General features: G+C 48.5%; 1 long non-coding RNA gene across 1 annotated transcript; it reads right to left on the bottom strand.

Moving 5' to 3' along the window:
- Positions 1 to 43,419: 43,419 nt before the first annotated feature.
- On the bottom strand, positions 43,420 to 46,042 carry LOC121493749. Its single transcript, XR_005988547.1, has 2 exons — positions 45,598 to 46,042; positions 43,420 to 44,280 (listed from the first exon to the last, which is right to left on the bottom strand). It is a non-coding gene; the product is annotated as an uncharacterized LOC121493749 (long non-coding RNA).
- Between the last annotated feature and the right edge of the window lie 12,140 nt (positions 46,043 to 58,182).

Genomic DNA, 58,182 nt, shown 5'->3' with positions numbered 1-58,182 from the left:
GCTGTGGGAGGGGCAAGGGTGGGGGTGCTGCAGCCCTGGATGGAAAGAATGCAGAGATCTTGGGATGACCTCCTAAGTCCCAGAAGCCCCCTGGGTACTGTTTGGGCTGCTTACTGCAAAGTGTCCCTCGGGAGTCTGATCCACGGAGAGAGGCAAGAGGGCACAGTGTCTAGGAATGTAGACGACGCCAGGTTTGGGTTTCTGCTCTTCCACGCTCTACCTGTACAACCTTGCACGGGTCCCCATACCTGTCTATGCGGTGGTTTCCTCATCTATAGAGTGACGTAGAAAATAATTACCGTCTCAGAGGCTCCAGGCTGATCAAACAGCCCGCTACACATCAGGTGTCTGGCACAAAGTAAGCACTCAGTGAGGGGTAGTTCGGATCACACGGAGGGATAGTCAGGGATCATTTGTTGCCCCGGATAGGGAGTCATGGGCATTAGGGTCTATATGGGAGTCTACCCTAAGGTCATGAACTGGAGGCCCACAGGCTGACTTTGACCTAGAGGTCATGTTTGATTGGCCTACCCACTTTTTAAAATTGTGTAGTTAACTCTCAGTATTAAAAATGCAAAGGTGTCACATTAAACCCAGATTTCTGGCTTCTCTGGGGGAAATTAGAGGATCTGGCCACTCTGGGGCCATAGCTCCTATGGTGGTGATTGGCCTGAGCAAAGAAGCAATGGCTCCTTTAAGTAGGGGCAGTTCAGCATCCCCCCACTCCCTTCTCCCTTACATGTTGGCCCGGCCACTCCGGACCTCGACCACCGTGAGACCCCTGCCCAGCCTCCCCCTTGCCAACGAGGCCCCTGCCCTCCGAGAGCCCTTGCGCTGGCTCATGATCTGAGAGTGGAGCCTGAAGTGTCCTTTGTCAGTAACCAGGACCCTCCGGTGCATGTGTCACCTAAAATCACGCAAGCTCTGGAAAAAGATCTAGTTTGCCTGCCACGAGCTTCTCCTCCTCTGATCGAGAAGCCCGACCCTGTGTCCGGCACGGATCTGACGAGAGTATGAGCAGAGTCCTGGGATATTTCCTGGGCCAGTGACTGGTTAGCCATTTGCCCTCTACCGAACCACTTAAACTCTGCCATGAAACTAACAGTGTCTGCTCCGGAAGAGTGTCCAGCTCAGCAGTCAAGAAAGATAGACGGTGGGCAGCTGGGTGGCTCAGGGGTTGAGCATCTGCCTTCGGCTCAGGTCGTGATCCTGGGGTCCAGGGATTAAGTCCCACATCGGGCTCCCTGCATGGAGCCTGCTTCTCCCTCTACCTCCCTCTCTATGTCTCATAAATAAATAAATAAAATCTTAAAAAAAAGAAAGAAAGAAAGAAAGAAAGAAAGAAAGAAAGAAAGAAAGAAAGAAAGAAAGAAAGAAAGAAGGCTTGCCTCCTTCTTTCTGTGGCAGCCACCAGTGCCTCAAGCATGCCACTGAGGCTTTAGGAGGCTGGGGGGGAGCTGGGACTGCAGAGAGCATGTCTGCCCTGCAGGCTTCAGGGGCAGGAGAGCACCCACATCCATCAGGCAGGAGGAGGGACAGCCCCACGGGTGCACCACTCAGCTCACCCTTCAAGAGAGAGGACGTAGCTCGTGGACAACATCCGGCCACGGAGCCTTCAGGGTCTGCCCCAGTGGGCAGACAGCACCCAGCCGGTTGCTAAGCGTGGTGGTGGCGAAGGCTCGCCACTGCTGGCCAGCTCGGGCCTCCTGTACGGCAGTCTTCCCTGCAGAGCTCTCCCTGGGCCGGCCAGGACGTCCTCAGGAGCTGCACCACAGTCTGACACTCTCACTGCCGGCTCCTCCTTCCTTCCCCCTCTCTCTCCACTGGTGACAGACCTTCATCATTGGAGGCTTGCCCTGCTACTCCTGCCTCCTCCCCTCTGCATCCTTCACAGGCCTTAACCACGTGGTATCTGCTTCCTCAGGGATCCAAAGAGTGGGCCTGGGGTGGTCCAGCCAGCCAGGGCGGGCACGTGCCAGCGTGGGGCCGGGGAGGGGGGGCCAGCGTGAAGCCTCTTCTCCAAAGCCACATGCCGTGGGAGCCCCAGTGGCTCAGCTGCGGTGTGGGTGGGATTCCCAGAGAGGGATAGAAGGAGCAGCCACAGGTAGATTCCTCTGTTTAGTAACAAATCCAACTGAGTAGGCCCAGCAGGCATTTGGCAAAAGGAATTTGGTTTCCTTGCAGCAGGGAGAGGCAACAGCTCTCCCCACCCCTTCTTTTTGTTTTGCTGAGGTTGGGCATGAAGAACCTCTATTGGTGGCTTTATGGCCAGAGAACAGGGATGTCATGGTGCATCAAGGCTGCTAGGAGATGAGGATGTGCCCTCCAGAGAACTGCATGTTGCCCATAGGGATCTAGGGGCATCACCACTGAAGGTGGGAAGAGAGAAGGAGTTTGGGCAACTGCACCCCAGACCTCAGCGGGGTGGGGCCGGGTAGCAAGGCCCCCTCTGCCATGCGGCGGTACTGGTGGCAGGTTCTCTGCCCGCAGAGGGGAGCCTGCGAGGCACTGGTGAAGGGCCAGGCTATTGTTATGGGAGCCCAGTGGCAGTGGGACACCGAGACACAGTGCCGGCCACGGGGTTCTTGTGGTTTTAAGGACAATGAAGCAAAGACGAAATAAGAAAGATGCTTCACGGGGTGTAGATGACAGAGATGGTACTAATAGGGGAGGCTAAGCAAAGAGGAAAAAAAAATAGTTTAGCTCTTTAACTAGAGAGCAGAATAAAACAAAATCAAACCCCCAACCTGGGTGGGGTGGGCAGGGCGAGTGAGGATGGATGGCGGAAGGGCAGGAGGGAAGTTTCTGGGGGTGATGGAAATACCCCACAGCTTGACTATGGCTGTGGTTACACGTCTTTTTATATTTGTGCAACTCAGCAACTACCCACTTAAAAAAGGGTGATTTTTTATCATATATAAGTTATACCTCAGTAAACATGACTTTAAGAGAAGACTCTCCCTGCCACTGCTCACATCTAAGGTGCATCAGGAGTTGGGGGAGTTTGTGTTTATCCCCCCACGTCCCCCGTGCCGTGGTGCTGGGCAGCCTGGGGGCCCTGACCAGCAGGCTGGGAAGCAGAGAGGTCCTCCAAGGCCACCTCAGCCCCGGATGCCCTGCCCAGGGAGCTGCTCAGAGTCCGGGGCAAGCTTTTATATCTTATCTGCAGCTTAATTTTCCATGATTTTCCACGAAAGGAGAATCCAGTACATTTGACGATCGGGGACAGCAGATGGCCCGATTTGAAGTAAAACACGGGCATCTGGCAATCATTTTTGACATTCTAATGGAAGCCTGGGTCCGCAGAGCCCAGAGTGAGGAAGGACACAGAGACCCTTGAAGACCCGAGACTGTTGAAAGAAGATACGACCCCAGAGAGAGCAGGCTGTGCCTTCTTCTGCACTGCAGTGGTTCTTTTGACCTGGGGGAGGAGCAGGGATATGAAAACTTTTGATACGAGTCCTTTAAAAAAAAGTTTTTTCTTTAAAACCTTATGAATGCTATTGTAAAATATTATCTTATTATATAAAATATTATAAAATACTATTCAGGAATATATATTCACTGAATTAAAAACTATGTATCTAAATATAGTGAATATTCCTTTTCACTCTGTCCTGCCCCGTCCATTCCAGAGGCCTCCCCAGAGGCGACCGCGGTGTTCCTCCAGATGTTTCAGTGCATTTACCTACACATGGACGTACGAATAGAGACCTAGGACTTGGCTTTATTTATGTAACTGGGACCATTCTGCAAGCGTGGCCTCCGTTTTGCTTTCTCCGCTTAGGAATGCGTCTTGCACTTGCCCCTCTCTTCCTCTCTTCCTCGCTCTCCTCCACCCTGGCGCTGCCTCACCTTCGAGTTCTTTCCGCCAGGCTGCCATTACGCCTCCAAAAGGACAAGCAGCTCTCCTACCTATCCCGATGCAACATTGGGATGAGAAATGACAGAGAGAACACAAGTCCTCTGGGGTAGCTACTCCAGGGCAATGGGAGGCTGAGGGAAGCAAGAGGGTGAGGTCACAGAGACAAGAGGTGGGTGGCCCGTGGCGGGGACAGAGGAGGCCTGGCTTGAAAAACTGGGCCAGTCTGTGTGTCAGGGGCTGTGGGCGGGCTGTTGCGTTTAGTTTTAGAGGGGAAATCAGGGTTGGATCCCCTGTGGGTCTTCTGTTCGGCCCTTTTTTTTTCAATATTTTATTTTTTTTATAAAAGACACAGAAGGCAGAGATGCGGGCAGGGGGGAAGCAGGCTCCCTGCAGGGAGCCCGATGTGGGACTCGATCCCAGGACCCTGGGATCACATCCTGAGCTAAAGGCAGATGCTCAACTGCTGAGCCACCCAGGCGTCCCTGTTCGGCTGTTTTTAATACACTGGTGAGTGTTCTGTGGCCGGCACAGTATCAAGCGCTTGTCACCCAGTTTTGTACCTAGTTACAACTAAGAGCTAACTCCCTGTGTTGTCCTTAGCTCCGGGTACTGGTTGCTGTCTCTCTCCCTCTAGTAATAGTAATGCCTAATGTTTGGGAAGCCCTTACCACATACCAGGCAATGTACAGAATGCTTTTTTTTTTTTTTTAAGATTTTATTTATTTGAGAGAGAGCATGAGCAGGGAGGAGAGGGAGAAGCAGGCTCCCTGTCGAACAGGGATCTTGACATGGGGCTTGATCCCAGGACCCCAGGATCATGACCTGAGCCAAAGGAAGACGTCCACCGAATTGAGCCAGCCAGGCACCAGCAGCCCCAGAAGATTTTATTTACTTATTTTAGAGAAAGCGCATGTAAGCAGGGCAGAGGGAGAGAATCTCCAGCAGACTCCCCACTGAGTGGAGCCCACATGGGGCTGATCCCATGACCCTGAGGTCCTGGCCTGAGCCCAAACCAAGAGTCAGACCCTCAACCGACCATGGCTCCTGGGTACCCCTACAAAATGCCTTCTGTGCATCATCTCCGTCCGTCTTCTCACCTCCCAGGAGGTGGGTACTGAGTCATGCCGGCTTTGGAGGTAAGAGGCTTTTTTTTTTTTTTTTTTAAGTTATGAAGAATTTAAACTTTTTAAAAAAATTTTTATTTATTTATGATAGTCATCAGAGAGAGAGAGAGAGGGGGGTGGGGGGCAGAGACATAGGCAGAGGGAGAAGCAGGCTCCATGCACCAGGAGCCTGATGTGGGATTCGATCCCGGGTCTCCAGGATCACACCCTGGGCCAAAGGCAGGCGCCAAACCGCTGCACCACCCAGGGATCCCTGGAGGTAAGAGGCTTAGACCCAGAGCTTTCTCATTTCGTGCTCATGAAGCATCTGGTGAGGTGAGTAGTGTTCCTTCCTGTTTCGTGTATCATCCGCGTCCTGTCACTTCCTCCTCCTGACTGGGGCACAGCAAGGTTCTGTCCCCCAGCCAGGGTCTCCCTCAGGTTTTCTTCCTGGTCTCCTTTAAGGAGGCCGTTTCAAGTGTTTTCCTGGAGGCTAGAAGCAAAATGAGATCATCTGCAAAGTAGGGTTTCTCAGAGGTGGTCACCTGGCACGGACCACCCGCATCAGAAGCATCCACAGAGCTTATCAAATATGCACATTCCTGAGCCCCCAGCTGCTGGATTGGAGTCTGAGCAGGGAAGACCTGAGAATATGCACTTTATTTCTTTTCCTTTTTTTAAAATTTAAATTCAATTTGCCAACATATAGTACATCATTAGTTTCAGATGTAGTTTTCAATAATTCATCAGTTGCATATCACACCCAGTGCTCATCACATCACGTGCCCTCCTTAATGTTCATCACTCATTACCCCATCCCCCCACCCACCTCCCCTCCAGCAACCCTCAGTTTGCTTCCCAGAGTTAAGAGTCTCATGGTTTGTTTTCCTGTCCGATTTTTTCCCCATTCTCTTTCCCCTCCTTCCCTATGGTCCCTTGCCCTAGTTCATATATTCCACATACAAGTGAAACCATATGATAATTGTCTTTTTCCGACTGACTTATTTCACTTAGCATAATACCTGCCAGTTGAGGCTATGCATTTTAAACAAGCACCTTCCCAAACCCCAACCCTATTCAAGAACCTTTCGAACTGCTGGCTCACAGGTAGTGGTCTGCACTCTCACAGTACTGACTAAGACAGTTTACCTGCCCTTTTGGTATTAGTGGTCAATCTTGAGAAATCCAGAGTATCCTAGGAAAATCAAAGAGACCTCTGGTTTTTTGGGAAAGATCCAGCAATGCCAAGAATACTGTCCCTTGAAGCACTAACTGGAGGAGTAGTGCAGGGTTTGGGCTACCCTAGTCGGCCCCAGTCCCTGCCTCCTCCTCCTGGCTTCCGTGGACATTTTGCTTGTGACCACAGGTTAAAGGAGATGGCAGTGCTTGTGTCTGTCAGCGCCAGTGCCAGGTGGCCAGGGCACGACAAGCAAGGCTGATTGTGGTGTGCACTTCCTCCCTGCATGCAGGCCTGCAGCTTTGTGGAGCCCGTGCAGAAGGCATCAGAAGGCATCAGAAGGCATCCCTCCCCCACCTCCGCCTCTGCTCTCCATCCTTGGGCAGCTGCTGACAGATGTGTTTTTGAAATGATCCAGAAGTGAAACATGTCCTCCAGGTTGGCATAAGATCAGCCTTTCCCAAAGCATTGTGCATGGACCACCTGTACGAGATCCTTCTAGGGGGGCTCACAAAATATAGATGCCTGGCTTCCACGCAGGGACCTGGGCGATCAGAATCCCTAGACTGGGGGAGTCAGAATTGCTGGGGTTGGACCTGGGAATCTGCATGTTATTAAGCACAGTGCCCCAGGGGATTTTGATGCACTTTAGGGCATCAAGGCCTATATCCACCAGGAAGAAAGAGGTTAAATGAAAGTTTAATTGGGCCTCGGGTCAGATCAGCCTTCTGGGTCTTTGGCTTCCCCAAAAGAAGCAAATCCTTTCCCCAGCCCTGCACCTCCACGGCAAATTCGGCTCCCGTGGCCTCACTCCACCCCCAGGGCAGCAGGCACCCAGGGCTCAGCCTTCTATCAGATTCAATCTCCTGTCACTTTCAGGACCAGTTCATTATTCCTTTATTATTTCCATTCTCCTGCTTATCATTATTAATAATCACTCTGGACTGGCCAGGGTGCTGACAGCTCCCCCTTGTCCATTCTTCCTGTCTGTTTTAATCCTGCCTGCTTATCTGGCATTAACCTGATCTTTTCTCTATTTAATTAAGCAGTGCTGGTCAGCCCTCTACGGCCTGCTTGGAGATGGGAATGATCAGGTCTTCTGATAGGCAGAGGAGTGATAGGCTCTGTGACCAGGACATTCTACCTCTCAGAGGGGCCCGAGGGCAGGGACATGAGTCCCAGGAAGGGCCACACTGGGTCTGAGGGCTGGCGAGCCAGGGATGGTTGATGACCAGTACCCACCAAGAAGCGGTGCTTCCCAAACCTTAGTGAGCCTCATCATCACCGAGAAGGCCTGCTACAATATGGATTACTGGGCCCCATCCCAGGATTCTGATTCAGTAGGTGGCCATGAATCTGAATTCCTCATAAGGTCCAGGTGGTGCTGAAGCTGGTGGTGTCACTCACAGTCGAGTGGCCTGGCATTAGCGGGCCAACCTCAGCATAGTGCTGGATGCCGGCCTACTCCAAGTGTGCCTTGCTGGGAATGGACTGATGAGGAAGAGACTTAGGCAGGGGGAGATTTTCACAGATGTGAGGTGGTGAGGGACTGCACGACTGCACCAACAGGGTGTGTGGACTCCAAGGAGAGGGATGGATCTGGATCCAGCATCTGGTCTGGAGAGCCTGGGGGGTCTTCATGCCGGTAGAGGCAGTGCAAAAGAAAAAGCAAAGACATTTAGTTTGGAGCAACTCGCAGTGTGCTTGACAGGAATAAGGACAGAGGGAACACCTAGGGGCAGGTCTGGGATGTGCTGAGCTCAAGAGAAGCTACATAACTCTCTGGGGCTAGAGAAAAATGAAAGCTCTGGGATCCTTCAAAAATTATTAAGAATTCCAATTCTTGCAGGACAACAGAGCATTAGACCAAGCATGGGGCCTTTTTAAAATGCAGGGCTCTTGTAATGGCTCTGTGGGCCCTTAGGTGATTGGGGTGTCCACTTCTAGATGCCACAAAAGATGACATGGGAAGTCACAAGGCCCAAGGTTCACAATTCAGAGCCTTAGGAGGGAAGAACCCCAAATAAGTAAACATGATGGGAAAAATCCTAAAATAAGTCACTCATCAGACAACCCGTAAGTGAAGGGTACCATGGCCGGGAGAATCTGACAGTGTCTGTGGATGGACCTTCAACAAGCCTATGAAGTGTGTGTTACTGTCTCCCTTTTACCGATGAGGAAGCCGAGGTGGGGAGAGGCCCAAGAAGATCCCCAGGGAGGGGACCCGCTCATTAGGCCCTGTTTGGGGTGGGAGGTGCTCTGTGCAAATGACAGAGGTGTTGGGGGGCTGATGTGGACGAGGGGTGCTGGGGGTGTTGCAGGGAAACGCACAGATACCCAAGTGCCCGCCAAAGATGGAAGATGGAAGGATTTAGAGCAATTAAAATGTTTTGCCTGGGAGCTGTTTGGAGCCTCTTTTTTTTTTTTTTTTTTTTTTTGAAGCGAGAGTTTCCTGACTTCAAGGTGTTAACCGGCTCTCTAAATGGTTTTGTTTTTTAATTGCAGCAAATGACTGTGGAGCCATTAGATTTTTGCCTCTGTGGTTGTTTCTGAGCCCTTCCAGGCCTCCTCCTTCTATTTATTCTGTTTAATTCAGTCAGGTAGCTCCGGGGCAATGGAGATCAATACTTCTCTTTGATAGAAAAGAGTCAGGTTTGAAACCCAGAGATAAAACTGACACATTTTGTATAAATTTAATTAAAAATGCACCTTTAGTGGCTTGTTGCAGGCACAAAGCCGAGGTCTATCTCTATCTCCCTGTCTCTCCCTGTCTCTCCCTCTCTCCTCTCCCCTTCCTTGTTGCTAACCGGGAGATCTCTACATCTGCCTCGCCAGAGTCTCGGTTCGTGATTTTGGACTTGAAACTTCCGTGCCCTGGGACACCGGGAAGGGGCTGCAATTCTCAGCGGATGCGCCCGGCCTCCTTTTGTCCAGAGCAGGCTGGGGGGAGGACTTCTGGGGGACAGGCCTGGGAAGCAGAAGCCCCAGGATGGGTTTGCTTTTCTTCTTCAAATCCTTGTCTTCGGGCCCCGCGGCCTGTATGCTCAGCAGCTCCTCTCGTTGAGCATGTTTGACCTGCCTGCCAGTGCACCTGCTCACGCTTCTGGGGCCCTGTGGGGGGGGGGGGGGTCTGTGGCAGAGGTGGGAGTGGGGGCACAGGGCCTGGAGCCCCTCTCTGGTGACCCCAGGGCTGCTGCACACATTCGTCTTGTGTTTTACAGCCCCCCCGTCACCTCCTTCCCCGCCGGCTCTCCCCCTTTCACGCGCCTCAATCCCATCTGGCTTTCCTCATTTTTCACTTGAGTGGGTTTCCTATCCCCGACTCTGCTCTGGCCTCACTCTGCTCAACACCAATAAAACACACTCAACACAGGTAGAACAAGGTGCCCGGGCCCGGCGTGACAAATGACTCACCAGCCCTCGCTAAGCGCGGCTGTAAATCGCCCCTCCCGGGGCGAGCCTGGGCCTGTTGTCCCGCGGCCCCTCAGTGGGGACAGCGAGGCGGCAGCGGGGGGCCCCAGGCCCAGAGTTGGGTCAGCCCCCCTCCCGGGATCCGGGGAATGGCAGGGTGGCAGGGGAGGGACAACCGGAATGTACCTGCAGCTTGGACCGGGGCCGCTCAAACATGCGAATCTATTGGCCATTAACCCCGACAGCTGGCACGTACTACACACTTTCGTGTGCCAGGCACCGTGCACGGGTTTATGTTACATTTTCTTTTTTTTTTTTTTTTAAGATTTTATTTGTTTATTCATGAGAGACACAGGCAGAGAGAGAAGCAAGCTCTAGGCAGGGAGCCTGACGCGGGACTCGATCCCGGGATCCCGGGATCACGCCCTGAGTCAAAGGTAGATGCTCAACCACTGAGCCACCCAGGCGTCCCATATGTTAGGTTTTCTTTGACCCTCCCAACGATTCGGTGTGTTGCAGCTGCCGTGGCTGCCCCCCCAACCCCGTTTCACAGATGAAGGCCCTGATGGAGGCCTAGCAAGGTCACAGAACCTGTCCGAGGTCACGTGGCTAGGAAACATCCAGGCAGCGTTAGGGCAGACCTCCCAGACGCTGAGGTCTGGGCTGTTCTCAGTGCCATATCCTGTGTGTGTGGCAGCAGGTTGGGGACACTGGGAAGCAAGCAGATTTCCTTCTCTACTCCGTGAGGCTCCTCCCTCTGGAGGCCCCTGCCCCACCGCGTGCGTGTGTGTGGGGAGGCTTGTTGCTCCTTCTCCCCAGGAGGAAAGGGTCATCAGAAGGCGGGGGCCCGGGTCCCTGCTCTTGGCCTTCCTGGAACAGCAAGGCTGCCTCCGCCACGGAGAAGCAGATGGGGGAGCAGTGGCCCTGGCGGAGGGCAAGGGGAGGGCTTCTCCAGCACGTTCTGTTGCCAGGGGAGCCTCCGGGCTTGTGGGTCCGGTGTGTGGACCCAGGGCCTGTGAATCTGTGCCGGGACCCCCACCCCCGGGGGTGTGCACAGGCGCTGCGGTGGGACAGCATGCTGCAGCCCGCCTCCGCCTTCGCGTTGGGTGCCTTGAGTCGCCGCACAGGACTGCTCAGGCTGGAGAGGCAGACGTCCGGGGTTTGAGCCCCTGGCCCTTCCTCCCTGCGCCTGCCTCCTCTCTGGCAATTACAAACACCAGCCGCTTTGTGTCTAAAATGGCTGAGATAATTGAAACGGAATTCGGAATCAGGGCCCTGCAGGCAGCACTTGTTGAAAGAAGAAATAAAGATCGTTTGGGTCACGTCTTTTGTAATTTGCGTTTAATAATCGTACCAGGAGGTGCGCACAAAGGGAGAGGCGCACGCCAGCCGGCTCCCAGCCTGCCGGCCACCCTCCCCGGTCTGCTGGGGGGGCGGGCAGTGGGGGAAGGTGCCAGGCAGGAGGCTCCCAGGTTGGACAAGGTTGTCTCCATGGGGCAGTGGCAGGAGACGGGGCACAGCTGGGGACGGGCCTGAGCAGCCGAGATGGCAAGCTGGGTGCCCCGGCCCCTGTCCTGGGCACATCCTCCACACACACCCCTCCCCCCTGCAAGGGGCGGGTGAGAGTGGGGTGGGCTAGCAGGAGCCCCCAAGACCCATGCAGTGATTTCAAACAGGCTGCAGTGGGGCTCTCGTTGGATCAGATGCTCGGGACACTGCCACTACTCAGTATTGCCAGCCACACCTGGAGCTGGGGCAGAGACAGCATCTAGGTTATGGGGTGTGCGGAACTTCAAAGGTGTCCCCCAGGGGCCCCACAACCCGCTTTTCCTAAGAATCACAGCTGCTCGCATTTGGGTCCTCAAGGAGTACGCAACGTCTACACTGATACAATCCCCTCGCCCACCAACACCATGCGCTCCTCATACGTTGTCACCGACTCCCCACTGCTTCCAAAAACATTTCTCCCTCTTCCCCCGCAAGGCTGTCTTTTCCTGTCTGCGAGAACCCGTGGACTCAGGATCCCAAAGACTCCCCACTGTGTCCACCATCATCGTGGGGTGGGGGAAGCTGTGAGTTGCTCAGGTTTGGGGTAGAGAGAGGGTGGTACAAGCTGAACTGTGTCCCCCCCTCAAATTCATAGGTTGGAGTCCTAACCCCCATTGTCCAGAGTGAGATATCTCCATATTTGGAGATGAGGGCCTTTGAAGAGGTGGTTAAGGTAAAATGAGGTGGAATGTGTGGACCCTAATCCAATAGGTCCTTAGAAGAAGAGGAAGAGACACCAGGGATGTTCATCACAGGGGAGAGACCACATGAGCACACAGTGAGCAGGTGGGCGTCTGCAAGCCAAGGAGAGAGGCCTCCGGAGAAACCAACCCTGCCAACACCTTGATCTTAGACTTTCAGCACTGTGAGAAAGTACCTTTCTGCTGTTGAGGCCCCCCAGGCTGTGGTACTTTGGTATGGCAGTGCTGGTAAACTAACAGACGGTGAGCTGCAGGGGGACACTTGCTGGTGGTGCTCCTTGCCCTGCGTCCTCTCCCTCCCTTGCCCAGGCATGCATAAAGTATGCTTGAAAGTAGGAAAGAGAGGAGCTCCAGCTGTTTTCCTTTCCCAGCGGGCCGGAATCTAGATGACACATGGCTCAAGGAAGGGGCTTTGCCTGCCAGTCTTTGCCCTTGGTTCTTTCTAGAAGGCTCTGTGCTAAAAAAAAAAAAAAAAAAAAAAAAAAAAAAAGAAGGCTCTGTGCTGCCCACCACCAGGCCCTGGGGTTGGGATGCTCACAGCTCAGGGATGTCCAACTCCAGTGTCTTCCTTCCATTCTCCAGACCCTGACCCTTTTGCCATTGGTCATGTTGGTGATGATACAAGGGGACTCTAGGCGCTTGCAGAAGCCAGAGCCCTGGTGTATCCTAGAGACCTGTCACCTGGAATTGCCTAGTCAACAACAGCCCTGAACAAATTGCTGTAGAAAAGGAGGGATGAAAGGAGAGCTTTTCCAGTCCTGGATATCTGGTGTGAGCACTGTGAATTCCTCCCCTGCCCAAGAGTCCTGGCACCCCTCCCAGGGCAAGGCCATAGGGTCCCAGAATGGCTGGTGGGGCACACTCTGGTCCTGGGCCATTCGTGAGGCATGGCTTGGGCCATCAGAGGAGCAGGCTCTGGGTAAACTCTAGGGCTTGGGGACAGAGGAAGGAGGCAGGAGCAAAGGATGGAAAGGGCCAACCGTGTCCTGGACTTTTTAGCTCAGAAGGGCCTTGTGAGGAAGAATCCTGGATCTGCTAACATTCCTAAGGACCACTTCTGCTTCCAAGAGCTGGTTATATGCTCTTGACCTCTCTCATCCCTGCGGGCTGGCAGTAGATGGTGGTACCTCCATTGTAGCAAAGAGGAAGTGGGGGCCAGAGAGGTTATGTACTTGCTCAGGATTGTGAAACTCCAAAAGGGCAGAGCTATAATTCAAAGCCAGGACTTTGGGCCTCCCAATCCAGCTTTCTCCTCCTTCCAGAGCAGCCCACAGGCTGAGTCCAGCCCACCACCCATTTCTGACAAAACTACAAACGGCTTTTATATTTTTAAATGGTTGGAGGAAAAATCAGAAGAAAAATAGTAGTTCATGACAAGTGAACATTATATGAAATTCAAACTATACACATAGTTTATTGGCCCACAGCCACACCCATCTGCTAGTGTATTATCCGTGGCCGTTTCCATGCTATCTTGGCAGAGCTGAGGGGTCGTGACAGAAACTCTATGGTTCTCAAAGCCTCAAATATTTACTTTCTAGGCCTTTATCGAAAATGTTTGCCAACTTCTGCTTCAGAGCCACACACAACTTGGGAGATGGAAGAGATCTTAGAAACCACCTAGTTCAAAAATCTTGATGCTCTTACTCTAATCACCCATTTTCCAAATAACTGGAACAAGGCCCATCGCATGGGAAGGAGCCACAGTCCAAAGCTGCCCTTGGGTCCCAGAAGTACAGTATTTGCTCCTTTGTCTGTGCCTCGGGTGTTTACGGGGTTCCTTTGACACCAAGTTAGCAATGTTCTCAGGCTCAGGAGCTCGCAGCCTGCGGGAGCACCAGACCCTGGGGCCCAGAGGTGACTGTCACTCAGCCAACAGGACGGGGCCCACGTGATGGAACTTGGGGTGCACCATGGGTGGTCGTGTTGTGGTTTCCTCTGGTTACATCCTGGCTCAATGACTGGTGACCTTGGGCCAGTTACTTGCAGCTTCTTGTGCCTCAGATTCTTCACTTGGAAAGTGGCAGAAGTAATCGTGTTCACCCCATGGGACTGTGTGAGGATTAAATGCCTACAAGGGGCTTGGAAGGGCCTCTGGCCCATAGTGCGTATTGCGTGAGTGGTGGTAATGATGAGCCCTGGGGTAGTCTGCTCATTATCCTAGACCAGCTAGACCGAGACAGAGATTTCTACTGGCTTCCCCGTCCCTGCAGGGGCTTCCTTCCCCCGGGCCTTCACAGGACCTTCAACTGCAGAGAGACACAGGCCATGGGTCTTAGCTTGAGATTTTCTGCCAGTTTCTTAGAGTCTATGTCTGGGCCTAAGGGGACGGGAGAGGGGAGCGGGTGCGATGGGTAGGGGAAGGTGCGGGTGGTGGGGGAGGAGTGGGGAAGTGGGTGGAACCAGAGGATCAAGGCCACAGCCTGGAATCCTGTCCCTCAGGGGAACCAGGGTGCTATTGAAAAATATGGGCAAGAACGCAGTGAAGGTGAGCAAATTGACAACATGCTTAAATCCCATAAATATAATACGGAATCAAAGGAGCAATTAGTGGAAGAAGATGCACTATGTGCTGGCCATTTATATAGAACTTTAAAACATACAAAATAGTAGTGCCTTCTGTTTCAGGATACATTTCTGCGTGGTAAACATCTAAAGAAATTTGCAGGGATGACAAACACTGAATTCAGGGTGGCAGGTCCCCAGAGCGGAGAGTAGTTACTCCAGGACCTTGACTTGAATTTGGAAAAAAAAAAGTGTAATTTCTTAAGCTTTTCAGGTGAGTGTCTGAGAGTCCCTCCTACTACTCTTTTTGAAGGCCTTAAGTATCTTATGATATATATATATTAATTTAGGCAGGGCTGGTTTTGCGCAACCCAATAGAATTTGGAGGCCTCTGATTTTTACCAAGATGCCTTGTAACGGGTCGGTAGGGATGAAGGCATCCCAGTGTATTGTGTGCTCTGGTGACTTGTGGACATACACCTGACACTCTGTGGCCCCCCATCCATGGCCACTGGTCTCTTCGCCCCCACATATCCCCGGCCTCTCCTGCCCTCTCTGTCCACGCCTAGCAGCCCTTCCCCATCTGCTGGCTGTGTCGTTCCATGCCCAGCCATGTGTCCTCTCTAGGCTGCGGAGCGGCAGAGGCTCTGGCCCCCCTCCCCGGTGAGGCAGAGGGGCTTTGGAACATGTGTTTCTGGGAGGCAGACACCAGCTGGTTGGGGAGACATTTGCATATTCAACTGAGCCCCCCAGAGCCAAGCCAGGACTGTGAGGAGGAGGCTGTGGCAGGACGGAGGGACAGGGAAGGCTCTGGTCAGCTAGGGGTCAGGTGGAACAGATTTCAGGCTGCAGAGACAGATGGTTAAAGCAGAAGAAGAGGGAGGGAGCAAATCCCCACTCCGACATGAGGGAAGCCATTCGAGAGCCCTGAAATAGCTTCTCTCTTCACAGGGCTGTGTGGCTTCCAAAGCATTTTCGTATCTTTCATTAGATACTTCACTGTAGTCCTGCAAAGTTGGTATTAACATCAGCCCCATTTCACAGATGAGGAAACTGAGGCTCAGAAAAGTTAGACCCCTTGTCCACAATCAGAGGGCTAGGTAGTTGCGGGGGGGGGGGGGGATGTTCATCCCTTGATCTTTCTAAGGCTGACTTTTATTTTTTTTTAAAGTAGGCTCCACACCCAGCATGGAGCTTGAACTCATGACCCTGAGATCAAGAGTCGAATGCTTAACTGACTGAGTCACCCAGGTATACCCCCTAAGGCTGACTTTTAAAAATTCAGATTCAAAAATAAATAAATAAATTCAGATTCCCTGGGGTGCCTGGATGGATTAAGCGTCCAACTCTTGATTTTGGCTCAGGTCATGACTTCAGAGTTGTGAGATCGAGCCCCATGTTGGGCTTCATGCTGGGCGTGGAGCCTGCTTAAAATTCTCTCTCTCCTCACCCTCTGCTCCTTCCCCTGTGCACTGTCTCCCTAAAAAAAAAAAAAAAAAAAAAAAAAAAAAAGATAAAACCCCTCAGATTCCCTGACCAGTACTCTAGTCAGTCATTGCCACTTCACCCCATTTAAAATGTCCTGCATAACACCTATTATTATTAGATATTTTCTTGTTAATTATTGTTTGACTCTCTCAATAGAACACTGTTGTCCTAATAACAGGGATTTTGTCTGTTTTGCTCATTGTACCTCCCCAGCTTCTAGAAAGGTCACATCATAGGTGCTAGATGCAAATTTATTGCATGAGTGAAGTGAATGGTGGCTTCAGCTTCAGCCTGGGGATGGCCTGACACGTGCCTCGTGCACAGACCTTCTTGTGATTGGCAGCCGGGGAGGAGGAAGGTACTTCCAACTGAGAAATCGCTGAGAAGGCATTTACTTGTGTGTCCAAGCCCCAGAAATGTTGGAAGGTTCATAAATGATCTCCCATCCATTCCCAAAACATGATCACAGCAACCACACTCTCCCTGTCTTGACCCAGCCTGAACAAATCCCCTCTGTCTCTCTGCTGGGGTGGGACAGCCAGTTCTAGCATGCGGAGGTCAGACAGGAGGGCAGGAGTATAGAGACCAGTGCTTGGGTCACCTCCAGAGCCAGAATACCCTCCTAAGGCCACCACACCCCAGGAATGGGGATGGAGGGATCACCCATGAGCTCCTTCCTCCAGGTGCCATGGCACGTCACCTCAGATTGTAGCCCTGTCTTTTTTCTTGCCTGCCTTTTTTGCATTCAGGGCTAAGAAAGATAAAATGACACTAGGAGGTGTGCATTTGGGTCTGTGCAGGTGGCCCTTTAAGATGCAGGGTGAGTCTCCTCACCTAGGAACCAGGACCCAGCTCAGGTCTTTTGTGTTCAATCAGGACCCAGCTCCCTTTGTAGACAAAGCATTTCCAACCTTTGCAGAGAGCATGAGTTGCAAATCCCTGATCCCAGTGACTGAGCCATTGGAGCACACAGGCTGGTCAGATGTGGGCAAGGCTTTTGATCTACTGGCTCAGGTCATGGGCAATAAAGGGGTCTGGTCTTCCCAGCCACCATGGGAGGGCAACAGCTTCAGGCAACTGTAATGCAGGAGGAAAGTGTACTAGTACTAGGAGCCCCAGAGATCCAGGTGGGTGGCAGTGGGGGAAGGCAGGCTGGGTCCGGGAACAGAGACCAGGCACCAAAATACACAGAGGCAGGACAACGAAATTCTCCTGGGGACTGTCGCTAACGGGCTACAGCCCCCTTTGCTGCATCATCACGAGGTGGCTATAGCAGCTCCAGCTTTGGGTCCTCAAATCCACTGGGGAGAGCTTCTTTCCAGATTCCCAGAAATAGAATCATTATGCACCATGGCCTCTCCCCAGGCCATGTGCCCATTCAAGAACCAATTGTTAGGTTGGGGATGGGAAGCTGGGATTGGCTGGGAAGTAGGTTACCTGTGGTCAGCTGGTGTTGGGGCCCTCGGAGCACGGGGCTGAAGGGTAAGGGAGAGCTGGCTCCCCAGAAGGGAGTTGGGGTACAAAATAGGAAGGAATTAAAATTCCCTTTAAAAAAAATTGTCCACTAGTCAATGATTGGGATTCTTTTCCACCCTGAAAATCTGGTCACTTCATATGAGGACAGTTCAAGAATTTCCCAAAGGGGTGGTAAGCCAGAAGCTCTGAGGCCCCCAAATTCTCCATAAATATGTACTGAATTGAATGTATGTTTTAGTGTCCAGTTGGCCGCTGTCCGGGGTTGGGGTGGGGAACACAAGGCAACAGTCTTCTCTCTCTCGCTCTCCCTCACCTTCTCTTTTCATTAAGCAACCATGTGTTAACTAGATGAAATAGTAGACTTTTTTGTTGTTGAAAGCTTGGGAGGGCTGAATCAACAGAAATCAGAAACCCTACTATTTTAGCTCTTTCTAACGTGATTGATTCCACAGTTTTCCCCTATTTTGTAGGAACACGTAGCATGTGTAGGACAATCGTCTTATGTTCATGGGCTTCTGCCTCCCACCCAGGATTATCATAATGAGTCCACCCACATATAGTTTTCCAAAGTTTGATGAGTGACCTGGATCAGAGGGACAAGTTGGCAGGAGGGGATCAGGACAAGGGAGTATCCAGACAAGGTGCTATATGAGGAGTGTTCAAAGGAACCGGGTCTATTTGTTCAGCAGAAGAGTTTTCAAGAGCTGTTTTCAAAAGCATCATAAGAAAGGCTCCATGGATTTATCATGTGTGACTTCCAGAAGAAAGAATCAATGGTTCAAAGTTCAGGGGAGGCGGATGACAGCTTAGTATAAAGAGGAATTCTGTGGGACTACAGATGCCCCTGTTCGGAATGGAATGTGGTGACGATAGCAGTGAGTCTCTGCCACTGGAGGCCTCTCCGCTGAAGTTGGCTGTTGTAGAGGCGACTCCAACACCAGGGATTGGTGCTCAGGACCTTAGAGGGTTTTTAACTATCAAGTTCTCCAGTTGTGCAGACGGAAACACAAAAAAGCATGAGGCCCAAATCTAGGGGAGCATGGAAGTCCTTCTACCCCCTTCCCTCCAATCTTAAGGTGGGAGTTCTGTAAGCGCCTGTAAGGAAGAGTGTGGTGCAGGGCTGGGAAGGCCCATGGGTGGGGCCAAGCCAACTCCTGCACACACAGACCTCCCTCACACACCGACCCCGCACATGTACAGTCCCTGCTCACACACAAATCCTGCCCATGTGTGGACCATGCATAAGCTGCAGACCCCAGCTTCCTGCTCACTCCTACTGAGCTGGCCCTGCCTCCTAGAGCGTGTGGCCACCAACAGGCCTCCCCAAAGGCCAGCCCTGCCCTGGGAGCTCACCAGTTTGCCTGGCGAGGTCCAGGCAGAGGAAGTGTGAGGCACAAAGAAAGCAGTAGACTTAGGGTTTGACCCACCTTGACTTGAATCTCCATCCTGGCCCTTTACAGCCCTGGCAGGTGACCCCACATCTTTATTTCTAAAAAGGAGAGACCAAGACCTACTTTGAGTCTTGATGTAAGACACAAAGAGATGTTGGAACGCCTAGAAGGGGAAACTGAGCCTGGGGGAATTTCAGCCACCCAGGCTACCCATCCAACCAGAGGCAGAGCCTGGACTTGCATTGGGATTCCTGAAACTGGTTGAGTGCCCTTGCCAGGACTCCAGGCTGTTTCCCAGCCCTGGAGGATGGCTTGGGCCCCGGGGCCACAGGTCGCTTTATGACTCCCCAAGTCCAACGCAGCCTTGCCCCCACCTCGGTTTCCGAAGCAGGGGCCTGGTGGCAGGCAGCCGGGAGGCTGAGCTCTCTGCAGGGCATCCATCACTAGAGGTCACTCTTCCTCTGTGCGTGTAGTCTGGAGGGCAGAAATGAAGCTGCCAAGTGGGTCTGGGACTGCAGGTGTCTCCGCCCGGGGAGGGTGCGTTTGGGCCTACTTTGCCAGAAGTGAGAGCACCACCCCTTCCCAACATCTCTGGGACTGAGGGGGCCGGAGCTGTCTCCTCCCGCCCTCCTCCCCCGCCCGCAATAAGCCAGTCCACCAAGTGCCTGAGCTTGCCTGGATGCAGGTGGGAAGGCTTATGTGGTCCCAGGGTGGCCTGGCCAGGCCAGGTTTCCATTTAACACTTTCTGGTTCCTCCTGAGCTAGTTGTAGTGGGGAACAGGCCTGAGGAGACGCATTGCAAGGCAAGAGGCCTGGATTTCCCCTACTAGTTCCTAAGCTTGTTCATTATGACCTATGTCAGAGCTCCCTCTTCTCCCAGGAGTGGCCTCACTCAGCACCATCTCTTCTCCAACCACTCTGGCCACCTCCTGTGCCTGCCAAGCCCATTCCTGCCACAGGGCCTTTGCACTTCCCTCAGCCTGAATGTACTGCCCAGATCTTCACCTGCGCTTTAGTCTGAGCTCCAGTGTTACCTCCTCAGAGAGGTATTCTCTGACTTCCTAGTCTAAATTAGCCACCTCTGAGTTTCAGCTGGCTACCTTTTATCTTACTATCCTGGTTGCCTCCTTCATGGCCCTTAGCAGAACTGTAATCCTTGGTTATTGCGTACGCCCCCAGACTCCCATTGACTAAAGCCCCGTGAGCACAGGGACTCCATCTTGCTCTCCTCTGTACTGCCAGCTCCTAGAATAGTGCCTGGCACATAGTAAGTGCTCAATAAATATTCATTGGATGAATGAACTAAAAAGTCTTAGAAAATAGACTGTTACTATTGTCCTGTTTTATAGATAAGGAAGTTCGTGAGAATAGAAGATTTTCCAAGACCACGCAGGTAGAAAATCACTGAGTGAGGGACTCCACCCCAGCTCTTTGGATTTGAAATCTGTCTCCCTTCACCTCCTGACCCCCAGCAGTCTCTGTGCCATTTCACAACCCGAGGCCAGACACCATGTGAGTTCCCCGGTGGCGGGTCAGCAGGTGCAACCTTACCCCCCTCCACTCCAGCCTTCACGATCTGGGGTGGGAGTGGGGCTGCACAGTAAAGACAGCAAAGCGAAAAGGAGGTCTTGGGGTGAAGAGTTATCTGGGGACCCCCCAGTCCTAATGTTGCATTTTTTTTCCAGGATAAAATTAAAAGCATATGTAAACGGTGCAAAGCTCTTTTGAGGTGAAAAGAATACAAGTGACCACATTCCAATGTTTGTGTTTACAACAGTTGCTTCACGGCACTGAGTTGACAGGTGAGTACTCCAGTGCATGCCTAAGGCAGCCCCATCCCCCTCTCCCCCAGAGCATGAGGATGGGCCTTGGCTCCTCTAGGTGTCCTCCATGGATGTGCACGGCTTCCTGGGGCCCTGAGAACACTCAAGGCCGCACAATGTGGATTGTGAAACCAGATTGTCCTGTTTTCACCTGCCCCCTCTAGCCTGGTTTATATAGCCAGGCAGTAAAAATTATAGTCAAACCTAGGCTATTTTTCATTCTTTTAATTTTCCAAAGACTGGACAAGTCTCCCCAGCCCCAGTCCCAGCTCCGATCCCCCAGCCCCTACCATGCACCTAACATCCCACAGCAACCCCACTTTGTCCCAGACACACCACTCGTTGCTTCACCTGTGTTCCCCACTGCCCTTGAGATTGAATTGCCTGCCAGGCTTATGGGGGTGGGCTGAAGTGCTGACAGAGAGGCGCCTGGTATTTGGGGTCCGATGGAGTCTCTCTACCCCCGGAGGAGAAAGAAATGGAGGAGAAAGAAAGACAGTTATCTCTGGGGCTACCAATAACATTGGGCTTGGAGAGTGTGGTTGAACCTATGTAGACCAAATGTGAAACCCCTGAGGAGCACAGGGATCCAGCTCCCTGGGGGAGGCCAAACCCAAACCATTAAGCACCAAGTTCTTAGACCAACCTGTCCTAGCCCTGACTTGGCCGGAACCTGATGGAAGGTCCCTGGATTAGGAACCGGAACACCTCAGCCCTTCCTTATAACTGGGAGGCTTTGGGCCCCTCGCTTGGCTGCTCCGAAAGCTAAGTGAATGTAGTAATGATATGATATGAATAAAAGGTGGATATAATATAAATAATTTACATTTGTAAATAATTCTGCTACCGCGAGCATCAATAATGTGGTCATGCCTGTGAATAAACGGAGATTATAAAGTGCTGTGGATGTGCAAGGTGGGCCCAGGCCTTTGCTTCGTGTTTTCCATCTTTTTCTAGAGCAGCAGCGGGTCAAGGTTTCCACCAGGCAAGGAGTGCGCTTCGGGCCTCAGTGCCTGTGGCGGCTGCTCCAGCCATTGGCCCACGTCCCATGCCCCTCTCTTTCCTGGCATGTGGGAGGATTATCCTTCTCTGCCCCCCTTAAGTTAAGCAGCCCTATGATTAGTTCTGGCCAGTGGGTTGTGAAGTGCTATGTGTTGCTTTGAGGCTGCAGCCTTTCTCTGCTGCTGGGAGACCCTCCAGCCCTGCTCCTCACCGGCATCGTGATCCTAGGACTCAGCTCGAGATGGGATCCTGTCAGCCTGGTCTCTGAGTCACGTCAGCAAACAGAGCCTCCCTGCCAACCTGCAGCAAGAGTGCAGCTTGAGCAAGAACTGAATTGTTTTTGTTTTGAGCACTGAGGTTTGGGAGCTATTTGTTATGACAATGCAACCTAGCCTGATCTAATTTTTTTTAAGATTTTATTTATTTGTGAGAGACACAGAAAGAGAGAGAGAGAGGCAGAGACACAGGCAGAGGGAGAAGCAGGCTCCATGCAGGGAGCCCGATGTGGGACTCGATCCCGGGTCTCCAGAATCTCACCCTGGGCTGAAGGCAGGTGCTAAACCGCTGAGCCACCTGGGCTGCCCTAGCCTGACCTAACTGATACGTAAGTGCTCCAATGGTTAAGTGTCAACATTTGGGGGTTCAGGGACCCACGACCTCAGAATCACATGGAACAGCCCTGTTAAACATGCAGATTCTCAGGCCCTACTCCAGATGCACTGAGTCAGAATGCCCGGGGGTGGGCCCCCAGGATCTGCAGTCCTAACCACAGTGAGTGCATCTGCAGAGAAGCAAACAGGCCACAGGCCTGGGGAGTGGTGGAGGCGGCCTCTGCCCCTCATCCACTTCCTGGGCACCCAGGGCAGGTCCGCTCATGGTGTGGCCTGGGTTCCCCGGGTGTGGCTGCGCTCCGGGCCTGAGAGGTCCCTGCCCTCCGCTCCCAGCCACAGAGCTCCACCTTGTCCTGGCTCCTCTCCTGCCACCTGGCAGCTCCGCAAATCCCCTGGGTCGGGCCTGGCGAAGGGAGCAGAGGAGTGTGGGAACAGGAGCTAGAAACCCTGCGTGATGGATTGAAGGAGACGAGACCATTCCCGGCTGCTGGCTGATGTGCAGCGCCGGTGACAGGCGGCGATGTTTGTGCTCTGAACCCGCAATCTCAGCTAATGGGAAAGATTGAGGGGTTCGGAATGAGATGCGTCATGGGCTACAGCCTCAGGGGCAGAGATGCTGCTGGAGGGCAGCAGAGCTGCGTGGCTTCCCGCAGCGGGGACTGGGCGACAGCGTCCTGCCCCCGCCCAGAATGTCTGGGGCTCACTGGGGGCCGGGTGCCCTCTGGCCGCCTGTGACGTCAGGAGGGCCAAGCGGAGGAGCTGTGGCACCCGGCGGCAGGTGGGCCTCTCTGTTGCCCGAGCCGATGGGCCCCTGCGACTCCGCGGGGCTGCCGGGCCCAGCACACACCACGCCGTGGCCAAGGGCGGTGACGCCCCAGTGGGCCGACGGAGGGCGAGGCCCGGGACCAGAGCAGCCCCGAGGGACCTCCTCCCTGCCTCTACCTGGGAAGTCCGGGGAGAAAATAAGAATCCAAAGCTCAGAATCAGAGGATCGGCTCAGAAACCTCCCGTCACTTCTCTCTGGGTTTTGAAGCCAGGCCGCCGGCGCTCAAACTGCAGCACTGACCTTGGACAACGAATTCCACGCCTCTGGGCCTCCGTTTCCTCAGCCGTAAGGTCCAAAAGGAGAAAAAATCCCACGTCCTGGGAATGTGGTGCTAAGGGCTATAAAGCAGTGTCTGAATCCCCAGGGGATCTTGTTAAAATGCACATTCCCACTCGGCAGATCTGAGTGGGGCCTGAGAGCCCTCGTTTCTAATAAGCTCCCAGCTGATGCCCACGGGTCACGATGTTAGCAACAAGGATGCAGGGGCCCAGGGCAGGTGCCAGGCTCAAACAATGGCAGCTTCGGTTGTTGTCACTGTCAGTGCAAAACAGTGAGAATGTGCTTTTCCCCACGACAGCTCACACCTTCCTTCTTAACTTCCTGTTCTATGCAAGGTGTCCCTTGAAGCCACCCAGATACAGATGTTGGAGAGTTAAAGTGGGGTTCATCACAAGCCTCACCTCTAGAACTTTCCCCGGGCCTTGGGTCCACCACGGCTGGCCCAGTGGCCAGCTGTCCATTTAGAGGCAGCTCTAGTCCCCTTGACCTAGAGCTGATGGGCCCAGTCCTTGGGGAGGACTCATGGGAGGAAAGCCTAGGGGGTCAGAGGCAAGCTCCTCCAGCCGCAGTGGAAGCAGCATGGCTCTGTGGTTGAAAGCACTCGTGTAATCACTCAGAGCTGCAGTTTGCTCATCTGTAAAATGGGGCTAACGCTACCACCATAGCTTTGTTGTGAGCATGAAGTAACGGAAGCAAGACCCTTCTACATGGTGCGCACCAAATGCAGGTCATATTGTAACCATTACCGTCCCCATAATTCTGGGTCCTGTCTCCTCATGACCTATCCCCCAAAAGCTGGCCTGGAACCACTGAGCTGTGATAGGAACTGTGGTTTTGAACTGGCCCTGCTTTAGCTTGGAGGGAAAGTGATTCCTGTGGTTTGGAGCCAAGTTAAGTGTCATAGAAGCACGGAGCCAGAGGATCTAGAGGAGACACCAACTGTTTACACCTGTGGCTCAGGTGAAGCAGACAAGCCACTACTGAGAAACTGGAAGAGGAGAAAGAGGGGGAAAGAAGATGGAGAGAAGGAAGAGGAGTGGGTAATTTTGGAGATGCAGATGCAGTGCCACCCTCCCCTGAAGGCTGACCAGTCCATGACCGGTGGAGTCTGGGGAGGGTATGGGTGAGGCTGCAGGGTATGTGGTGGCTGCAGGAGGGCTGAGGTCTTCACATTTCCTTTATCCATTCATCCATTGATGGGCACTTGGGTTATTTCAGTGTCCAGGTCTTTCACCTCCTCAGTTAAACTTATTTCCAGGTATTTTTTTATGCAAATGTAAATGGAATTTTCTTAATTTCTCTTTCTCATAGTTCATTATTAGTGTATTGAAACACAACAGATTTTAATATATACATTTTGTATCCTGCAATTTGACTGAATTTCCCTGTATTAATTAGTTCTAACAATTTTTTTATGGAGTCTTCAGTGTTTTTTTTTTTTTTTTTTTGAGTCTTTAGTGTTTTCCAATATCATGTCATCTGCAGACAGTGACAGTTTTTCTTCTTCCTTTCCAATTTGGATGCTTTTAATTTCTTTTCTTGCCTAATTGCTCTGGCTAGGACGTCCTGTACTGTGTTGAATACAAGTGGTGAGAGTGGGCATCCTTGTCTTGTTCTTAATCTTAGAGGACAAGCTGTCAGCTTTTCCCCATTGAGTATGATGTTAGCTGTGGGCTTGTCATAAATGGCCCTTATTATGTTGAGGTACATTTCCTCTATACCCACTCTGTTGAGAGTATCATGAATGTATGCTGAATTTTGTCAAATGCTTTTTCTGCATCTATTGAGATGATCACATTATTTTTATTCTTTATTTTGTTAATGTGGTTATCACATTGACCAATTTGAGGATTTTGAACCATCCTTGCATCCCTGAGATAAATCCCACTTGACTACGATGTATGTTTCTTTTAATGTATTGTTGAATTTGATTTGCTAATATTTTGTTGACAAGTTTTATATCTATGTTCACTGGGGATATTGGCCTGTAATTTACTTTTCTTTTCAGGATAATCTGTCCTCGCAATATAGGTTTTGTAGTGTTCTCTCTTCTTCTGAATTTTGGAAGTGTTTGAAAAGGACTGGTACTAATTCTTCTTTAAATATTTGGTGGGTTCACCAGTGAAGCCATCTGTCCTGGACTTTTGTGTGTTGGGAGGTTTTTGATTATGGATTTAATCTCCTTACTAACAATCAGTCTGTTCACATTTTCTATTTGTTCATGATTCACTCATGAACAATGATAGGTTATATGTTCCTAAGAATTTATCCATTTCTTCTAAGTTGCTCCATATGTTGCCACATAATTGTTCATAGTAGTCTCTTATAATCCTTTGTCTTTCTGTGATATCAGTTGTAGTGTCTCCTCTTTTATTTCTGATTTTATTCATTTGAGTTTTCTTTTTGTTTTGGTGAATCTTGCTAAAGGTTTGTCAGTTTTGTCTACCTTTCAAAGAACCAGCTCTTGGTTTCTTTGAACTTTTCTATTACCTTTTTAGTCTCTGTTTTATTTATTTCTGCTCTGATCTTTGTTATTTCATTCCTTCTACTAACTTGGGGCTTTGTACCTCTTTTTTAGTTCATTGAAGTGTAAAGTTGTTTATTTGATATTTTTCATGTTTTCTTGATGTCAGGATTTACTGCTATGAACTTTCCTCTTAGAACTGTTTTTGCTGCATCTCATAAGTTTTGGTAGGGGGTTTACATTTTTATTTGTGTTAAGATATTTTTAAATTTATATTTCATTGACCCATTGGTGGTTCAGTAGCATGTTGTTTAATCTCCACATATTTGTGAATTTTCCAACTTTCTTCTTGTAATTGATTTCTAGTTTCATCTCGTTAGGGCTGGAAAGGATACCTGATATTATGTCAATCTTCTTAAATTTGTTAAGATTCGTTTCGTAGCCTAACATATCATCTCTCCTGGAGAATGTTCCATGTGTGCTTGAGAAGACTGTGTAATCTGTTGCTTTTGGATGGAATGTTCTGTATATACCTGTCAAGTCCATCTGGTCTAATGTGTCATTTAAGGCTGATGTTTCCTAATTGATTTTTTTTGTCTAGATGATCTATCCATTGATGTAAGTGGGGTTATTAAAGTCCTCCACCATTATTGTATTGCAATTTCTCCCTTTAGGTCTGTTAATATTTGCTTTATATATTTAGGTGTTCCTTATTATTATTATATATTCATTGATATTATGTTATAAACATTACTATATTAGGTTCTCCCAATATATTTTAACTATTTTTGAGTGTACAATTTAGTAGTGTTGAGTACATTCATATTGTTGTACAACCAATCTCCAGAACTCTTTTTTGTCCCCAAACTGAAACTGTCAATTTGGCTACCGGAGGTATATCATGTGAGTAGAATCATGCAGCATTTGTCCTTTTGCGACTGGCTTATTTCACTTAGCATAATGTCCTCAAGATTCATCCATGTTGTATATTTTCAGTTTTTAAATCCAGCTTTACTAGTTGTTCTTGGAGGCCAGATGGGCCAAATATAAGCTAGTCATCCAAAGCTAGAAGCAGAAGTGCAGGCCAATGGCTGTATGAGGCATGGGGCCAGTTCCCCCACTGCAGCCAGCCATCACTTCTAGGAGGCTAGTGTGAAAGCATCCCTTCAGCTCAGCACCTCATTTGTAAGGAATAGCTTCCAAGAATAGGCTGGCGAACTCAGCTGGTTACAGTGGGCTCATGAAGTCAAGTTCATGCATTTGCTTCCTCCAAGGGCAGTGTTGTATGCTGATAGGGAACCCAGACTCTGGAGTCAGGTGGCCTGACTGGGACTCCTGGTACTGTTACTTTCAATGTGTTCCATTATAAGTTGGAGATGATGATACAGTTGTGGGGATTTGATGAAATCGCCTCTCTAAAGTGCTTTGCCATGCCTGGCACAGGGGAGATGCTCAGCAAAGACTTGAAATGACTGGTTTTATTAGTATTTCATTAGTTAAAACTTCATCCATATGACTTCTGATGTTGCCCAACTTGGACAAAAATGAGCAAGATGTGGTCATTCTTAGGCTAGTCTGGTGGTTTTTAATTTTTGAATATTTGTAAACACTAGAACCCTTTGGGCAAGTTCTTTTACGTAACTTCAGCATTGGGATGGAAAAGGAGAGTTTCTCCAACTGGGAGGGTCGGAAGTCTAGCCCTCTCTGAACCACAGGCACATGCATACTCCCTACACACACGTGTGAACACACACATACAAACACACACACACACACACACACACACACACACACTTTCTCACTCAGCCTCCCGAAATGGAACTTCTATAAAGCCCTGGGCACGATGGAATTGAAAACCACTACCTTGCAGGAGGACCCCTAGGAGGTGTCTCTTTCCCTGTGAGCAGGAAAATACTGGGCTCCATGGGAGGAAGAGAAGGGCCTCTGCCTGATGGGCCTTCAACATAGTTATGAACAGGCTGGGCTGCCAGGAGCTTGAATCAGGGCCACAAGGAAGAAATGCTATGGGCCCCCCATCCTTTTATCTCACCTCTCTCATGTCTTCACAAAATATTTTCCCCTCTCTTCTCAAGAGGAAAGACAACTTAAAAAGCAAGGTATCATGGGGTGTATCTCAGGGCATCTGTATGAGCTCACAGTATATTTCTCTCTTTTTTTAAGATTTTATTTATTTCTGAGAGAGAGACAGAGTAAGCATAAACGGGGGAGGGTCAGAGGAAGAGGGAGAAGCAGACTCCCCACTGAGCAGGGAGCCCAATGCAGGGCTCGATCCCAGGACCTTGAGAACAAGACCTGAGCCGAAGGCAGACGTTTAACCTACTAAAACACCCAGGCACCCCCAGTGTGTTCATTTCTAACACTGAGCCAGCCGGAGAAAGGGGTGTGTCAGATGTGAGTGTGCATGTGTGTTCCTGTGTGAACATTTGCATGTGTTCATCTACGTGTGTATGTGTTTATATATGTGCAATATATCTGTGCCTGGGTATCTGTGTTCATGTGTGTGTTTCTGCTTGTGTGCATGCATTCTCAGAGAGGTCCTCATACTTCATCCTGTTCCCCTGCAAAACTTCTAGTTAATTCACTAATTCACTCATTCCTTCAATAAACTAAATAAAATATCTTAAAAATGATGAATTATAATTTTGCTAAATGCCACAGTGCCACAAGAGCAAACGCCTATGATTCTGTGATCTCATAGGTCTTCAGAGGCACCTGTGCCTCCTTGATCTCAAATACTGCCAAGAAGGCAAGCACCTGGTTCCTGGCCCCCCCTGCAGCTGTGTGTGTGCTCTCTGAGCCTTATTTAGGTGTACAACCCTATTCCTCCCCAATGCCACAGGGATGGGGGAGGAATAGGGTTGTACACCTAAATAAGGCTCAGTGATGGCCCACTGAGCAGTTCCTCTTGCTGCTTTTTTGCCACACCAGACAGATGTGGGTCCCATCAGAGGGTTCCCATGTCAACTCCAGATGTGTGCCTGTGTCCCTGGATGGGTGTGTATATGCTCCCTTGGATGTGGGAAGGTGTGTTTTGGGTATGAGGTCTAGGGGGATACTGAGATCCTTCTGTGGGGACATGTCCCAAGTGTGTGGATGTATCTCCGAGCTTGGTCTGGGCCTGGACCCATTCCAGCCCGTCCCCCAGTAGCCCCCACTGCGTTGTCCTGCCAGTAATTACAGCAGATAAACTGCTTGAGTTGAGGGCTGCTGTCCCCGGCTGGCTGCCAGCCGTGCGGCCCCAGGCTGCGCCGTGGGAGTCCATTCATTTTAATAAGAGGTACACCCTGTGTTATTAAGAAGAGTGTTTATTACTGTCGCTGCGCACTGACAGCAGCTTCCATCATGGTTAAACGGCAGCTGGGGGAGGGGTGGGGGGCCGTGCACTGCAGCTCTTCAGAGGCCCTGGCCCAGCTGGTGAGGCTAGAGAGGGAAGGTCTCCCTCTCTCCCAGTCTCACCCTGGGATTGCATGGCAACCCCTTTCCAAGCAAGAAGGGAGCCGTTCAGCTGAACCTGACCCTGCTTGAGGCGAGGGTCAGAGCTGGTGATGTGATGATGGAGGGATCTCTGCTCACCATCCAGATGCTCCCAGAGAGAGAAGGGGACCCCAGTTTTGGGCTTGTCCTAGGGCCAGGCAGGGTGACCTGTTGGCCCCACTGGCCCCACTCCTGATTTCACCTGGAATGTTCTACCCAGGGCATTGCTTGATGAGTCCTTGGACTCATACAGTTTCAGCTCGGTCTATAGGAGCCTACTCCCAGGCCTCTTGCCACTGGTCAGTCTCATCCCACCTCCGGCTAAGGTCATCTTCCATCTCCATCCCACTGAAGAAAAGCTCCATGGAAAAGGGCCTCTTCGGTCTGTTCACAGCTCTGTCCCAGCACAGAGAGCAGGGCCTTGCATTGAGCAGAGATATATTCAGCCATCGAATCAATGAAGACTCACCGAGCTCCCTACCTTGCCTGTTGTTTTTCAGGATGCCCAGGTGTGGACAAGCTGGGGCACAATAATGAGAAGTGTGGTGGGGAACAAGAAAGAACAGAGGTGCCCAAACTTTCTCCATTCCCAGCATTCTTAGCACCTTAGTTTTTTTTTTTTTTTTTCATGATGCCCTTTGCTGGAAAGAAACACCTACAAGTTCCATTTATTAACTGACTAGATCTAAACTACTTAGGTAGCCAAGTCTTTACAACTAAATGGGCATTCAAAAAAACAATATGTGTAAGTTGAAATGAAAACTTTTTGTCCTCACAGACCACTTACATATCAATAGGATGGGTGTGCCTGTTGGGCACTGCACATCTTCTCAGACTTTGCTGTTATATTGGACACCGTCACCTCGTTGGCGTTCCACATTGATTTCTATCACAGCAACCACCGAAAAGCCAGCTTCTCAAAGATATGATTCCGTTGCAAAGAAAGTAGTGTGACAGAATGTGGAAGCTGTGAACTACCTCAAGCTAGTAGTGTCTGACTGATGCTGAGCATCACAGTGTTTGCCTGGAAGGTTTAAAATGTCCTATGGGGAGCACCTGGGTGGCTCAGTTGGCTCAGTGTCTCAGCCACGTGATCTTCATCTGGCTAATGATGTACAAAGAGGAAGTGCGCTAGGGACTTCTAGAAAATATATTTTGCTTCCCCATAGGAAAAGGTTAGAGAAGAGAATTCACTGGTGCTGATCTTTCCCCTTTCTTTGTGCCTCAAAGAAGGTTTCAATGCCTGGAACTGCAGTAGCAATCTTGTGGTGATGAGGCGCAAACCAACAGCCCAGAACAGCAGAACAGAAATAAAGAGTCTGAGTCCTTGAGATATGGTTAAGCTGCTAAACCAACCCTAAGACTTGCTGCCTCTGGACTTCTTGGTATGCAGGCTCTACACATCCTTACAACCAAGGCACAATGGCTGAGTGTTCTGTGACTTCCAGGTCACAACATTTTTAATGGAGGCAGGTGCTTTTCTTTACTGGTGGAGGCCACGGCTTAGCTTGGTAAGTGATCAGGAGAAGGGTTCTGACTTTGGTTAGGGATTGTTGTTTTGGGCCTCAAGGAAACTGAATTTGCTCTTTTTTTTTTTTTTAAGATTTTATTTATTTTAGAGAGAGCACAAGTGGGGGGAGATGGGGAGAGGGAAAGGCAGAAAGAATCCCAAGCAGATTCCACACTGAGCACAGAGCCTGATGTGAGGCTCAATCCCAGGACCCTGAGATCACAACCTGAGGCAAAATCAAGAGTCAGTCAGTCAACCGCCTAAACCACATAGGTATCCCTGAATTTATTCTTCTTGATTGAGTATAACTTTGACTCTAAGGAGAAAGACACTAATACCACATTGTTTCAAATTTCCAATAGGTGGTGCCACACATTCTTTATTAGTAAGATTGATGCTCCCCAGTTTAGAACAGTGTGCTTACCCAAGAGATGGATTTGGAGCTCCTAGAAAGGTATGTGGGTCACAAGGGGCCAGCACTGCTCATACCAGCCAAACCTCACTTTCCCTGTTTTATAAGATTGATGAGAGGAAAGCCAGAGATATCATATTCTTATATTGCAAGGTGTTCAAAAAAACATATCACAAAAGACTTGAGGCCTGATACAGAAATATGGGTTGAAGAATAGCACAGCCTTAGTCCATCTTTTTTGATCAATCAAGTCTCAGCTGTTTGTTTGTTTAGCAAACACTTTCCTATCTATTATTTTCCATGAGCCAGGTCCTGTTCTAAGAACTTTACAAATATCAACTCATTTAATCATCACGACAATCTTAGGAGATAGGTGTTACTGCTATTCTGTCATTGGATTGATGTCAGCCTAGATGGAATGTCTAGTGGCAGGCCACAGGGCTCTGCTCTTAATCCTGTCTTGTTAAGTTTTTTAAAATCAAAGTCTTGGATAGGAAACACATAGCCATACACACAGTTTAGGGCTGCCAAAGCGATCCTATATTAGCGCTGCAATCATGGGGCTGAAACTACCAAGCTAAGATTGAATAGGATTATGTATAAAACTATGCACCTTTGTTTTAAAAACTTCCATGGTGTTATCACACAGGGGAGGTTGATAGCTAAGTGGCAGTATCTGTGATGAGTTGCCTGCAGACTCAGAGAGCCGGAACTGCAGTGTGGTCACATAATAGCAAATGGGACCCTTCACGTGTGATGGAAGTGGGGTGTATTCAGGGGTAGGTTATACCCGCAACCCAATTTTCACAGTTGATATCACACATGGGAAATTGGGTTCTACTCTCTGAACTACACCCCGCAGAGAAATAGCAACACACCAGGAAGCGCACAGAGAAGGTGATCAGGATGGGATGGGCCTCCAAACCATGATGACTACTGTGGGCACTGGTTGTTTTGGTCCAACATCCATTCTCCCTTGTTCTAGAAAGAGCTCTATGATTTTTCATAGGGTACCCACCCACCTCACTGCATGCATCAGGTAGGTAAAATCAACCTCCAGTGGTGGGTATATGACCCAGGCCTGACCATTCCAAGGTGTCCATCTTCCTGGACACAGGGACTGACTTAGGGGTGAACATGTGATCCAAGCCCAGTCAAAGGGAGCCCTATTTATGGCCTTTTCTGGAACCACTGGGAAAGAAGAGATCTTTTTCTGCCACATGTGCTGAGCTGGTGGGACTTAGGCTGAGTCCGCCAAGGGCTGCCACATGGGGAGTGTGCCTAAGAATAATGTCAATGAGGAGGAAGGTGTAGGCAAGAAATGGGGACAGGTTCCTGAAAATGTTGTTTGAACACTTGGGTTCCACAGTGACTAACACTGGATTTTGCCAGTTTCACAAACCAATAAATTCCTTTTGGGGTCAGGATTTTGTCTCTTGTGATTCCGACTGACATAGCAACTGAGCCTATTTGGCCTGACGAAGGGTCTTCAAATTCTTAAAGTCAATGAGACTTTTCCATGTGGATCCTGAAAGGAGCAATTAGAGGACCTCATGAATTTGAGCTCCAGGAAGATAAGAATTTTCTATGGACAAATACTGCCCAAGGATGGAGCAAGCCATCCCTCTGAGCTTTAGTGAGCTCTCTGGCCCCAGAAAATGCCAGCAGGGACTGTAGGAACACCTATGTTGTGGTTATCATGAAGGCTCTTTGTTCATAGGATAGAGAATTGGGCAAATAGCCCTTGAACTCTGAAATATGATGATTCAACTACAAATTTGTGGTTGGGTGTGGTGGAGGCAACAACTCAGTAGGATTATGGTCTGGTGAAAAAAGACATCGGAATCAGAATCTTTGGGTCCTCATCTCTCTTTCATTGACCAGCTGTATGGCCCAAAGCAAGCTGATTAACTCTTCTGATTCATGTTCTCCATCTGCTCAAGTAGGGAATGGGGATGATGCTATCTGCTCTCTCAGGGAGATATTATGAGACTCAGGTACAGTAAAAGCTACAAAAAGTTTGAGGAAATTAATGCAACATCCAGATAGATGTAAGAGGCTGGCAGTAAGTGGTAAAGTGGAGAAGGACTGCAAGCAGGATGGAAGGTCCGAGTGGGACCACCCAGTAGCCATGCTTGGGTAGCAAGGGCATCCTCATGATTCCTATGGGGAAGAGTCAGGTGATATAAATGATGGAACTGGGATAGAGTGAGATGGCAGGTATCTGTGAGTGTGTCCTGTGAGCCTACCCTGTCTGAAGAAAGGCAAGTTCCAATTTGATAAAACAACTGAAGAACACATAAAGACATCTGTGGGGCCATATTTGGCTTATGGAGCCCAGTTTGTAGCCCCGTGACTAAATGAATAGGTAAAGAAGGACTTGGAAGCTGGCCTGTGTCTTATGATGAATGAGAGTGTTTCAGAAGTCAACTCATACCAACTCAAGGATCCATCTGTGGAAGGGGAATATGCCTGCCATGCTCAGGATTTTAGTCTATCAGATTCCCATTCATTTTCAGATGCTTTAGTGAGGACAGATCCCCTTATGCTAATCAGTGAAGCTTGGAAAGACCCTGATAAGTCCTACACACAACTCATGAAGTCTTCCACACAATGTCTACCGTCCAGGTGACTGGAGGCCCCACTCCAGACTCTCTCAAGATATTGGAGAGATCTGCAGGCTTGGTGATGGTCCTGTTCTGTCTACTGACTAGAATGAAGCTCCCGATGGAGCTGCTCAGAGAACCTCAACCAAGAAGGGTCAGGCCAGGGGTTTGAGCCTGGTTCTTCCTCCTTCCTTCCCTCCCCTTATGATGCAGTAAACCAGCCTAGGAGCTGCCATCCATGGTCCTGCTGCTCACGCCTGTCCCGTTCTCCCCAGGGACCTCAGCATGGATGTGACATTGGGACTTGTGTGGAGCTTTGGCTTTGGCAAGGTTGATTGGGACCCACATGTCAGCCTGGGCCACTTCCTCATCACCGTAACTCTGCGCCAAATAACAAGACCACGGGAATCTGCTAGCGCAGACCTGGAGAGCGCACTCCATTACTCTCTTTTATTCACTAGGGAGATTTATGTGGCCTATCTCCCTTCCCTTTGTCCACCTGCGAGGCCCTATAAGTCATGTCCCCGGGCTGACAGGTCACAGGGCCTGTGCCGCTGCTCTGTCAGAGTGAGTGATGCCGGGGGGTGATTGAAGGAAAGGAAGGGTGAGAGGTCAGCAGCAGACGGCATGATGGGAGTTGGGGATGTAATTATCACTCCCATGACATACTGCTGGCTGGCTCTCCCCCTTCTTATAATAGATATACACACTTGGGTGCAGCTTAAAGTGGGGGAGGGTGGCAGTGCTAAGAGGGGCTGGAGGGACCTGCCTGAACTAGCTGTGTGCCGTGGGCCTCGCAGGTGAGCTTCCAGCACCAGGGCAGGAGTACACCTGAGGCCCCCTGGATAGCAGCCCCTCCTTGCAGTGAGACAATTTCCCAAGGCCAAGGCGCAAAGCATGGGACAGAGAAGTATGGCTTACCTGTGTTCTTGTTACTCGCTCTGCCAGAAAGTATGGAGGAAAGGTACAGACAGAGCCTGCTCAGGAGGAAACTCCCCAAATTATCCAGAGCTGAGGTTTCACTAATTTTCTGGACAGCATGGCACTTCCCACTGGCATATAGTCAGTCAGGGGTGCCGAGCCACACGGTGACACAGGATATGTCAAGCCCCCACCTGCTCTAAAACCTCTCCCTCCCCCACTTGCCATGATGCCTGGAAGCTTCTCCAAGCGAGCTATCCCAGAAGACTGCTCTGGCTGCCTGTGAGGTGGGAGGGATAGGCCCCAGGCTGCCTGGGACTCAGTACACTGAATGACAACTAGCACCACTCAGCGTGGTCAGACAGTCCTAAGGGTGAATTCTAATGGGTATTAGGAAAAGTTAGGAAAAGTTATTCTGGAAAGTGGGCTTGAGAGAGGGCCCTGGGGAGGCCAGGCCTTGCCCAAAGTCTGTGTGCTGGAGTGAGGCTATGGAAGGCTTCAGAGAATCCTCAGCTGCACAGCCAGGTCACCTGTGGGCAGCGACTCCCTGCATGCAGGAGAGTCCCAGAATCAAGGTGGTGCCTGGCTGAGTCAAGTATCCACCTCTCTGAATTCACACTCTCGTGGGTTGCCTTCCATGTTGAATCAAGACTGGCCTGTGACTTGTAGCAAAAGGGAGGCTGTGCAAGTTCTATGCCAGGGGCTGAAGGTGCCTTCTGACTTCCATTTTTGGTCTCTTGGGGTTTCTGAGTGACCTTGTAAAGAAGTCTGGGTTATCTTCTTAGAAAACTTAATGTGCAGACAAAGAAAAGCTATGTGCAGAGTAAAGCCTAGAGGATGAAAGACCAAAAAGAGGGAGCAGTACCCATGTTCCGGCCATCCCAGCTGAGGGGCCAGGTATGAGAGGGAGGTCACTTTCAATCCTCTAGCCCAAATTGCAAACCGTAGGCCAAGCCCAGCCAAACCACATGGGGCAGAGCTGTTGCTGTCCTGGCTGAGCGCTGTCCATCAACCCCAACATCCTAAGCCATAAAGTGGTGATTGTTTTAAGCCATGTTACTTTGGGATGTTGGCTATGCAGTCATAATGACTCTCTTATCCATGGTCCCTAGAACCATCCTCCCCTGCTACTGGCCTCCTGCCAGCCACACCCCCCCCCCGAAGCCCAAGGAAAGACCCCTTATTGAAGCAGATACAGTTGTACCAACTAGAATTCCTACCCAGAGGTGTACCAAGGGTAGGGTGGGGGAATGGCCCATTCCGAATGCAGGCATTTAGAACTTAGACTCATAAAAGTTTTCCAGGGAAGAGTGTTTTATCACTGGCATGGTTTAGAATTGCTAGGACATGTTAGCGATAAAAAGCAGAATGACTTTCAATTATTCTCATGATTGTTTTTAAATTCTTTGAGACAATACACCCCTTATTGCTTGTACCTGCAGCAGACTATGCTCATTGATCACCCTTGAAATGCCGCTGATCTTAGATCTTCCGGTGACAATGTGAGCTTCAGGAAGGGAGAATTGGGAGGACGTTGGATTTGGAAACAGCCCAAAGGCCCAAAGAAGGAAGCACAGTAGGTTTTCTTGGGTCTGCAACGTATGTAGTGTTTTTGCAGGCGTTATTGCTTTGATCCTCAGGGAACCCTGCCTGCATTTTGGCAGAGGGAGGTAAGAGGCTCTCCAGAATGGAGATTTGCCTGAGTTCACAGAGCAAAGACATGGTGAGGCTGCATATGGACACAAGGCTTTTTCACTTTGGACCACAGAACTAATGAAGGTGGAAAAGTGAGCCCCTGCCCTGAAGCCTGGGACATCCCGGACAAGGCCAGGGTGCTCTCTGACAGAGGCTATGGCAGCCTCCTCCTAAATTCCTTTCTGAGACTTGTATCCTCCTTTTCACAGCCACCCCAAGGAATGAAATCCTGCTCCTCCCTGTCTGTTTTACAACCCTGACATGTAGTGTAGTGGTGAAGTGGTCCTGGAAAACCTGGGTTCAAATCCTAGCTCTGTCCATAACAACAGAACTATTTGACCCTGGACAAATTTCTCAAACTCTCTTTGCCCCTCCCCCTTTTTCTCTTTCCCTCTAATGGGATTAGCAAGAGGATTTATTTCATTAAAACTGATATGAGACTTAAATGAGTTGATATACATAAAAAATGTAGCCTCTGGCCTACAATATTTTTAATTAAGAATCACTAATAAAACTTTAGAGGCAGGCACTTTAAGAACAAACATTAACTCATTTAATTCTTCTAACAACTCTGTACGGTAGGTACTATTATTATTCCCATGGAATAGATGGGGGACTCAGGGCTCAGAAAGGCTAAGTGACTTACTGGGGGTCACACAGCTAGCAAGTGGTGGGGTCTGGATTCAAACCCAGATACTTCTGCCTCCACACATGGACTTCACATCAACACAGAGCTGTGGTCAGTAAGTATCAGCTATTTCATTTTACCTATTTCCCCTGAAAAAACTCCAGTATCTCCTCTACCTCTCTCTCCATGTCTCTTCCATAGACATTATACCAGGGTCCTTTTCGTCAAATGGAAAAAAAAAATCAGAACAGTTAAAGCAGGTACCATTTCCATCCACCAAGGAGGCAAACATTGTGTGGTAACATCAAGGATCATCAAGAGTGTGAGGAAGTGGGTACTTTCATGCACTGCAGATGAAAGTGTTTGTGGTAAATCTTTGAAAGGATTATTTGGGGGCCGGGCGCCTGGGTGGCTCGTCAGTTAAGGGTCTGACCTGTGATTTCAGCTCAGGTCATGATCTTGTGGGTCATGATATCAAACCCCACATTGGGCTCTGCACTCAGCAGGGAGTCTGCTTGAGATTCTCTCCCTCGCCCTTTGCCCCTCCCCCAATTGGCTCTCTCTGGATATAAATAAATAAGTCTTTAAAAATATTTATTAAAAAAAAGTAGGGATTGTTTGGAAAAGATAATTAGAATTAAAGCCATGCATTCCTTATGAACCAACAATGTCACTTCTTGGTATCTTTTCTAGAGAGACATATGCACGCATGCATGAGGTGACATGGGCACAGTGTCCACTTCTGCATTGTTGAGAGTGACAAACCAGGAACAAAGTAAGTGTCTATCAACAGGGGATGGCTGCACAAAATACAGGGCCACATCCTGCCCTGCCCACTGTGGAGCATCATGGAGCATCATGCAGTGGTGAAAACAATGTGGGAGCTCTGCAGGCCCTCCATGAAAGGCTCACCAAGATAGTGTCTGTTCACTCATTCATTTAACCAACAAACATTTACTGAGCACCTGCTGTGTGTGCCAGGCACTCTTTTAGGTCCTGGGGACACAGCTGTGAACAGGGCAGACAAAAATCCTTGACTCTGTGGAGCTTCCAGTTACTGCTGAGTGAAAAAAGCTAAGCTGCAGAGCAACACATAGAAAGCCACTTATGTAAAAACGAACCCACACCACAGAACAATGATGATACATGTTTTCTAAGGGCATTCACATATGCATGTAAGTACATAGGAAAAGAACTGAAAAATACACACCAAATTACCAAAAGTGATCATCTCTGGGAGATCAAGAGGAAAGACCAAGACTTAAGGTTGGCTAAACATTGTCATTTATTTTATGATAAGAATTTGCTTTGTATTACTTTTAAAATGAAATTTTAATATTAAAATAGGAAAAAATTGATGGGATCCCTGGGTGGCTCAGCAGTTTAGTGCCTGCCTTCAGCCCAGGGCCTGATCCTGGAGGCCCGGGATCAAGTCCCACGTCGGGCTCCCTGCATGGAGCCTGCTTCTCCCTCTGCCTGTGTCTCTGCCTCCCTCTCTCTCTCTCTGTGTCTCTCGTGAATAAATAAATAAAATCTTTAAAAAAAAAAAAAAAAAGAAAAAATTGATCAAGGAATGGGCTTCCTATGGCCTCACCCCTGAAATTAAACAAACCTATTGCCTTAATCTACTCAGGCTACCAGAACACGATGCCACAGACCAGGTGATTTAGATAACACACCTTTATTTCTCACAGCTTGAGAGACTTGGAAGTCTAAGATCAAGGTACTGACCAGTTGAGTTCCTAGCAAAAGCCCTTTTCCTGGCTCGTACAGAGCCACCTTCTCACTGTGTCCTTGCAGGGCAGAGAAAGGGAAAGACAGCTCTGGCTTCTCCTTTTATTCTTGTAAGGATGCTGATCCTATCATGGGTCCCCACCCTTATGACCTCATCTAAACCCAGTTACCACCCAAAGGCCCTATCTCCAAATACTATCACATTGAGGGTCAAGGCTTCAACATATGAATTTTGGGGTGACTCAAACATTCAGTCCCTAACACCTGAATTCAAATCCCAGCCATTTACTGTGTGGCTTTGGCAAATTATTATTCTGTCTCAAACCCTATTTACTCAGCTGTGAAATGAGGCATACACCCCTCACTTCCCTGGATTGTGATTTTTGAAAGACCCATGTAAGAAATGCCTGACCTATAAATGTGAGTCCCATTTTCCTGAACCCTGCTTCCCTACTGGGCCTGCACCAGACCTTCTCACCTCCCTGCCAAACTTCTTTGACCTCATGCATGTGACTTCCTGTCCTTGAGCCTCTGCATCAAGGTTTGTGAATGGAGAAGACGTGACGCGGGTGCCAACGTCCCCCAGGCCAAGCAATCAGGAATGTGCTCATGGTTGTCCAAATTTGGGCATATTGATTTGTTACAAGAAGGCAAATACAAGTCATGGGGAACTGTGGGTTGTCTGTGGGTTGTAAGAGAGTGTTAGAAATGAATTATTGTAAGATTTGGACTCATGGTAGGTGATATGGGGGAGGATTCAAGGAAGTGGGGCTTTGCTCTGGGCAGAATGCTGTCAGGAAGTTGGAGCAGTTCTATGATTGGGTATCTTAATGAGGCTTACCTAGAAGGAAACAGAAATAGATCTAGGTTAAATCTATAATTGGTAAAGAAGCAGGCATCAACCAGTTAGTCCAGAGAGGGGAGTAGTTGGTCATTTTATGTTTTGGATAATGTTCTTGTTTTTGTCTATGTTAAGACATGATCTTGAGGCAGTCTTGTTTTCACCTTGATTCATCACGGTTACAGAGTGGCTTCGTCTGATGTTGGTGTTCTGTGAAATTGTTTACAGTCACCAGGAAAGCACCACAGTCTACCTGTGAGTGCCAGGTCAGCTCTCTGATGTCAGAAGCAGCTTTTCTCCTTCTCATGTGTGAACATCTTTGAGGTCAAAGTATTTTTAGGGTCCTTAGCTTGAGTTGGAGAAAGAGGATGACATTAGCCCTGTTCTTCCACCTTTGCCCAGGAGAACTCCAAGGGCTTCTCTGGCCCCAAGCAGTACCCAAGATGATAGGGTACCCAAAGATCAGGAATCTGCATTCTCAGCAGCTGCAAAGGCAGATAGGTGTGAATTCAGAATAGGAGTGAAGTCAGAAGAGGAATGTAGCAGGTGTGTGTGTGTGTGTGGTGGGGAGATAGAGGGTGTTTTCTGTTGAGAAGGTAGGAACACTATTCCCAGCCCAGTGCAGGGCTCAGGGATGATGGAAGAAGTGTAGAAGGTCCTGTGGTCAGAGAATCAATGCATGATAGTGCTGCAGAGATCACTTGGAGCATCAGGGGGAGCATAGACTATTTATACTTGCAGAACTTTTCCTCAAATGAAATCCTGTGCATTAATCCAGCACAGGTCACAGACATCAGTGGAGCCACTAAAGCTGAATCAGAGGAGCAGGGTATCTGGAGCCCCACCTACTCCTCCTCCTGGAGCCCCCTTATCAGTGGTCCCTGAATCATCACTGAGGACCCCTTAGAACTCTAAGGGTTGCAGGGTTAAAGTCCCTTATCTCACTCCATACTGCACTTTCTAAAAGCCTAGAAAGGAGTGGTTACTTATTCAGGGAACTACCTCCTTACCTATCTTCTAGAGTCTACTGGGTCCTCCATGGTCTGAGGGATTTTGTTCACATCTCATTCAGGTCTTCTTCCAACAAGATTTTTACTTTCAAGAACTTCTCTCTGGGAGATGTTGGCTAAAGGGTACAAAGTTGCAATTATGTGGGATGAATAAGTCTAGCAATCTAATGTACAGACATGATAACTGTCCCTAATAATACTGTATTGAACACTGGAAATTTGCTAAGAGGAGATATCAGATGTACTCATCATACACAAAATTGTAACTGTGTGAGGAGATGATGTGTTAATTAGCTTGACTGTAGTAACCACTGTGTATATGAATATCAGATCATGTTGAACATCTTAAATACTTTTATTTAAAAATATATAATTAAAATATTTTTTTAAAATCTCCCCTTGATGGTAAGAAGGCATGATAGATTCTTCTAGAGTACTAGAACTCTACCATATTTTGATTTGAATACATGAGTATATATATTGTATACAGAAGGCCTCTGGCTCTAACTCAAACGTGGCTCCCACCTGCTCGTAAGAGCCAATTATGTGAATCTCTTCCCAGCTCTGCATTCAGTGGCATCATGTTAGTGACTTGAAATTGGCCATGCTGGGATTTACACCATGGTAATGGGCAAAGTTACAATCAGGGCTTTTTTTTTTTTCTCCTGAAGAGCCGGTTAAACATTTACCAGCACATTGCTGGGTATATATATATATTTCTTCTCTGTTTCTTTGCTGCTCTCTGAACAGAGCACTTACTTTGTTTGCTGTGTTGAGTTGAGGGTCATGTCCATTCCTCCTACAAGGCTAGGGATTGTTCAAGAAGGATTGCATCTTCCTGGTCTCTGGGACATGCCTGCAGAGCTTACATGCCCCAGACCCTTACCAGAGGCCTGTCGAATGAATGAAATGGGCTTCAGAAGAAGATATAATATAAGAAGAAAGAGAGAAGAGAGATTGGGTCTGGAGGAAGAAGAAACTGCCCCACTGACTAGGTCACACTGTCAAACTAGGGGTGACTCTTTAGGAACTAGAAGGGCCAGCGTGGTTTGGAATGTAGTCTTACTTGGTGGAGGAGCCTGACCAAGCAGTCTTTGAGATCTCCACCTCCGCAACCTCACTGTCACAGGACACGGCTGTGAATAAGAACATCAAGTCAGAAGCCACTCTGCCACGCTGGCTGCCCCAGGCTGTGAGCTTCCTGGATCTGGCACGGAGACATTACCTCCACACGCACAACCTTCTAGACTCTTCTGGATCCTCCAGGACTAGGGGATTTCACTCTCACATCTAAGCCAGGCCTCCTTTTAACAAAGGTTTTTATTCTTAAGTGTCTCCTTGCCTGGAGGATGGACATGTGAGGGAGGCAGCTGGCCTGCTAGAAATGTTCTATAGCTTGATCTGGGTGATGGCCACACGAGTGGTTGTTGTCTGTAAAAGGTAACCACCCCCTACACTTAACTGTGCATTATGTGTGAGTTATACATCAATGAAAAAGTAAAAGAAAGAAAACTGAAATCATGCCCCTGTTGAGGAAGGCGCTAGCCCAGCGAGCATGCCTCCGTCACCTGCAGGGGATCCTGAGCCAAAGGCTAGCAGGAATCGAGGGCCTCTAGAGGCTGGGCTAACCAGGAGAGAGAGAAGATGGAGAGGCAGTGAAAAAAAGAACTCTGGGGCTTCCCTGCAAAGACAAGGGTGGTAGGGCCATTTGGGGTCCGGCCAGAGGAAGGCATTGGGCTTGGCGGAAACCCTTGGGAATGCAGAGGGCAGAAAGGAGCCTGGAAGGAAAGCCGGGGCTGCGCTTGCTGGGCGGTGGCCAGAGCCAGTGCTTGCGCTGTGCTGTCCCAGGCGTCTGTCTAGGAGGAGGGCCGAGGCAGGCTGGGGATGAGGGGAGGGGGAAGACAGCGTGACTGCGTCTGATCTACAGTGACGAGTACCAATGTTAACTGTCACCTCTCATCTCCAAACTAAATCACACCTGGAATTGGAGGCGCCGAGGAGCTGATAGAGTCAGCCTCGCAGAGGCTACAAGTCAATCAGTGCGGAGATGCGCACGGAGACACCGGCTCCATGAGGCCGGGCGCCTTCATTCATTCTGGGATTTACACTTGTCAGGCTGCCGCCTGGGGGTGGACAGGAGGAGGGGTGGGCAGGCTGGTTTCACTCCAGCTCCACTTAAAACTGGATGACTGGCGGCTTCACTCCAGGGGCGCTGCAGGTTAGGTCCACTTGCTTTTGCTGCGCCTTTACTTCTTTATCCTCTGGGTCATTCCCCAGGGTCAGGGGACTTTCGGATCAGTGGACTTCAGTCTCAAGGAACAGAAAGAAGCCCAGCAGTGGGCAGATTGGGAAAGATGGGTGGTCTCAGGGCCGGCAGGGGTGTGGGGGTACCGGCTGTCCAAGCAATGCTTGCCATCCTGGGAGCATATAAGGGGAAAAGAGAGCTCGGTACTTAGAAGGCACCAGCCGGGGCATATGTTTGGAAGGGAGCAGTGAGGCCCTGTGGGGGAAGAGAGATAGATTTAAAATGACTACTTTGGAGCAATTCTGTGGTCAAATGAAATGTAGCCAAATGACTTTGTTTGGCCTTTTCTTCATTCCTTTACCCATTCGGTCAGTGGTATTCAGTGAGGCTCTATGGAAGGGCTAAGAATCCAACAGTACAGAGCCCCCATATCCTGCGAGAAAGGAGGACTTAAAGTGTTAAGAACTTCTCAGGCTGACATTTCTGTCACAGAATTAGTCTATGAATTGGTAACCACTATCCCTCCATAATCCTCTACACGTTTATAAAGTGCTTTTTCACATATGAACATAACTGTGCTGAGGGCTGTGCCAAGGAAAATGCCTGGAGATATAAATTCCAGATGGAGAGAAAAAAAAACACTGGGTTTCCATTACTGTTTAAACATCTATTTTATTTTTGTTACTATGAAAGTAATATTACTTTATAACAGGAAATTTGGAGCAATAAGGAGGGGAAAAATCACCTAAAGATGAAGCTAACATTTTGATAGCTTCCTTCTTGTCTTTTTTCTTTTGTTCCTCCTTGTCTCTTTAACTTTTTTTTTTCCTCAAAAGCCCATAGCCCAGGGCATGTCCTATGTCACTCCAATGCAGAGTTAGGGTGGAAACTTCATTTTTCTCTTCTGACCCCCAATCAGAGTGGCCCCTGAGGACGAAGCTTCATCCTGCCTGGTGCCCGGGCACAGAAATGGTGATATAGGCATTCGGCAGGCTGATCTCTTAATCCAGATTGGTGTAGTCATTTGAAACTGAAAGCAGCTCCTTTTTATGTCGCCTGCTTCTCGGCATTAACTTCTCTTTGATGTAATTTTGGCTTCCGATGCTTTCTTCCTTCATGGGTTAGATTAGTGTGAAATTGGCCTGGCTCCTCCAGAGACTGCAGTGTTAAGCTTCAAATACTTGGTCCTTATTGGAAATCCTTAACCCACATCAGGGGAGAAAAGTGGCAGCATTACTTGGGAGTAGGGGGGGTGGGGTGGAGTGGCGGGGAATGAGGAGGAGGATTGGGTGTAGGGCATCAGGGAGAGAAGTGCTTATTGGCAAGAGGAGGATGGGGAAGTTGAGACTCCTGTCATGTATTGACTGCTGAAGATCTCCTCACCTTGATGGTGGGGGGATGAGTAAGAATGGATCTTAGGGAACTTGAAGATGGTTTAATAGGGGAAGAAATCTTGTTTCTTGGCTGGAGCTCTGGCTGGAGCTCTGGCTGGAGCTGTCCAAAGGTCTTGGTTCTGAAAGGAAGGTGACAGTGTTTGGGAAAGGAATGGAGCAATGTCACCTTTCCTAACCCTGTCTAGATCCCCGGGGCTGGGCCTGCTCCTGTGAGTGCTCTATCTGGTTCAGGTGTGACCTTGAAGTACATACAAGACACAGTTACCAACGTTCTGTGAGACCTGGCAGAAAGAAGTCGGTCCCTTTACCTGTTCTGTCCTGTTCTCTTACCTCCTCTCATCTAGTGGAGAAGAATGACAATTTATTTTTGTTTTCTAAAAGATTTTATTTATTCATTCATGAGAGGCACAGAGAGTGAGGGGCAGAGACACAGGCAGAGGGAGAAGCAGGATCCCTGCAGGGAGCCCAATGCAGGACTTGATCCCAGGACTCCAGGATCATGCCCTGAGCCAAAGACAGATGCTCAACCGCTGAGCCACCCAGGCGTCCCAATAATTTATAATTGAGCTAGACTCCTGGAGGGAGTACTTAAAGGCAAGGGAGACTCAACTGAGCATCTGACCCAGGAGAGAGTTTCTGCATAGTTTTAAGGCAGAACCGGTGTCTGTGTGTCGGGGCGGGGGTGGTGGTGGTGGTACTCCTGCAGTTGATTTGGAGGGAAGAGATACTCCAGGTTTGGGATAGCACCTCAACTTACTCCTCAGTGACACCCTCAGACCTCTGCACTTAAAATCAGATTGCTGCCTGAGGATATCATTGGAGGACAGAAGCTGCCAGAGGTGACTCTCATGGCCAAACTGGCCCATGCTGTCTATAGAGGAAGTAATCACCAAACTATCTGACCATCGGAGTGTCCTGGAGGAGCTTCAGACACTCCATTCAAAGACAGTTTAGTTCCAGATATTTCAAGTTGGTTATCAGCCAACATAAACTTTCCCCCTGTAACTCCCACCCACTTTTTTCTGCCAGACTACCCTTGACCTTTACTTGTGTCCCCAGCTCCTGTCCCGGTTTCTATCCCTTCCTGCAATGCTTCATTCCCCAGCTTTGGCCCGATACCTCCGTGACCTTTCTTTCCTTGGCGGGTTCTCAGTTCTTCCCTTCACTCCCAGCGGGTCCTTGCACCCACCTGCCCACTCACCTGGATCCTTGGGTTTGTCTCCTGCTTCCCCCCAGCTCGGCCCACCTGTCCCCACTCGGTGGCCCTGCCCTACCAGGTCTCTGCAGATTGGAAGGGCCCTGGCCCACTTGGGTTTATTTAGCCTTGTGCCTCCCTGTGCATGGGCCCTCCTCTCCCTTTCTTGAGTCCGCAAATCACTCCTTCCAGTGTCAGCCGGCAAATTGGTTTATCCTCCCCCCAACCCGGCTTTCATTACCTTGCCGAAATGAAGCGATATCTCCTCGGCGGAGGCTTCCCGTCCGTGCCGCCGCTGGCATAATAAATGAAGACAAAGTGCCGGCGGCATAGACCATCTCTCCCACCGCACCACCAGCCGCTGCCAGCTTCATTATTCGCTTAAGTTGCCGGAGAGAATTACTTAACCCTGACCCGTGTATTAGGGGCCTGTATTAATGCCGCGACAGGCGCCTCTTACGGCAGAGAACAATTTATTAGTGCCGAAACAGGCTGCTTTTCTCTGTCATTTTTCCAATCTGAGCTTTGAACACACATCATTAAACTTGTCTGACTCTCTCCCCTTCTCCATCATTCCTTTTTCATTTTTTTAAACAGAAAGCACCGTGCAGAATGGAGATTGTTCTGAAAATCTCCAAGTGCCTCTCTCTCCCTCTCTTTTTTCTCTTTCCTCCTTTTCCTTTTCTTTTTTTCCTCTTTCCAGTTCTTTCCTTGTCCTCTATTTTGGTTTTGGTCTCTTTGCTGGTGGCTCTCCCATTTTTAGGGTCAGAATAAAGATGGGAGGGAACAATTTGGCTCCAGGAAGAGAATCCCTTTGGGTGTGGGGGTTGGGGGATAGAAACAACAGAGCTCCCTAGGAGTCCCCTGAGCCCTGAGTCAGTCAATCTGAGTTGCCCTCAGATTCCTTTTCCAGAGGCAGCCTGGCCCCCTTTTGTGTCTCCAGCTGGGAGCCTCTAATTTGAAACCAGGCCTTGGGATGATTCTGGGAGCTCAATGACCCCAGTGTGAGGAAGGACTGGGCAGGGTTCCTGCTTGTCATAGGGACTTTATCACGTCCACATCTGGGAAAGGAAGTGGCGAGGGGTTCAGAAGCATTCCAAAATGACTAAGCAATGTCTGAAACACCCTGTGCCCCGGTGTGGTAGCTGTGTGCTGCCATAGGGCCACATCCCTGGCTGTCCCTGATCAAGGCACACGGTGTGGGGTTCGGGTGTTGTCATCTCCAGCTCCCCCTGGGGCTTTGTCCCACCTGAGCTCCACCTATAGCTTCCATGTGCTCCCTGGCCCTGGTCCTGGCTCTTCAGGTATTGCACACGCCCTTGTCTCTAACACCACTGCTGCTCAGAGCCACAGGAGGCCATTCCAATGCAGCGCTTGCCCCTTCTTCCTGGTAATTCTCTCCTGCCTTCTGTACTGGGGACACATGTGGCCACCGTCTTAGTTCATGTTCCCTGAAAACAGAGCTTGAGCAAATTTGGGCACAGGTAGGTGAGAGCTGACACCAGGAAACAGGGATGAGGGGTGGACAAAGTGAGGCCAATAAGAAGGAAAGGCCAATTAAAGAGTGCATTATCCAGAGGGCTGTTATAGGAGTGGGCTTGACTCCTCCAGGGCTTCTGAGCTCCGTAAAGAACACCTCCCAGAATCACCCTTCTGGAAAGCCTTGGAGTGTTTACCCACAGGTTCTTGCTCCCCATTGGCTAAGGGTTGCCCCTGGGGTATAAACTCTCCCATACCCCTCCACTGCACTTGTGCATTGCTTGAGGGGTACTGCTGAGCACTTTCTTCTTGGAGAGGTTCCTAGGGCAGAGAACTGGAGAGAAACATATAGTGCTTCTTGAGGCCCGTGTGCTTGGGATGCATTCACCTGCCATAGTTACAGCTATGGCTGAAATCAGAGGTGCGCCGAGAGGATGTGAGGCAGCATCAGTGGCATCCACTCCTGCCACCACCCCACATGTCTGCCTCCTGTCCGCATGCCTCCCCCTCAACTCCCAACCTGCAGGGCCGCTGGCAGTTCCCAGCTCTATCCAGGGGCTGCTGACACAAATGACAGCACAGACCAGACAGAAACATAAAGTGAGGCAGGATGGGGTCAATAAATAGGAACTGTGGGGACTGGCAAATCAGAGAGTAGAGATGATCTTTTAAAGACAATGACACAATTTAAAAAACCTATGCTATTAGACAGACCTTTCTGGGGGGCTAGGAAATTTGACTGCAGACTCCCAGTTTAGCATCAAGGTTGATGGAGTCTTTTCTATTTTTTTTTTAAGACTTTATTTATTCATTCATGAGAGACACACAGAGAAAGAGAGAGAGAGGCAGAGACACAGGCTCAGGGAGAAGCAGCTCCAAGCAGGGAGCCTGACGTGGGACTCAATCCCGGGACTCCAGGATCACGCCCCAGGCTGAAGGCGGCTGAAGGTGGCTGAAGGCGGCTGAAGGCGGCTGAAGGCGGCGCTTAAACCGCTGAGCCACCCGGGCTGCCGGGGTTGATGGAGTCTTGAGAGAAGATGTGACTTTTGTGAAGTTTTTACTCACTTTTTTTTTTTTTTTGCATTCTTTGCAACTTGAGCCAAGCCGACGGCTTTGGGACTCCTTTGGAAATAGGACTAGGGCAAGGGGCTGAGGGGGACCGAAGAGGAGGAAAGCCCATCGAATTGAAAAGGCCAGCGGCTTCCTCCCAGCCCAATCCTCCCCAAATTCCCCTGGCCTCCAGATCCCCACAACCCTCCCTCCCGCTTAGCTCAATAGCTCTTGAAAGTTCTCTAATCACCTCTCTGCTTCCTGCATTAATGAGCCTCTCATCTCACTGATGGCAATCAGAATATTTGCTTATGAAAGGGACACGGTTAATAACACGATTGCCCCCCTCCGCCTCCTTCCTTCCTCTCCTCCCCCCTCCCCTTCCCTCGCCCTCCACACAATTCTCTCAATTAACGATAGGCAGAAATTAATTTTTCCCTTCGATCGAAACAATTGCAGGGAAGCGGATTGCCAGCGTCGCTCCAGATAGGGACCGCTCCCAGCAGAGTGGAGAGAAAGGAGGGGAGATGGAGGAGATACGCACGGCCCTATCTGCAGGCACAGGACAGAGTAATACAAATGTTATCCTTAGAAATGTACTTAAAGAGGATATGTTTATAATTCGGAGGGGATTTTCGGGGGCTCTCCTGCCCTCCCTCCCTCTCCAGGGCACTCCACTCGACTCACTTCTGTATAGCAGAACCCAGAGTTTGTTGGGAATTTTGCTATTGCTGCCTCAGTGAGTGGAGTGGCCTGGGGTGAGAAGGGAGAGCAGATTGCGGGTGGTGGTGGTGCCCAAGGCCATTGTCCTGAGTCCACTAGTGATAGTGCTCTCTTTGTGCCCGAAAGCCAAACATCAAGTGTTGATCTGGCTGTTTGTTGTATGGGCCTGGCTTATTTGCCATGTTTCCCCTACCTTCTGTGCCTGCCTGGACTTTTGGGTTGGGCCTCCTTCCCAGCCCATTTCTCCATCCAGGTAGGGAGGCCTTCGTGGAAGCCAAGATCGTATCTTAGCAAGGTGGGTAAGAGGACACAGACTCTGGAGCCAGACAGCTTGGGTTTGAATGCCGCTCGGCTGCTTAGCAGCTCTGTGGCCACAAAAGTGAAGTAACTTGGTTTCCTCATTTGTAAAATGGAGATCACACGTACCTCATAGGGTTGTTAGTAGGATGGGATGGGTGAGTATTGGTAAGTACTCAGAATAGTACTTAGTGGGTAGCAAGTGTTATTGGTATGTTTGGTAAAGAAGTAAAAAAAAAAAAAATTTTTTTTAAAGGCCCCTGTGACAGTCAAGAATTTGTTGATCCATTCATTCAACAAACATTTGCCGTCCTATGCAGGACATACACATTTTAAAGATTTGGTGGGCTCAGCGCTCCAGTTACAATATGGGCAACGGTGGTATGGGCAGAAGTCACCAGAAGAGTGGCGCGAGGGGTGCTATAGGATTTCACAAGGAGGAAGGAGGGAAATTCAGGCGGGACAGGACAATCAGGGTTGGCTTTACAGAAGGGGTGGCCCCTGAGCTGAACTCGGAAGAGTAAGTTGAATTCTGTCTATCGTTGGGGAACGTCCGTCGCTATTGGGCTCGGGGTGGGGTGGGGGGGCCAAGAAAGGGTGCCTCTATCTGCAATGCCAACAGGTCAGGAGGGCAAGTTAGAGACCTGGGGGGCGTGGCAGGGGGAGGGAGGGGGACTCGAGTCGGTCCCCCGCCCCTCCCCCCTCGTCATCACCATATGCCTCGGGGTCCACCCCACCCCCCCACCCCACCTCCACCCCTCGGTCCCAACTCTCCCCTTTCTCTCAACATCCAAGAAAGATTAACTTCTCTCGCGGCGAGAAAGTTATCATTAGCAGAGAATTAAAAGAGTGATTAATGGGGCCCCCCCTCCCCAGGCCTTATCTGGTGGCGGTGAGCTGGACAATGCAGCGGGTGGGGAGGAGGAGAGCTGGAGAGGGAGAAATGGAAAACAATAAATATTAAGTGCAAAGGGAAAGAGAAAAAAAGGGGGGGGCGGGGGAGCTCCAGCGCGGTTCCCACTTGTTAGATTGAAGGCGCCTCTCCAGAGGGGGGAAGGCTCCAAATTGCTAATTAGCGCCTCTGAAAAGGCCCGGCTCTGATATGCGCGCGGCTGAAAGGGCTCCGTTAATGAAGCGGCGGCGAGCCCGCTTCCCTTTGACCGGCCTTGCTCCCTCCCGCGAGCCCCGGGCCGCCCGAACAATGCGGCGGGGGGCGCCGGCTCCCCCAGGCCTCGGCGGGACGGCCCGGGCAGCGCGCGCGGGGAGCGGCGCGGCGCCCGCGAAATGTGGAGGGGGAGATAAGGCCGAGCGCAGGGAAGAGGCTCCCTCCCAGGGGCCCAGGGAAAATTTGCAGTTATTATGAAGGAGATGAGACAGATTAAAAGCCCTTGTGTTCGCCGCTCTGCCCCTTTATTTAGTGGCTTCATCTAGGAGATGAAAGAAGTTGGAAATGACTTTCTCTGCTCCGCGCTGCGAGAAGCTTCATGGCACATTTCTTGACTTTATTCCTTCTTTTGTTTCTCCCTTCCTTGCCTTTAACCCCTGGCACACTTCACTGTGGCCACAGGCACCAGAGGCCGCCAAGTGGGGGGACTGGCGGGGGCCTCCCTCGTTGATTGAGCCCTGGCCGCCAGACCTCGGAGGTCTGGGGCTTCTTATGGTTGATCCCCCGGGGTAATGGCCCAGCCAGGGTGGGGAATGAGCTTGCCATCCCTGGGAGCCCCCAGGAGGAGGCTGGGTGACCCGAGATCCTGATGGATTAGGGCTTCTTCTAGTGCCCAGAGGGTAGCACGGCATTGCGCACAGGGACTCCACAGCCGAATCACCTGTGTTCAAACCCAGACTCCACCACGCATTAGCAGAGACCTGGGGCGAGTTACTTCACTTCTCTGGGCCTTAGTTACCGATCTGTCAAATGGGGACAATGATCATATACTAATACCTACTTCGTAGAGTAGGATACACTGATTGGCTGTGTAACTTTCCCTGGTTTTTCATGCCTCCCTTATTCTATACCTACTGTTGGTGCCTTTCCACGCTGACTCTGGGCCCAGCCGCATCACTGGCTTTGGCCAGCTTGATTTAAACAAAGGCATGAAAAAGCACTATGTGTTTCTATCTTAGCATGTGTGCCTCTGTGTGTACCTGTCTTAGAAATTACCACAGTCATAAGAACACACCATGACTTGCCTCTGGCCGTGCAACTGTGACTGTAACAGCCTGCTGGAGGCACATGGGAAACATATCGAGGAGTGCTGAGTTGTGCCGGACAAGGATATACTAAAGCAGCCAGACCTCAGTTGACTGAAAATACATGAGCAAACTTAGCCAACCTGCCAGTCCTAGTCCAGATGGGTAAGGCTTTCTAGAAAGCTTATGGACTTGTGAGAAATAATAAGTAGGTGTTGTTTTAAGCAACTAAATGTCAGGGTGGCTTGTTATGCAGTGTTGCTATACAGTAGATAACCAATACACAAATTGGTGCCTAGACGTTTGATGTTGCCAAAACCAAAATCAAACAAAACCCCATCCTAAGACACATAGCAATGGCTTTAGGATTGGAAAGCAAGTGGAGTCCAGAAAAGATGATAAATTGCTAGAGCAGGTTGGACAAAAGCTGACCTGTATTATGTATGGTGAAACAATCAATAAAACTGTGGTCTGAGGTAAATTTGGAAGGTAGAAAAAGTACTTAATGAACTTAGAGATTTAAGTAATGAGATTTGGTGGAATGTTGGAAGGATCATCTGGCTCTTACTAAGTGAATATAGTAAAGGACTATGAGAAAGAGATGAACCCTAAAAAGGCAACAACTGTTTGTCAACAGAATGTAGGGTATATAAAGGTCCCAGAACTTGCTGAATTGAAAGATAAAATTGTTTCTCATCTCCAGTCTCAAGATTCTCAATGTATCATATGGAACCACAAAAGGCCATGAATATTCAAAGGACTCTGGAGCAAAAAGAATAAAGTTTGAAGTATCGCACTATCTGATTTCAAAATATACTACAAGGCTACAGTACCCAAAACAGCATGGTACCAGCATAAAAAGAAACAACATAGATCAAAGGAACAGAATAGAGAACTCAGAAATAAATTCACACTCATGGTCAATTGATCTTCAACAAAGGTGCCAAGAACACATAAAGGAGAGTCTTTAACAAATGGTACTAGGGAAACTGGTTTTTCACATGCAGAAGTATGAAACTGAACCATTATCTCATTCCATATACAAAATTAAACTTAGGCATCTGGCTGGCTCAGTTGGTAGAGCCTGTGACTCTTGATCACAGGGTTGTGGATTTAAGCCCCATGTTGGATATGGAGATTACTTAAAAATAAAATCTTAAACAACAACAACAACAACAAGATTAAATTCAAAATGGATTAAAGACTTAAATGAAAGACCCGAAATCATAAAACTACTAGGAAAAAAAAAACAGGGACAAAGCTTCTTGACATTAGTCTGGGCAATAATATTTTGGATATCACTCCAAACACCACAGTCAACAAAAGCAAAAATAGACCAGTGGGATTGCATCAAACCAAAAGCTTCTGCAAATTGAAGGACATAATCAACAGAGTAAGGAGACAATCTATAAAACGGGAAGAAATATTTCCAAACCATACATTTGATGAGATGTTAATGTACAAAATATGTAAGGAACTCAACTCAGTAGCAAACACACACACACACACACACACACACAAGACAAACAACCTGATTTAAAAATGAGCAAACAACTTGCATAGACAGTTCTCAAAACACACAAAGGAAAAACAGATATGTTTTGTGCTTACATCACAAATCATCAGGGAAATGCAACTCAAAAGCACAATGAAATATTATCTCACATCTGTTAGAATGTCTAGTATCAAGAAACACAGTGAGGATGTGCAGAAAAGGGAACTCTTACATGCTATTGGTGAGAATGTAAATTGGCATAGCCATTAAAGAAAACAGTAGAGAGTTTCCTGAAAGAGTGAAAATAGAACTTCCATATGATCCTGCAGTCCCACTTTTGGATAAATGTCCAAAAGAAATGAAATCAGGAAAAAAAAAAAAAGAAATGAAATCAGGATCTTACAAGAAGGCTTATTTGCATATCCATATTCATTGCAGTATTATTTATAGTAGCCAAGACAGGAAACAACCCAAGTGCCTGTTGACAGAAGAATGAGTAAAATGATGTCATATATACATAAAAATGGAATTTTTTAGCCATCAGAAAGAAGGAAATCCTGCCATTTGTGGCAATATAGATGAACCTGGAGGCCATTGTTCTAAGTGAAATAAGCCAGATACAGAAAGACAAATAATGTATGATGCCACTTCTAAGTGGAATGAAAAAAGAGTTGAACTCATAGTGTCAGAGACTAAAATAATGGTTAGTAGGGACTTTTGGGGAGTGGCAAGGATTGGGGAATTGCTGGCAGCAAAGGGTGCAACGTTGCAATTATGTAAGATGAATAAGTTTACAGATCTAATACAGAAGCATGATGACTGTATTTAATAATACTGTATTGAACACAGGAAATGTGCTAGAGAGATTTTAGGTGTACTCATCCTGCAAAAAATTGGTAATTATGTGAGGAGATGATATGTCAATTAGCTTGACTGTAGTAATCATTTCACTGTGAATATGTACATCAAGTCATGTTGTACATCTTAAATATATACAATTTTAATTTAAAAACATATGAATAAAAAAGGAAGATTCTGGTGCAAAAAAAAAAAAAGAGATTCTCAACATAATACAAGAGTTAGGACTTCTGCTTCTAGCATTAATGAAATAATAGGAACTGTATTTAATCTTCCATCCTAAGTAATTTAAAGAATACAAAAATTTTCAGTATCCAACAAGGTAAATTTAACCATGCCTAGAAAACAATAAAAAAATACCAGGCATAGAGAAGCGGGAAAATATAACCATAATGTAAAGAAAAGCCAATCAATAAAAATAAACGCAGAATAACTATGTACTATATTTCATGTGTTTAACAGAGAGAAACATGAACATATTAAAGAGAGACATGAAAGACTAAAAATTTTTTAAGATTGTATTTATTTATTCATGAGAGACATAGAGAGAGAGAGAGGCAGAGACATAGGCAGAGGGAGAAGCAGGCTCCATGCGGGGATCCCGATGTGGGACTTGATTCCAGGTCTCCAGGATCACACCGTGGGCCAAAGGCTCAACCACTGAGCCACCCAGATGTCCCGAAAGATTTTTTTTTAAAGCCTAACTTCTATAAAAATACAGCATCTGAGATTTAAAAAATATATTGGATAAACTTAACAGCATGTCAGATGCTGCAGAAGGAAACATTTGACTTTGAAGACATGGCAACAATATAAACCATTCAAAAGAAAAAGAAAAAAAAAGAAAAAGAAAAAGAAAAAAAAAAACAGAAGAAGGAAACAAAATAAAGAGAACAACAGAACAATTTCAAGCAACCTCAAATGAGTGTAACTGGAGTCCCAGAAGTAGAAAGGAAGTGGGAGGAGAAAAATATTTGAAGAAATAATGGGCCCAAAGGTTCCAAATTCGATGAAAATTATAAATTCATAGATACAAGAGCTCCGAATCCCAAGGACAAGAAACATGACACTGAAACCCATTGTAATCAAATCACTTAAAACTAATAATAAAGAAAATCTGAACAGCAGCAGCAGAATAAAGTATCACACATAGAGGGGAAAATGATAAGAATGACAATAGACTTTATCTCAGAAATAATGTGAGTCAGAAGAGAGTGGAATAACAGCATTAACGTAAGGAACGAAAAATGCCATTAAGCTAGGATTCTTTACTGAGCAAACATGTTCCCCTCCAAATGAAAACAATATAAAGACTTTCTCAGGCAAACCTGAAGCATCACCACCAGCATACCAGAGCTACAAGAAAGGTTAATGAAATACTTCAGGCAGGATGAAAATGATATCATAGAGAAATCTGGGTCTTGGCAGAGGAATGGTATTTGGCACCAAAAAATGGTCTTTGTAAAATTATCACTTTTCTCATTTTAAAAATCTCTTTAAATGACAACTGACTGTTTAAGGCAAACAAATAACAATGTATTCATGGAATTTCTGCCATACCTAGCAATAAAATATATGACAACAGCACAAAGGCTGGAGGGAGGAAATGGAAGGATACTACTGTCAGCTTTTTTTTTTTAAAGATTTTATTTATTTATTAATGGGAGACACACACAGAGAGAGGCAGACACGTAGGCAGAGGGAGAAGCAGGCCCCCTGTGGGGAGCCCAACATGGGACTCGATCCCAGGATCCTGGGATCACAACCTGAGCCAAAGGCAAACACTCAGCCCCTGAGCCACCCAGGCGTCCCTATTGTGAGCTTTTTGTACTAGGCATAAAGTGTTATAGTGTTACTTGAAGACATACCAAGATGAGTTAATAACATATATTACAAACCCTAAAGCACCCATTAAAAATATAAAACAGAGTAGAGCTAATAAGCTAACAATGGAAATAAAATGAAATAATAAAATATACTCGATCCAAAAGAAGGAAGTAAAAGAGGGAGAAAGGAACAAAAGAACAGATGGGACAAATAGAAAATAAAAAAGCAAGATGGTAGGTTTAAACCCAACTCTTGCTGGCTGAGTTGTATCCCTACAAATTCATGTGTGATGTCTTCACTCCCGATACCTCAGAATGGGACTATATTTGGTGAAAGGATCTTTAAGAGGTAATTAAGTCAAAATTAGGTTGTCAGTGTGGGCCCCAATCCACTAGTCTCCTTATAAAAAGACTAGTCTCCTTATAAAAAGAATTTGGAATTTGATACACAAATAGAGAAGGAAGACAATGTGAAGGTACAGAGTGAAGATCCATCTATACACCAAGGATAGAGGGTTCAGGAGAAACCAAACCTACCAATGCCTTGATCTTGGATTTCAAGTCTCCAGACTGTGAGAAAATACATTTCTGTTGTTTAAGTCACCAAGAATGTGCCACTTTGTCATAATAGCCCTGGCAAACTAATACATTAACCATACAAATAATCATATTAAATGTAAATATTCTAAACCTTGGTTCCCACCACCACATGAACCCAACTAGACCAGAGCCAACTTCATCTGCCTTGGCCCAGTCATCTGAGCACTCTGGCTTCTTGCTTTTCTTTCCTTCCAATGCCTTGCATGTAAGAACAAGCTCAGCCAAGCAGAGGGGGTGAGTAATCTGTGTTTGATTGCTTCAGTCCCCTGTTACCTGCACAGATGGGTCCTGGCTCTATCATTTTCTAGCTGCGTGGGTTTAGATAAACTCATTAGCCTCTAAAAATTTCAAATTTCCTCATCTCTAAAATGGGGATAATATACTGGATAAATATGTGAACTGTGTAGTTGTGATGAAAGTTAAAGACCTTGAGATGGGATGACTCTCCTGTATTATCCATGTGGGTGTGTTATTTTAAGCTTGTGACAACTTGTTATGCAGCAATTGGAAACTAATACAAACACCTGTAGTAAGCCTTCGGGAAATGTTACCTCAACAAAAATCTCAAAATTCTGTAGTTGAGAAGGGTACATAAGAGAGTATGAAAGGCATGACATAGGAGGAAATTGAGCAGCCCTATGCCTGCTGCCACCTAATGCCCCGTGGTTACCTGCTCTGGACACAAAACAGTCTCTTTCACCATCCCCTCACCTGGTATGCTCTACAGAAGTTCTGTTTCTGTTGACACTGCCACCAAGGAATGGTGGACACCGGCCCCCACACTCCTATCCCAGCATCCAGGGAGGAGGTTTCTTATAATGCAAAGCAGAAGGAATGAGTGCTGGGGCCAGAGAGGAGGGCCAGTTGCCCTGAGTCATTCATTTTTCAAGTAAATGCTGACACTCCCTGCTGTCCTTGGTGGACACTGCTTCTATTAGTAACATTTCTCTAGTGACTGTTGGAAAACACTTCTGGAAAGATTCTGGAATGTCTTGGATTGGTTAAGGGATGATTAGAGCAAGGAAAAGGGGACATGGAAAAAACACCGTGAAGATGAAAGGATGAGGAATTCCTGCCTTCGTCAAACTGTGCTCAGGGGACAGAAAGGCAAAAAGAAAGACAATGTCCCCTTTCTTATGATTTATGCTCTAATGGGAGGTGACAAAAGATAAGCAAGTACACATCAAATCAACAAGGTCACGTTGGATTGTGATACGAGCCACAAGGCAATAGGGAGGAGGATGAGATAGAAAATGGCTAGGGTCATGGTGTTAGGAAAGCTCTCTATGTGAAGGTGACACTTTAGCTAGGACATCAGGATGAGGAGATCCCCCAACCCATGCCTGCAAAGCCCTGTAGACAGGTATTCTTGGTTGCAGGACAGCATTTGCCAAGGCCCTGGGGCGGGGTGGTGGTGGGGCAGAGAGAGAGCTCTCAGGGAGCTAGTACTGTGGGCATGGGAAAGGGGTTCAAGATGAAGCGGAGACATGGGCAGGGGCCAGATCAGAGGCTGTGCAGGCCATGATGCATGGTGAGGACTCTCAATTTATTGAGAGTGCACACACACACACACACACACACACAAATGTTTTACGGGAAGGGCACGGGAGGAAGAAACTGATTTTTTCCTACACGTAGATCCTTTTCAGCTAGTGATTTCCTCATTCAGCCAACAGTTTTGCTTTTATTGGTCAATCGAGGGAAACGTGTGGACTAGATTCTCTTCCTCTTCTCAGTAACTCCTAATTTCTTGGAGCACTTAATTTGTGTTGGGCTCTATGCTAAATGGTTTGCATTTATTATTTCATTTAATCTCCTCTGAGGGGATGTGTATGTTCTATTATTGTCTCCATTTCGCAGAGCGGGAAGCAAAGGCTTAAAGAAATTAAGCAGTTAGCTCTGGACACACTAGTCCATGCTGGAGCTTCACACTCGACTTCCCTCCTGCCTTTGCTGTCATTTACTTTGAGTCTGCCCGAAACTCCGTGTCATCAATGACTAGTCACCAAGTGGGACAACCTTTCCTGAGAACTATTCCTTATCATGTCTCCTTTTGGTTCTCTTTTTCTCCAATTTCTCCCTCTTCTGGCTTCTAGACACTGGTCCTCTTCAGATGCTCTCAGTTCTTTTTTGAACTGTCCCCTTTATCCCCAGAGGCTTCTCTTGCCATACTCTTTCTTTGAGTGATCCTGCCTCTGACTACCATTATCACTGGAAGGTGAAACTTTTATTTAAATTTTGTCTTAAGATGGAGACAATCGCTTCTAATTTCCTCTTTCACCATTTAGTAAGCAAATATTTGTTTTTT

Source organism: Vulpes lagopus, chromosome 6, assembly GCF_018345385.1.
Source record: "Vulpes lagopus strain Blue_001 chromosome 6, ASM1834538v1, whole genome shotgun sequence".
NCBI lineage: Eukaryota > Metazoa > Chordata > Mammalia > Carnivora > Canidae > Vulpes > Vulpes lagopus.
This window is presented reverse-complemented; position numbering and strand designations above follow the sequence as displayed.